We start from the raw sequence: 62,793 nt of genomic DNA, 5'->3' as shown, positions 1-62,793 counted from the left end.
TCAGCGGTACCGAGTCTGCTCTGACGAATATCCGTTGTCAATGATTTAGCCTATTAGGGACACTGGCGAAGCTTCGCAGACCATCTCGGGCCTGCATGAAATATTTGAGCCTTTGCAGGAGCCGACCCTGCCCACTAGGCATGGCGTCGTTCGTGGTTCGTGGCCTATAAATCTTAGATTCCGATGCGCTTGCTCCTTTTTTTGTGAGCGAAAAGGATAAATTGTGTTTTTTTCTGAGCTGCCTGATCCGACCGTGTATGCTGGGCTGGAACTCCGTCACGTCCATTGGGATACTGCAGCCAAACATGGTATCACGAGGTTCTCCCTCGAAGATTAATCCATGGAGGGCGATACGCTCCTCTTCCCGGTGAATGATTCGAAAGTTCTGCCTCATATGGGATTAATAGTGAGCAATGTCGCTTGAGACCTCACTCAGATGCGATCGAATTCCGTGCGGGGACGCGTTCTGGGAATAATCAGACTCTGTGTGCTCTGTGGTTTCGTTGGTTGCTCGGAATACTTGTAACATCGCAGATTCCGACGTTCGCATTCGTACGGAATCGATTCCAACGCGGGCGTATCTTTTTCTCTATCTCGTCGCAGGCTCCTTCTCCAGTGCATTGCTCCATTTAGCGGCGTAGTGGAGCGTCTCCTAGTTATCATTGTTCGGTAGGTGCTGCTATTCAACGCAAACAAAGGAGAAGAGAGTAAAGAGGAGAACCTTGCAACATTTGACTGAATAGAGAGATACGGGCAGAGCTCTGCCAGCGACACAGACCAAGCCGATGACAATAACAAGTACGAAAGGACGAGGACGTGCAATCAATCATGAGTTTCGAGGACGACAACAGCAATAACACTAATCTCTGGAGCGGGAGACCCGATTGCTATTTAGGTCTGTTGAGCTCAGAGCACGAGGGCAGAGCAAACCGGTAGGAGTACAGTGTTTCCGGAAAGGAGAGAGGATTTTCTTATTTTCTGCAAGGTCGGAACCTGCTCTGAGAAGCAGGATGGACGAACGGAAGAACGGAGACTGCTTCAACCAATGAACGGGACGAAGAAACGAACCTACCTACTGATTCAGTCCGTAAGCTGACGAAATCACTTCGGATCCCATTTGGAGGTTAAATAACGTTCCCTCTCATTCCGAGCCGGGAGACAAAGAGGAGACGCTCCCCAGGTTCCCTACAATCACGGCGGAGAACTGTTCATTAGAGACATTTCAATTCGGTCGGCATCGCAAGAGGGAAGCAGCTACGTTGCGACGGCGGCGGCAACGACGTCGACTACGGAAAGACGGAGAGGGAGAGGTGCTGCCGAGACGACAGCGGCGACGGCAGCTGGATGTGTTGTCAGTGGGAACGACTCTCTGAATTCAACTGTGACTTTTTCCATCTCGTTCCCACTAGCCGGAGGAATGCGCTGCATGAACATTCGCTGTTGCGGACGACAGACTGAAGCGAATCGTAATGAGGAGGTGGCATGCAGAAGTTCCCAGGAACACTCTCTACGGGGGCAAGGAAAAACTATCAGGTCGCTTCAAACATTCCTACCGGCCCGGAAAACAGTCTCGTCCAAGGCTGTCGTTCGCGCAAAAGGAAAATAGTTAGGGAATGCCGAGTGGCATCCATCGCGAGTCTTGAATCGACGGAAAAGACTTCACTACGAGCGACGATTCGGGGAAAACTGCTCGAAGAGGTCGTGTAGGAAGACTTCGGAGCGACGGAAATTCCCTCTCTAGGCTTCGAATCGGCCGAAACCTCGACTTTGATCGCTTTTCAAAGTCGCTCCTACGCACGATTTGCCTTGACCACGAAAACTTGCTGCGGTGAGAGGAATAACCCCTCGCTCAAATAAATCGTAGGTTCCTAGATCAAATAATTCAATGTTATTTGTTATTATACGATGAGTCGGACCCTGCTTGCGCGGTCTGCCCGCCGGACCGGTTCCCCGTCGGCTTGGCTTCAGCACGTGGGAGTTTCTTCGGTATTTCCCTATCGTGACTCCATAGTATCTCCGAAGGCCCTTTCATGGTGTTCTCCCAAGCCGGCTATCGGATCCCGCCGGTGCGGCATAAGCTCCGCCGTCGCTGTAGAGGGAGCAGAGAAATAGTCACCCGTTTTGTTAATCAATATCCGCGCTCACATGACGGATGGTCCTCGGGGAACAACGAGCGTTCTACAAATTGCCTTTTAGGTTGAAAGCTAACAAAGGAGCAGCGGGTGCATTATCGACGCTGCGCGTCGAACATAAATTCTGGGCTCAACGTACACTGCAGCGGCTTTGTCAACAGTCGAATCGTCGACTCAGGGATCCCAGCGCGGCGTCGGCCAGTAGCGGCAGTATCTCGCAGCGAGCAGATGAGTCCAAAGGTATCAGTGAGGTCGCTGTTTTCTTTGGTTGGAAACTTCCTGTACTTGTCCGAATGTTATAGTACAAACGGGACGAAGGTTCCCCTTCCTCCGAATCAGTACCTACTCATTCACCTCGGATGAGAGAGATACTAGGCTTACGCGGACGACGGCCTCGTCGGCGACCTTATGAGGTGCCGCAGTTGTTGACTGAGAAAGATCAGCGGAAGTCTTCTCCCGAGTGTAGTGAGCGACAAAAAGATCGTATGGGGCTTCGATTCCCCATTCTATCGACGCCGCACCGTTCGGGTGGAAACGTTAATACACTGACTCGCAGTCTGCAGTCGAGAAGTCTTAATAAGTATTTAGCGAGGCGAACAGGTCTCGTATAAAGCGTCAGTCAATCAAGGAGAGGAACATTTTCGTTAAGCAGTCGAGGCGTACCTTCGGGAGTCTTTTCTAACGTTATTACCATTAACTTTCTAATTTCCCTCGCGAGGGAATCGCGCCAAAGTGTACGGGGCTCGCATCTTCGATAGATAATCATCATGGTCCCTTCCTGAACTATTACTTTCCGAGCGACTTCTCTCCTAATACGGGCCAGGAACCGCTCAACTAGTGAGTCAGATATTAGCATGACTCTACCGGACTAGTTCTCGACTCACCGGCGGGGGGAAAACCAATTCTTCCCCGGGACGATTTCGAGATCCAGAATTTTCTGCGAGCCCAGTCGAACTCTTCAGGCATGCGGGAAATTCCAACGCAGCGAAGAATATCGCAAATGCACAATAGAATGCTGAGAATTGATTTTCCCGGGCTTGCAGCAGGTGTTCCTTGTGGGTCTCGAGGTTATGAGGAATCTTCGCAAACAAATTTTCGCTCCGACCGAACGCAGTCGCGCAGCTCCCGATGCTTCGAGAGGGTCAGAGAGTCCATATGTTATGAAGATGGTTGGATACTCGGGAAGCAGTCGATCGATCTTGCTTCCGATAAATTTCCCTGACTGAGACTGCTGAGATCTTGGATTGAAGTTGGCGAGTGACCGCTTGAAGACAAACGGGGCCTGTGACCATCGGCACACTTTGGCCGGCCACATAAATCTTCGCTCCGTACAACGTTGAATGAGTTCTGTATCTATCTCGTACCGGTGCCATCGGTTCGATACGAATCGACACAACTGGGTCGTGTCGTGCTGTTTGAAGTCCAAGAGACCTAACGCGGGGGACAGATGTTGGCGTTTCAGTTCAATTTGTGAAGGGAACACTTCTGTTACGTCCCTCGCGCTCTTGACAGTCACTTGAGTAATCGCTTTATTCCGATTGCATAATCTGCCGAACCTTGCGTTTCCCCGCCTTGAACGTCTTCTTCGCGGACCGTCACTTTTGCCGCACGGAGGAAGTGGAATGGTCAGAGGGGATGAACGATTCTGAAGTTTTTCTCTCGAATCCAAGCCCTGCTCTAGATACGAGCGGTCGTATGCATCGGCATGCAGCCGTGAATACCAATGAAGAATATTAATCAGAAGCCGAGTCAAGTTCATTACTCATCGTTTATTGTGAGTCCATTTTTCCTCCATAATATCATCAATCATCGACATGATCGTCTTAATATGAATGGTAATAATAATTGTTATAGTCATCATCATCATCATTATTATTATTCTAATTCTTCGATGTGGACCTCGACCGAGGACTAAATATACTTTATAAGTCAACACTCGCTCGAATAGCAGAGTATGCGGAACACTCTGTAGTTGCTATGGATGAAAATCCTCGGTAGGCGTGGCCGGCAGCTTTGTGTTGGCGACATTGACATAGGCGACGGCATCGTTCCGGAACGCTCCTGCGATTCCGCTATTGATGTCGGAGAACATTTTAGCTTATTCCTACGACGATCTTGGAGGGATTTCGACAGGTCAGCGTGCACACTCCGAAAATTCGGTGCATGCTCAATGATGAGACGCCATCAAGGAGAGCAAAACGTTCTCGTCTGTCACCTTCCTGGATGCGAACCAAGGTGCTCTAACATGAGAAAACTCCGAGTATACCCTTAGCCCCTCCTCAGCGGTCGCGCCTCCTGCTCCCGCTCCTCAGTCAATGAATGGGCTCCCCGTCGGCAATCGATGCGCCGTCGTCTCCGTTTTCCGAAGTATATCTTATCCTTTATATACATTTACATTACACACTAACAGAAAGAATATACTAATCGAGCGAAAGAGTAGGCTTTCTCATTTTTGAGAAATCATCGTAGGTGAGTCTCTTCCGTCGATGCGGATAAATCGCCGGAGGACAGAATCATCGAGTATGAATCATCATTGCCGTCGGTTGAAACAAGATAAATGCAATAGAACAAGCAATGAAAATAGGATCATTATTCAATGTATGTACACGCTGATGAACTCGAGAGGATAATCAGGCCAAGGAAAAATATCCAAAAAATCAAACACACTCCCATATCTCCACACACGCACACTCACACCTACGCAAGAATATCCACACGCATATCGCTTCTGCGCGCTAATAAAACGGTTGATTCAAACAAAACATCGGAGTTTCGTTTTTGCCTTCCGGTGACTCAGGCTTGAAGAACGTAGCGAAACATCATTCACGGCGTAGCGAGTATCGACGGGAAATCGTGCGAATCACCGCCATCCTTCCTCACATTCCCCCGGAGCGATCGCCGAATCCTTGGAAAAATTTCGAATCGTCAAAATGAGTCCCCCGCCGCCAGTCTCAGCTTTTCTCCCACCCACTTGAGGATTCCGTGAAGGCGATCCTGAAGGAACTTTGACGGAAAACGAACTCATCCATCTTTCACCGCGTCCTGGACTCTTAGATAATTCGTCAATCGTCCGCTTTCCCATTCGTGAGGATGTCTCAACTCGCTGCTCTTCGATAGTCTATTTAGTCCGATTGGTGGAGGCGGTTCCGGAGTGCGGCAGCAAGGAGCGCGGATTCACTCCGGGATAATTTGTCTTGTCCTTTTTTTTGTGTGTGACGACGACGCCGTTGTTGTAGGTTCGTTGTTTCGTCGGTCCTACGACGACGAGCAAGTCTTCTAACAAATGCTCGGGAAAGGATGGATCGAGCCGATTCATTCCCAAATTTACATTAACCGGTGGGCGATCGATTGAATCGAAAATACGAAGATTACAGCATCGCATCATTTCCGTGTCTCTTCCTCTGTGGAGCTAACATTTGCTAGTAGTGCAAGAGCATTTCCTGATGATGTCGACGGTTTTCGTGTAGCTCGCGCTCGGATCGGGGCAGACCATCTTGACTTGGCGTCGCTTTGTTTTCTGAGCGACAGGTCTACAGCACGCTTCTCCGCAACCCCCGACGCACTGAGCGTTTTTCACCTTCTTGGCGGAACGGCAACCGTCCTCGTCCCGGACGTAGTCGTGGGTCCGTTGTTTCTGGCACGTTGGAGCTGAAATGGAACGATTTATTCGTATGAGAAGCGCACGTTTCCTCCTCCACGTCGCGACATCAATGAGCCAGCCAGCCAGCGAATGATGAATGATCGTAAATGTTTGACGTCGCGGTCGGCCGAGGAGCTCATCCGACTCCGACTGCACCAATGTCCACTACTTCCATTTGATAGCCTACGGCCGGTGAACATTCGAACGACGTACCTTGATCGCAGAATGGTCCGCTCCAGCCAGGTCTACATTTGCATTCGTACGACGAGCTGGAAGACTCGACACACTTGCCCTTTACACACGGATGGTCGTCGCAGGGCTTCTTCGTCGATAACTGACTGCAACCGGGCGATACTCTCTGCTTGTTGCGGGCGTTCATGATGTCCTGCGAGATCTCATTGAGGAACACGCCTTGAACGCAGCCGACGAAACTCGACGAGTTCCTCAAATGCCACTGCTTCAGCGCAGATTCGGCCTTGGAGCCAGGCAGACCTCCGACGTAGAACGGCTCGTTCAGTTCGAGATATTCCTTCGAGCCATCGTTGACAATTGTGCGAGGCGTGCCGTTGTCAATTTTCATGGTAAGGTTCTTATCCCAGACGAGGACCTCTAATGTATGCAGGGCTCCGTCAGCGACTTCCTCGTAGCTGAACACGTTCGACGGCGCGGTGTTTCCAACGTCGAACGAGATTCGAACCCTGCCCTTGAAGAGCTCGATTGCCAAATGTTGCTCGCTGTTTCCATCGTACGCGAGGATTCCGAACTTTTGTGACGTGGCGAATTGAATCGTGAGGTTGGCGCTGGGTCGCGTGGCCAGTGTCTCCAATTCCACAAAAGACTCATCTCGGAAACTCACGCTAGACAGAATGTCGCACCGCTTGCCGGTGAAGCCAGGCGTGCAGCGGCACTCGTAGTCGGAGCTGTCGGTGTCTGGTTGGAAACAGACCCCATGCACGCAGTCGTGCGCCTGGCAAGGTGACGTGCGGGGGAACATTATTGCAATCGTCGGTCCAACTTCGCAAAATGTTCCTGAAAAGCCGTCTGGACATGAACATTTGTAATTGTTTAGTCCATCTACGCAAGTCGCTCCGTTAGCGCAGAGATTGTCAACACAGTCGTCAATGTTTCCCGAGCAGTTACTGCCGGTGAAGCCGACGGGGCACACGCAGTTGTAGTGCGTTCCGTGACTGATGCATTCGGCTCCGTTCTCGCAGGGGTTGAATTCTTCGCTGCAGAAATTCATTTTCGTCTCGCAGAACTCGCCCGTGTACGGCATCGGGCAGAGGCAGCTGTAGCCGTTGATCCGGTCGACGCACGTTCCGTTGTTTTCGCATTTGTGTGCGGTGCAGTCATCGACGTTGATCTCGCAGCGAGAGCCCTCGTAGCCTGCGGGGCAATGGCAAGTGAAGCGACCGCCTTCCTGCGGTTTGCAGACTCCGTCGTTGAGACAGGGATTATCGAAACAAGCGTCGATCGTATATTGGCAACGATCGCCGTGGAATCCAGGTGTGCAGGCGCATTTGAACGCGTGCATCGGTAACGACGTACAGGTGGCTCCGTTCTCGCACGGGAAGGTGAAGCACGCATCGCATTTTGCACGCACGTGAGGAGGAGCTCGTTCTGGAAGAAGAAGAGACAAAGGGTCGGAATTCGCCTTTCGTTACGAAGTTTCACAACGCCCCTCTCCCCTCGAGGCTCCGAGGAGCCTGCTTGAAGCCGTATGCCGCGCATTCGGGTTCCGTCCGGCTCGGGCTTGCCGATCAGCTGAATAATAACGGGAACCCCGCTCGTATTCCGTCCTACCCCGCTCCCACGGGGGAGAATTCCCGCTTTCCGCACAGAGCGGAGAACGGGCAGGTCAGAGGAGCAGCCAAGTGAAACACTCACGTGTGCACATGAACGCGTTGGAAGGTGCGGTCAATACTAATTTGTCCTTCATGTGAGGCGGCTCGGCGCACCGAGCGATTCCTGGCTCGATAAAGTCTTTCTTAATCCAATCAGAGACCCATCGCATCTGACAGTCGCAATACAGCGGGTTATTGCCGAGAGCAATATGGGTTATCGCTATCAGATCCTTGAATGAGCCCTCCGGCATCATTGATATTTCGTTTCCGTGGAGAGATCTGAAACAGTACGGCGACATGAATTGATTGCCCGCCACGAACGACACCTGCGTTTCCAGAACCGAGAAATGAAAAATGGTTCCTGGAAGGGGGAAACAATGCGTTAGCGAGTAGCGAGACGTTCCGTGGACAGGAAACTCACAAGACTCGGAGATTCTTCAAGCCCCTGAAGCTTTCCTCTTGAATGCATTGGAGTCGGTTGTTGGTAAGGATCCTGAAGGAAGCGGAAACCACCGGGAAAAAAAAGAGAATGGTGAGGCAATTCACTTTATTGAAAACAGACAGCCAACCAACTGTCCGGCCGGGAGTCGGCTGCCGAGCTCCCCATTCGAGCCGTTGGAGAACAGGAAACGTTGGAGCTACACGTCACAGAACGCGCATGCGGCTCTCTTTCACAATTTGAGCTGCGCCGACCTCGGTAACGGCACAATAACTTCCAGACCTGAACAGCTGGGCATTCCCACGTTTCAGCAGGGAAATTCTAGATCGCTCGGACTGAGTCTGACTCCGAGTGTGTGTACATTCGTCTGCGCAGGTTCGTATGTCTTCGGAAAAAGGGGCAGACAGGACACCATGGAGATCACGACGGCTCGCACGCAGGCAGCCGATCGGACCTTGAGCCGATGTCTGGCGAAGGGGAGCAAAGCTCTCATCGGAGCACCCCCGTCACGAGGGCGGCCGCCGGCTTTCGATGCCGGAGGAGAGCGGCCGCGTCGGAAGAAAACCGTGCGCCTCCCACTGGCAGGCGAGCAAAAGGCCGCTGGGCTGATTTGTTCCCCGGCTTATTCCCTTTATTTATTTCGCCTCTTCTCTCTCAATCGCTTGCTTCGGCAGGGTCGCTGCTTCGTTGAGTGTTGCTGACAGGAGCAGCACAAATGAATGGTCGTCGTTGGCGGCGGGAACGACGGTGTTTATTGGAGTCTACTCCAAAGTCGTCGGAAATCTACTCTTTGGTCGACTGCACGATCGCTCGCCGGGTCGGTAGTTTGCCTGCCCGCCGGTTCGGTCTGTCTGCCAGCCACAGACACGGAGCTTTCTCTTCAGGGGAATGGTAAGTAGAGAAGAAGAAACGAACGAGTCGTTCTCGGCTACTTACAGAGCGCTGAGTTTCGTTAGGTTCGAGAAGACGTTGTTGGGGATAATCGTGATCTTGTTGTTGCTCAGGTCTCTGTTTGAACGAAAAAAAACAGGAAACATTTAGCGTTCGTGATAAGGCTGGACCGGCTGCTCTCCTTGGTGCCGATGGCTGCCTGAAGAATACTTACAGTTTCACCAGGCTATGGATATCGTTGAGTTCCGGAGCGATGGTGTCGATGTTGTTGAAATCGAGATACAGCTCGGTTGTGGAAGAATCTACCCTGCGCGGAATTTTGGCCAGCTTTTGCCTAGAGCAGCGCACTAGGCTTCCCGAGCACGAGCAGCCTCGAGGACACATTCCATCAGTGCTACATTCGTCTTCCTCAGCGTCAACACAGACAAAATCGCCAGCCAATACATCCTGCACAGGTGAATCTTTCAATTCGTCGGGCCATCCGCACGTCGGGCCATCCACAGTGACTGCCGTATCCCGAAGCCAATGACCGAGCCAACGCAGATGGCAGTTGCAAACAAGAGGGTTCACCATGAGGTTCCTGCAAGAGGATCCGCGAATGGAAATTTATTTCTGCAGAACTTCCCTGACATCTTTTCTCCGAGAACCATTGCGTCTGCCTCCCTCGAATTCCTCCGCAGGCTCACATGCCGGAAGAGAGGTCGAAAAATCCCGCCCCGTGTAGGAGCAGCTGTGGCTCTCGGAGGATCAGGGTGCACAACCACAACAAGTAGTACGAATGGTATTATTCTTTGGCTCTTCCGAGGCTTATTTAACTGATCCAGCTTCAATCCGTGTCGGCAAGTTCGCTGTCGGTGCTGGTATTGACTCGCGAACGGGCTGGCCTTTTTTCTCTTTTGCTTGTTTTCCTCCCGAGGAAAAGAAGCAACGGGATAGATTCTGCTCGGCTTGCCGTGCACATGAGAGTGGCCTCCGGCAAAAATCCCTGGGAGGCTCGGATGGAATCTCGGAAACTCTCTAAGTGAATCATCAGAAACTCACAAGGTCTGAAGGTTCCGAAGTCGGAGAAAGCTCCCAGGCGCGATGCAACGTATTTTATTGTCGTTCAGTGAGCTGCAAGGTTGTTTGATCATTAGATCTCGAGCGAGGTGGGGTGGCCGTGGATCGATGACACTGTTTCCTCCAAAGGAGTACTCACAGGAGCGTCAGAGTCGGAAGCTCGGAGAACGTGTCGTTCGCTATATAGCTGAGCTGATTGGAGCTCAATAGAAGATTTTTTATCGATGAGAGGCCTGCGAGCATCTTCGGCCGGATGTGCTTCAGCTCATTATCTGAGAGAAGTCTGGGGACGGAACGGAGGGATCATTACGAGGGAGGGTATATCCTCCAACGCCAGCGCGTGGAGCAAGCCGACAGCCAATGATGTCGATTAGGAATTCTTCGAAAACTGAACAGTCCACAAAACTCACAGGTCCGTAACGTGCACGGCGCCGTAGAAAGCATTGTCTTCGATGTTTTTGATCTGATTGTCACGGAGATCAATCTTCAAGAGATTCGGTAGATTTTTGAATGCTTCGGTATGGACGTTCTCGATCGCGTTGGCGGTCAGTCTCAACTCGGAGGTGTACATGGGAAGATCACCGGGAATCGTTCGAAGTCCCTTCCTGGAGCAATCCACGATGGTGCCTTCGCAAACACATCCCGATGGGCATCCGCTGTCGACTCGGCATTCACCTGCGTACCTTGAGGAAGGAAGGAAGTAAATCTCGTCAGAAGTCTCGTCTTGAAGCAGAATCCCGACGGGGGCGCGAGCCTTCGGGTGGAGTGGGACCGTCTTCGAAGTGGGAGGAAATCGATTTCGAAAAAAAAGTAATTTGTTCGGAAACGAGCGAGCTCTAAACAACGCTTTGAACTCGGAACTATTTCAGATGCCACTTCAGTTAGAGACGTGTTAACCCTCTCGAGCGGGCTGAGAGTGCTCAGCCGACGTTTACAACACTTCAAATGGAGTGCGACTCTCAACCAAGTTTATTGTGGTGTATTTTCTGAATGACGACGGAGACTGACTCGGATCCTCGAGGCGAATGCCCCCGGAATCGACTCCCGGAAAACTGAGACAGTCCACGGATTCTGGAAAATTCCGCGTTCTCCGGATTTCTTCCGGATCAACTTACTTGGTCCGGTATTCCTCAGCTCCTCTACATTTGAATTTGCTCTCGGTGAGTTGAGTCAATCTCTTGCCGGCGACCCGTTTTGGAGAATCGCAACGAGCGTCGCTGCGTTCCACCCCGCTCTGGTCACCTTCGTCGGCTTGGAAAGACGCGATCCAGCGGGCCATCCAGCGCAGATTGCAGTCGCAGATGAGAGGGTTCTTCCCCAAATGCACCGTCTGTATGTTGGTCAAAGGCGCGAATGTGGAATCCGCTAACGACTGGATTTGGTTATCGTACAAAGAGCTGTAACGGAGAAAAGAGGGCCGCTCGATGAGTTCGTGGGAGGCAGCTTGAGATGCCTGGGGAAATTGCAGAAGAAAAACGAAAAACTGCACTCACAGCACGTTGAGGTTTTGAAGATCCCGGAATGCGTCCTTGCGAATACACTCGAGTTGATTCCGATTCAGAAGCCTGCGAATATGAATGGAAGGGAATTCGTTTAGCCACGAGTTCGAGCATCTGGGGCAATGCACTTGACAGACAAAATCAAATACTCACAGCATTTGGAGAGATGTTAAGCCCTCGAAAACTCCGGAAGGCAAATCGGTCAGATTGTTGCGGTAGAGAGCACTGGAAATTGAAAATATTTTCCGCCCTCTGTATCCTGTTTCTGCTCTGATAAGAATATTTCCAAAAATATCTTTCATCGGTTCAAATTCGAATGATGTTCACTTACAGAATCGTGAGCGTCCTGAGTCCCTCAAACGCGTCCGGGTCGATCTTACTTATTTGGTTTCCCGTCAGATCACTGGAGGAGAAAATGAGTCATCAGTGCTTGAGCTTCAGAGAATTCGGCGGACGATCTCTCGGATGCTCTTCTCGTGAGTTTGAACTTACATTTTGCGCAATACGCGCAACCCCGAGAAGCGTCGAGCAGGCAGCTCCGTTATCCTGTTGTTCTGTAGATTTCTGTAACATTGAGAATACGAACGATGAGCGATCGTTTGATTGATTGAGCTCTTGTGGAATACCCGGGTGGCTACGAGGAAACTGAATTCCTGTCCGAAGATAATTGGAGTCGCATCCGTGCTCACATCTCAGTGGTGTCATCCGGGAAGAAGTGTGGAAGTTCGGTGAGTCCTTTGTCCCGGCAGTCAACGACATTCCCCTTACATGTGCATGGCGTGGGACATGTTGCTTCTGGATTGCAGACAGGAGCCTCGTCCGCCAACATCAAATCGAGACCTGGCAGTTGGGATTGTGGTGAGATATTTTTCGCTCCTTTTTCCCACAATCGATCGGAAAGGAGAATCAGCCGCGCTTTCGAAAAAGATCATCTTCACGTGAGTAGGCTGTTTAACGAAGACGACGACGACGACGACGACAACGGCGTTGTCACTTTGGTTCATGTCAACTACATGTTACACTTTGTGAAATATGCGGAACGGGGGCCTCTGGCTTGTTTGATGAGAATGTTTTCGGTTTCTACCGCGAGTTGACACCCGCTCACTCACTGACAAACTTTATATATAGACGCGTGGGGGAAACCACGCAATGCATGGAAACAACATTCGGTCTCTCCGGGGAATCAGAGCGAAGCACCTACCCATTGCCTTCCGCGTCTACCGAACGGGCGGAATTCTTCCGCGATGCCAAGCGCTGCTGGGCTCGTACTCACCATTGCATTTGAAGTCGTCCTCGCGCAGTTCGGCCACTGGTTTGCCCTTCAAATAGAACGGCGAGTGACAGGTCGTGTAGAGACCGAGTCTCGGATTCGATCGAAGCCATCCGGACAGCCAAGACAGGTGGCAATCACAAGACAGAGGATTCTCAGAGAGTCGCAGCACGCGGAGCTTCTTGAGTCCATCGAAGAGATATCTGTAAATTTCGAAGCCAATGAAAACGGAGCCGGTCTCAGGCCCCAGGAGATCCGTTCAATCGTCAGAGGTCGTACACCCCACCCGACCAGCGGCCTAAACGGGGCCGGATTGGGTCCTGGAAGCTGTTTTACGCCCCTCGCGATGGCATCCAATGATAGACAGATTATGTCAAGGGTTCGATGCTCAGTCATGAAAAGGGAGAGAGCGAGCAAAAACCGGAGCCGATAGGTCGGTACCTGCAAAGCTCTGGATCGACCGCCGCGCCGTGGGTTATGATGACGGTGGCGGCGGAAGCTTCGTGCCTACGAAGGAGCTGGCCCACCAAAGCAAAGGGGCTAATTTGTCACGCATCTGCATAAGTGAACCATGATGCTTCTGAAACTCATGAACCCTCGTTGCTCGACCACCCGGTCGACCACATAGAGTCACTACCACCACCACCATCGCCCGCCTGCCCGCAAGCAAGCGACCGACCCACCGCCATCCGACCACAACCACCACCCGGATATTCCTCACAGGCTTCTTCTTCTCCTCCTCCTCATACAGCAAGTCATCCAGGCACGGTATGCATATCAGCCTGCCCCGGTTAATACCACCCGTGCTGATGAAACCCTGCTTTGAAGTTATTTCTCCACGAGTCAATGGCGGGACGCAATGCGGGCGGGAGTGCAAGAAAGAAAGATGAAAGTTGACGTAGAGGGAAAACGCCGTCGCGCAGTGCACGTCGACGAATCCTCTGCCGAACCCGCTCGCTCCTCGATCGCAAAGACGGAAGTTTCGCATGTTGTGAGAATCGGAAGCGGCTTCGGTTACGTACCTCGAAATCCTGGTGAGGTTGTTCCTACTCAATGTGATGACTTCGAGATTCTTGAGCTGGCGCAGAGCAGCCTCGTCGACACACGCGATGTGATTCGACTCCAACTGCAAATTGCGCAGGGACGGACATCCTGAGAATGTTTTGCGCGAGATCAGCGACAACTGATTCGACGACAGGTCACTGGAAAACAATAGTCTCAACTGAATTCGACGAATAAGAAATCGAAACTTCGAGCGATTGCGCGTTCCTCTCTCCGAACAGGCGGACTCATTCTCCGTTCTAAGCCGCGGGTAACATCCCTCCATCGGAGACCCGACCGGACGCCCACGTCAACGTCGGCGCCGAACTCTTCCAAGAGCTGACCGCCGAGCCAAAAAGCATTATAATCGTTCTGGGGAAATCATGCTCTACTTATCAAGTTACACGATCGTATTATCTATGGGCTTTATCCGCAAAGTAGCTGTCAGCTAGTCTGCTAGAAAGCCCGGCCGCATACATGGCTGACTCGCTCACGTATCACCACAATGTTTCGGTATGACAAGCTCCCAATTCATTACGACGCCGTACAGACAACTTATGCCAGCAATCCTTCACTGACACGAGCCTTATCTGTCAGAGGTCAGGTTGATAGCTTGTTTTGCGACCTCGCGAGCCTGTACGCGCTGTAGTGACTGCGTAAGTTGTAATCAGAGAGTCGTCCGACACGATTCCAGACGCGCTCGGCAGCGATCGGTGAGGCCAGCTCCCGTCCGCTGCTGACTGATTAATTTGTGCGATCCAAGGGAAAAAACACTCGACTGAAAAGACGCGGTCTCACTCGGGAAAAAGGACTCGTTCACTTGAGTGAGTTACGGAGCATCGCCCGGAACACGACTTACAAGAGGAGCTCCGTTCGGAAATCTCGAATCCGGAGCCTGGGTCGAGATCTTGCGCTCCTTCCGAACTCTCTAGAATTTATCGGATTGTTTCCTATTTTCGGAAGAAACTCAGGAAGTCGCAGTCATATCGGTTACCCCAGAGCCAACGGAGACAGACTTGGAGAGTCGCCTTGTTTCGTAAAACTCTCTGCATCGAGAATCCCTGCGCTCATCTCGGAACTCGGCGAATGGAACGTCATGGCAAGAAGAGTCTCACTGGCTGGAGAGTCGTTCCTGACTCCGTCGATTTCTTCACTCGCATGCCTAATGTCCTTGGAGTTGTTCGAATACATGCGAGAGAAGGAAATATTTCGGTACTCACAGTCGATGGAGATGCGAGAGCGGAGCGAAAAGCTCGTCTGATACCATTTTGAGCTTGTTGTTGTTGATGCGCCTGGAAACGAGTGATCCGTTAGATAAGTAACGTCATTAATCATCATCGATGCGTCGTGTCGGAGCAAAGGCGCGGCGCCGAGAAAATTCAGAATACGCAGTTGGGCGGGGTTTCGTGAGCTGTATACAACACACAGCGAAGCCCGAGGGGTATATCGCTTCTCCTGAGTCAAGGCAGTGCGAGTTGAAACTCCATTGTAGGTATCTTCGAGATATTCTCTCGACGTCCGGCCATTCATTTCATTTTTCAGATCATGTGGAGCCCTTCGGATACGGTTGGCGCTCCGACTATGCAAACACGTCGCATTTGCAGTGTCGCCATCGAAAACGTATCGATGCCGCGACTATGTATGAGATCGTTTAGACGATCGGTTCTTGCACGGATACAAAGTCTTGAATGAAATTCGAAATCAGAATGACTGATCGGCAGCGGTTACGGTGCGCCTGTCGAGCTGTGATAAGGACTGTCGACTCGGTTTGACCGACACCAAAGATCCCGATTAGCGTCCCCGAGAATGAGATCGAGGAAAAATTAATTCAGCAGAAATATCGAGCGCCCAATGACGAACCCCGTGTCTGGCAGGGCCCCGCTCAGCCGTTCGATTCCTGACTTGACGCAAATCATAGTGCAGCAACATTCGAAGACGAAAACGCTGGAGTCGAACAGATGTTTCTCGAGCAGAAGAGGATCTGTCCGGATTGAACCAAGACGTTGAAACAAGATTGAACCGTAGTGAGAGACTTCGTCGTGTTATTCGAGACTCAAGTTCGGTTCGTCGAAGGGTTTCAAGTCAGAGGACCGCAGACCTTTCGATTGTTTCTCGTTTGCTCTCAGGCGATGAGATCGTTGTTTCGCAAAGTGAGCCCCGCGAAGTTGAACGGCGCGAGAAGGTGGCGACAGGTGCCTCCGAAAGGTGAGAACTGAAAGGTTCCCTCTGCGATCTCTCCCCACCGCTCTGTTGTCATCAAGCTCGAAGATGAGGAGAATGTTTGCTTGAGCGAGGAAAACTGCTGCTGCTATTATCCTCGCTTGTCCTTCATCCGGGACTCGACGCTATCGCAATCCCTTTTGCTTCAACTAATCAAGTCGACGAGCGAACCATCGAGCAACGCGCCCACTGCCTAACAAGATACGAGGAGACATTTTGTTGGAACAACCTTATTAAAAAGTTGCCGAGCCAGCAGTTGAGGAGAACAAAATAAAGTGATGGACTGAAAATCACTCAAATGAGCAGAATCCTCCCCTTGTTGATCCTCTCGACCGCTGCCTACCGGAGACTCTCGGCTCTCTAGAGGCCCGGATCCGGTCCAGTATCGCGGAAATCGGGAGTCCGGCAAGATGTCATTCGATCAGAGCATCCATTTCGGGCATGATTCTCATAGTTGAGAAGCCCGCCAATCAATTCTAGGGAATCTTCTAATTTCTCAAACTTCGGGAGAGAGTAGAATCAACCTGCTCTATTGCCAAGCTGAGAAAGAATCGAGGGTCTCTTCCGAGTTTCAGTCAACACCATTGACCGCCCTAGAACACTCCCTGGAGGCTTCCGCCGTCCTGATGGGCTAAAATGTTTGTTTCCGACGCATCGAGTATCAAATTTATCTTGATGCCTCCGCGATGTGAAACTCCATGAAGAAGTCTCAAGGACGCCACGCGAGCGCTGACGTGCATTTTTCATTCTACAAATTCTCCTGTACATACACATGATTCATGGTGGTCCGTTAACCAGTGACTGACAACAAGCGCCTGTTGAAGATGTTCAGGCAGGATCGAACAGACGAGCAAATGGTCTTTATGAAGCGCCGTTAATGACGTTCAACGGTTTTGCACTCGCTCATCGAAACGTTCGTTCGCCTGTGCGACGGGGAACGAGCGAGCACGCATGTTCTCTTCTCAACGTTAGCGAGAGGAGCACGATTACAGGCGAGGATATCAATCAAAAATCCCCATTGAAGCGTCATTGAGACCCTATCCGAGTAGGACAAGTAAATCGTCAACAGTAACGGAGCCTCCAACAGATTCCTTTTTCGGTCCCTGCTCGAAACCCACTCCTCCGCTTTTCACAGAGGAAGTGGAAGAAGGAAGTGGCAGGTACGGAGGTCTGTGTCATCGGGAGGACCGCGCGGTCGATTCGGCGATACCTAGGCCCGTAGCCGTAGCGCCTGAGAAACAACGGCTAACGAACTCGATACATCAGCACTGCAATACGTAATACGTTCTCGTTCGCATCGACGGAGCGTAGCGATTTCTGACGAGAGAGCGGTCGGTCGGTCAGACGGACAAACGCCGGCTCGCACGCTTATGCAACTGAAAGACGTGTAAAGAATATAAAACTCTGCTCAAAGTGAATCTGACGCGCAGCAGGTTCTCCGCTTGGCGGGCGTTAGGGGCCACAGTCTTTGAGAAGCAATTCTCAACCCAGCATGCGGTATCATCAGGCCTATCGAAACTCCGTTACACTGGCGCGAATTCGACTAGGCAACGCGACCATCCACGAGACAAAGAACACAGCCACGAACACCATGCTCCATCGAGTGGGAACGAGATGCATGGCGGGATAGAGCAAGATCGAGGAGGAAGCGATACGCAAAAAGACAGCTACGACGACGACCATTAATTTCAATGAGTGCTCTCCACATCGGTGCCGAAGGAAAATAAACTGCGATCGGACGACCAACCGACCGACGAGCAGACAGACGGACAGACGGACGGACGGATGGCTGGCTGGACGCACGGGGGACGAAGCGAACCGAAACCAGAGGAAAAACAGAACGAGTAGCATGTGTAGCCAGAGCCGCCGAGGAACCATAATTGATCGCTTCCAATTGTTGTCAGTATGCTAACGTACGGCTAATAAGAACCCCGAATGAACTCATCAAACCAATAATAAATCATCGTCAGCAACAGTTGAGCAGCAATAATAATTATTATATCAACACGGAGATCGGTGGATGCTGTCTGGCCGCTCGCTGCGAACGAATCGAAACGGGATCGGATAGAGCCGTCGGACGCGCTTGGCACAAATTAATATGTGAGAAACAAGAAGCGACTAATGGGATGACGCCGCCGGGAACGGCGACGATTCAGATAGAGCGGCGCTCGCGCCCGAATAATTTATGGAGCATCGTGGATTTTCAGACCTGTCCAGGAGTTGCGGAAAAATCGCGATTCGTTTCCAACTTCCCCTCCGACCTCCGTGAGAAGATGCTCGCAATCCTCAATGAGTCGTCAAAACTTCAAGAGTCTGCCGATGTTCTTGATATTCTGCCTCGAGCTCGAAGTGATTTGAATACATACATCGCAACTGGGAAACGCTGCAGATTGCGCAAAACACATATCACTAGCACGTGAAGTTTTTCTCTTCTGTGTACTCGTTCCGTATGCGGGGAGCACCGGACTGCACTTGGGTAGAGAATGACGCAACTTGGCAAGCAGAAATTCTTAGGTACACACGATGCCGAGTTTTCCGGACAAGCGAGCGACCCATCTGCAGGATGTCGCGGGTTGGCTGTTGAATCATCATTGTTTGCTCATCGTGTTATGCGATACGAACAAGGGTATATACAGTGCTAATAAGAAATTGATATATGAGACGGACGAAGAAGCACCGCAGAAAGAGGAGCTGTCTAAACTGCTGCCGAGAAATCACTCAGCCTTAATAATGCTATTAACTCAAATGGTGTGTGATGCCTAGAGGGGGAAAGGCTGACTGCACTGCAGCTCTCGACCGTCCCTCGGCTGACTAACTGCCAAGTCGGTAGCGAAACGATGGCAAGTCGATGTCAAGCAACAGCAGAGGCAGCGGCCACGGCGACAGCAGAGGCAGCGGCCACGGCGACAGCAGAGGCAGCGGCCACGGCGACAGCAGCAGCTTTGGATACACCCGGAATCCCTATCGAACGTGTCTATTACTCACAATCTTTCGAGAGAGACGAGGTCTGCGAAAGCATTCTTGTCTACCGAATGCAAGCCGTTATCTTGCAATTGCCTGTAAGAGAAAGAGAAGAGTCAGAAGGATTGCTGCTGAAGTATGTTTTTGAAGCTCAAGCATAAGGTGAGACATCGATTCTATTCTTTCTGAATAGCTCTACATGTCTCGGATCTCATTGATCATCATTCATTAAAACAAAATCAGAATCGTCATAGTCCCAGATTCCCGTCGAGGAGATAATTTCTGAAATACTCCTCCCTGTTCTCTGATCGTCTCTTTCGCGCTCATTATGAATCTGTGACGCCAGACGCGATTTAGGGCGGGAGCTCGGTCGATCTGGGACATCGCCTAGAAACCGCAGAGGCTTTCCGGATGTTCTTCCGAGCGAGATCGGCTCTTAACTCTTTCGTTCGCGAGCTGCAAATGAGGGAAAGTAGCTGCGGCCTGCAACTCTTCCTCTGCTCTCAACTTTATCGTCTTCGTTTGCATCTAAGCTGAATTACTAGCCGAACATCTCTTCCGCGAAAGTTTCCCTCGTGGCCACACCCAATTTAAGCAAGACTTCGAGACTTCGTACTTCATCATGGAGAAGTTTTGAGCGCTTTTTTTTTCCACGAATCTTCTGCCTTGTTCTGAATTCGCGATCTCGCAGTGTTGCAAATTTTCGAATTCGAGCAGCCGACCGCGGAAGTCGGCGCAGGCAAGGCAGACGTTCCCTTTGACCAAAAAAAAACCCACGGCACGAGATCTAGAGCGTGTTCGCTACTCTGTCCGAGTCGACCGGAAAGCAGCACTGCAACCCGCGAGAGAAAAACTGTCGAGCCAATTGGTAGTGGCATCCGGGCGGAATCGAAGCCGGTAAGCCCCGTCGGCGTCGTCTCGCCGCCCTTCTGCGACTTGTTCGCTTTCCGCCTCCCTTGGCACGTTCGCAGCCGTGCCGGAGAAGACGCCTCAATATCAGTCGGCGTGCATACCTCTCCGTCTCACTAAGCCGCTCTTGTTTCCGAGACGACCACAGCACCAGCGTTGTCGGCGATCATTTCACTCTCGAGCACCGTCAGTAGCGAAAATGAATCGTAACCGATGAAAGTAATGCCCTGAGACCTGAATCCACTCCTTAGAGTCGGAGCTTCGTCTCCTCGTCGCGAACTTCCTTCCCTCTACGGAAGTCAATCATGAATTGGGAAGGCAATCGTTTGTGAAGGAGCGGGCGCAGACTTTTTCAATCTGTACCTGTGCTGACGTCGCGTCGGCACGTGAGTTGCGCAGCTCGCGTGAAATTCCGTGAGAAACATTCGTTCTTCGGATCTGTTCTCAGCTGGACATCTTATGTGTACTTCTGAGCGCTGAAAAATTTCCCATTTCCTAGCTCCCTCTCGCGCGTTTCATTCTTCAGGCGGTCGAACGAAGCGACGCACGAGAGGCAAACGACCATTCAGCCGCCTCGCTCATCGAGCTTCCTTATACCCGCGCTGTCAAACGAAAAAGCCATAATCATAAATTTGTTCAATTGAAGAGATCCTCGTAAAGGTCACGACGACTCGGTACATACTTTCACGCACGCACGAATGCTCAGGTATCACCCCCACTTGTGTCCGGGGTATCTAAAATCAGAACTAGCACTGATTTCTCGACCCCGTTTCTTTATTTTTCTTCAATAGAATTCCTCCCTCGCTTTCAAGCCGAGAAAGCCTCCTTACAAACATATGTATGCAGAGCCTGCTCGTCCAGCGAGTTGTCCAAACAGTCCATAAATTGGGACACCCGATGAGCACTATCATGCAAATCCTGATTACTTTCAGCGAACACGATTCAATACATAGAACACGAGTCTTGAATTTATCATTGCCTCGAACGCTCCTTGTGATCATGCGCCAGGCGGGCGAACACGCCCCGAGCTTCTACCGAAGGTCGCGATGCTCGCTCATCGACTCGTCCAACTCTCGGAGTACGTTCGGGCAAGATAGGTGATCCGTGCTCTCCTACAGCCTGGCTCCGTTGCTACGGCTCCGGGTCGTTAGAGCTTTCTGCTCGGGACCCTTCCCTCGGTCTAACTACAGCTTATAATGTCTACTTGCCGTGGATGGATTGTTAATGCTAATGACAAAAGGATAGCACGAAGTCAGGAAACCATCCAGATCAGGAGTAGCTACGAGACTCAAGGAGGCTAAGCGAGCAGGGTCCGAAGGCTTCTCACAGATTTGGAGTGTGCCCTATCCGGAGAGTGTCTTAAATTACTGCTTCGATAGTTGGGGCGGCGATTCACCGACGAGGACCTGCTTTCAACGAACTACCGAAAGTAGCAATCGATGTCTGCCGGAATAGCTAGCCGTCAGCATGGCGCAGCTTCCAGCTGTTGCGAACGGTCGGGTTTCGAGCTGATCAGGAGCCGGATTCGACATCAACTCCGAATCATTCAATGAAATGACCCCGAATCTCAGTAAATCGATCCCTATTAGAGCTCAGAGTCGGAGAAATCTGTTTCCGACCTGACTGGGAATGGTCGAAGTCGCGAGTTCCCCATCCAGTGAGGGCAAATGAATTTTCCCTCTGACGGTGGTTTCTGTCGAGACAGCGCAGACCGAGATTAGAAACGACCAGAACGAGGAACGTTTGCACGTCAGAAAGCTGATGCGGCATCCTAATGGGAGAGTTTCCTCAGCTTCGGCACTTATTTGATTATTATAAATAAGTTGAAGCTTGATGACGGACCTACTGCCGGCTGGGTGGGCGCAGCGTCCCAGCTGCCTCCCAGCATTTGCCAAATGAACGCGTGGTCGGGAATCGCTTTGTTGATTCGAGTTCTCCGAGCCGTCGACAGACGTGACTACAAATTATTGCAACGCTAAGTCTGGCTTCGAAAGCTATCTATATATATAAAAACGTATGTCTGTCTGTCTGTCTGTTTGTCTGTTTGTCTGTTTGTCTGTTTGTCTGTTTGTCTGTATGTCCGGGGTACCCTATAGACTCGAAAACGGCTGAACCGATCGTCGTGAAAATTTAGGAGCGTGTTCTGGGGGATCCAGCGGTGGTTATAGGGGGGTCGGTTCTCCGATGCGATGAGTCCTTCTACCTTGAAAAAATTATTTGAGTGCTCCACCCACGAAAATTCGAAAACTCGGAAAAAATTGAAAAATCCGAAATTCGCTAATTTCACAAACGCCTGAACCGATCGCCGTGAAAATTCAAGTTCGGGTTCCCGTATGTGATGGGTCCTCCCACCATAAAAAAATTATTTGAGTGGTCCTCTCACCGAGAATCAAAGATTTCATCAAGGGAAAGACGGGAATTCGCAGGATTTCTTATCGGCTGGACCACCATGAGGGGGCGGATTCTTGGGAGCTCCTAAGAAGGCTATCAAGGATTGCCGTCACCATTGGCCTCTGTCTTTTTACCAATGAATCTCGCTGAAAATCGCTGTAGCCGTGACGGGTATCGATTTTCCGGAGGACATACATATCTAATAAAAGCGGGGGCACGGGGAGGCGGGGAAACGGGAAAGTGGGGAACTGGGATAGCGGGGAACCAGGAAAGCGGAGAACGGGAGAGCAGGGGAACGGGAAAGCAGGGGAACGGGAAAGCAGGGAACCGGAAAGCGGAAACGGGACGCGCACCCAGAGCACGCGCGACCAAAGCAAGCGCACCCGGAGCCAGCGCACTCGGAGCTAGCGCATGTGTAGTGAGTCTAGCGATACCGAGTCGCCGCGAAGCGGCGACCGGGAGCGCTAGTTATAGAATAAAATGAGCTGAGCGGCTTAATTCGAATGACGCACGCGTCATCGCCTTAATCAAAATGCCTGACCGAGCGTACGCGGCTCGAATAACGTCTTCGTGGTGGTGTCGCTCGAATAGACGAGACGAAGTGACTATCGGAACACTGCACCACTGACAGTTCTAGACAGCTGGCCGGTCAAACAAACAAGCGGACTGAGTAAGTAAGCAATCGGGCGAACGAGCGAGCGCATCACTTATCCTCCTCAAAAGGCATCTCTGCGTTAGTCACACTCGAGCAAACATCATCATGGTCTCCTTCTCCGTCGCTGTAGTCGTCCTGCTCCTCCAGGACAACTAGATTTTCAAAGGGGAGGGCTGCTCGAGGGTGGAGGCGCGGGGCAGTACGGAGAAGAGTGGGGCACCCGGAGGGTAAGCAGAGCTTCACGGTGCAGGGGGCGCTGAGAGGGTGAGTGGGGCGATGGGAAGTCTTTGAAGTAGCTCGGAGCTTCGCTTCTGATGGCGAAGGGTCGAACGGGGCAATCGACAATGAATCATAAGCGTTTGATGCTGCCCTCTCACGCATGTCTGTCATTTCAGAAGCAAGTGTAGCTCAGGGAAGTGAATCCTGGCTTCCTCGCTCTTTGGTTTTGCAACATGATTTCTCTCGAATGGAACGAGTGGGTAATTTCCTCGGGGAGAACAATCGAGCGACCAAGATTCTAACGATCTCTTGTACTAATGAGAATAAGCACCGGATCATTGCGAGGCCGGTAGCAGGGTCATCTCTCAAGTGCCCGCCGTCGGATCGATCCGTTTCTCGATCCGCTGCGGCTCGGGAAGAGAGGTGGGTAGCTGTTTGAAATCGAACGCCGCGCTCCGGGGGAACAGCTGTTGCGGCTTGGAAATCATTTCCCTGGGGAATCCGCGCGGGGAAACTTCACAGCCATACCAAATTGGTCGTTTGCGGGTTCCCAATTTTTTCTTTCGTTGTTTGTCTACTGTTCGAAGGTGAAAGCTCTCCGGTTCCCTTTCCTGTTCGGCAATCGTGTACTAGTCGTTCGAATTGGGGGTTTTCAACGGGACGACTTTTCAGCAGCTTGCATGAGAAGCCCCACTCAGCTCGTCAGAGTCTTTGTTTAGGAGGATGAAGTGAGGATTTGGAGGAAAAATGGTTTCTCGTACGGCCTCGTTCTCTCTGGGGTCTGTTCGCGGCACGGCTTTCTGTCGATGTTCAGCCGTGATGAATTGGGGAGAGTGAATGAATGGATGAATGAGCGGGTTTTCGTAAACTGCTTTATCAGTCTTGCGTGAATATCGCGTTCGCTCAGCAGCAGATTATGATGCTGTCGAACATGGCGGTCGACGACGCGACGTCGCAATCCTACACGGTCCGCAGGGAGGGAAGACGGGCCGCAGGAGCCGGCCAGGGTCTTCGGAACGACAAGGCCGAACAAAACGAGGAACTCAGGGGGTTGTCTGAGGACCGCTGCTGCCGTCACCGCCAAAAACAGATAGAGAGTGCACAGAATTCACTGAGAAGTCGGTGGAGCGTGTTCGAGAAAGATGCTACCCCTCACATACCATTGTCAAAATGCAAATCATCGCCACCCTCCATGTTTGCTGAACGGGGCGAAAATGGTTCAGATTCAATGCCCCGTCGCAGCCACGTCGACTGCCTTTCACTGCCCTCCCCGCGCATTATCTCCTCATCGCCCCCGCCCCCTCTGAGGAACGTTGGATCGGGTTGGATATCGACTCGCTCCGGCTCTGGCAACGTAGCACTGCTTGAGTGTATTCTCTCTCGTTTCGTAGCGAATTAGCTCTTTCAGAGAAGGCTCATCAAGGCACTGATCCATCAAATTAAGAACGGAATCAAGTAATCCCGTTAATTTTGTTTCTGAACAAGAACAGAGAAACGATCAGCGGCACAGAAGCGCTGCGCCGCGCGTGTCGAAAGGTCTCTGCGGACCTTGCGAACCATGACGCAAATTTTTAGGAGTGATAAGCTCTCTCGATTCGACATCTGACTTCGTCGCGGACTCTTATTTAGCTGGCGCTATGTGAACAAATGGGTCTCTCAAATCTATTCGCGAGACTTATGTTATACTGGTGTAGGTAATCAGACGCCGTTCACGATCATTTCTGCCACCGCGGACCGTACCAGCGTATTCCTAGACACGAAAAATGAGCCTCCGAGCGAGCGAGCGAACGAGTGAGCAAGCAAGCGTGCATGCCAGTTATGCTCGGGATAAATGGCCTGTCCCAGGTGTAAACCCGAAGCACAACGTCGGTGAGATTATGAAAGGACCCCTCCGAAATGGGGCAGTATAAGTCTGTCTCACCAGTTGAAAATGCACCCCATGCAGCTCAGGTGATGGGGAACGGGGAACTCTGAGTAAACCTCACGAGAAATGAAATGACAGAATTCATCAATTTCTCTCCGAAAGCCCCTCTTCTATCCCGAAAGGCTCGGGTGGCCGACGACAGAACTTCGGCATGTGAATTTCGCACCAAATTAGACGACCTCCGATAGAGTTTGATCGCCAGATCGCAATCTGTTCCGGATCGATCTACTCCCGAACATCGAAACGGCGGGAATCTCCGATGATGGATCCGTCTCGATCACAAACGGATTCGACACTCCAACGGTGCTATTCGCGTCGAGACCGTGTACCGACAACGATGCCGTTTCCCGTCGATACTTCGGGACCAGGATGCGAAATCTTGCGGGAAATAGGAAATCGCAGACGAGTAGCTTCTCCAGGACAGAGTGTTGTCAGCTACAGGTGAGTTCGTTTCGCTCCCTCGGCTTTTGCAATTTCTTGCCTCTTAGTCATCTCCTACGTTCGATTCTGAGTCACCTGAGCCGTCGAAGGGAGCGCCTTGCACCTCCCTCCGATGACCCCTGCCCCTGGCTCCAAGCACAATCAGCCCCGCGCAGACTGGAGCGGGCTAGCCTAGTCGAGCTTGCTCGAATCGACTTAGGCGCTGAGCGAGCCAGCCAGCAAGTGAGTGGAGAGCGTACCACCTCTAGGCAAGGCCAGCAATACGCCCATCTTCAAGGCGAAGCAACAAGTTTGATTGCCTTTTACTCGCTGCGTGCCAAAGCTATAGCAGCGGAGGGGGATGTGTATATGAGGATGGCGAGGTCGACTCGGCGAGAGGGGCTTGGGGTTCTCGGCTCGCACCGCAGTCGCCCCACGTGTCTCCCCGAGCACGAAACTCTGTTAAGCACCGTGCAGCAAGGGGCGAGGGGCTGATAGCCTAGCCCAGCCAACCAAGTGATGCCGAAGCCACCTTAGCCTAGCGGGCTGGACTAGCCTAGGTGGGCGAGATGGATCCTGGAGCTCAGTGTCGAACACATAAAGGAGTTCGCTGAGTAATACAAGCCCGGATGACTCGAACTCTGGACTCAACAGCGACACAACAGGTTTCCCAGGTGTATTGTTCACTCCAGGGTTGTGGACAGCCATTTCGCGGGGGAATTTCTTGCTCCTTCAACTTGATAAAGTCAGATCGGTGCCGTGAGAAAAAAAATCGTATGGGAACGCCATGCGCGCTATATAAATCATGGTTTGATTGCACCGCTCGATATCGAGGATAATTCCTGCGGGTCACCCTGGAGTAGGGAAAATGCAACGGATTCCCGATCGTCTAGATGAGTCTCTGAACTTATCTTGATAACTTCAGTATTTTCCGTCTTTGTGTGGTTTGGAACGAAACGAGACCCCGGGACTAAAAGATTTTTTTTCCGAGGGGCACGGGAAACTTACAGTATTCGCAGCTTTCTGAGATCTCTCAAATCTTCCCGGTTGATGACTTCTATATTGTTTCCTTCGAGTTCCCTGGAAAAGAAAATACGTTCTTTAGGAAAACGTCATAAAGTCAGCAAGGATAGCGCGACTCTCGCCGTGTGCTTTCGTGACGCAATAGTACAATGGTGTCGTAAAGTAACTCGGGAACTAAGACCCGCTGCGGCGGCAGCAACAACTCGGAACAGCGAGGCATCCGTCAAATATTCTTCCCACTCGAATTCTGTCCCCTGCAACAGAGTTTCAGTCGTCGTCATAAATCATGTGGCTGTGTCTCAGTCTGCGAAGACCCGCCGCCCTCTGGGCGGCCAGCCCGCCCGCCTGTCCGTCGTACGGAGTGGTCGCCCGCTGATGCTCTCATGGAAGGGTTTTTAAAGCAGCTTTTCGCAGAAAAAGGCTAAGGAAGGAAAGGAAACCGCGTCAGGGAAGAAACACTGGCAAGCTCTCATTTGAACTCCTCGACGCCCGAAAAAGCCCCACTTATGAGGTCTAACAGGGGAAGAAGTCTGCTGCGATAGCAACAGTGTGATCGGAGCCGAGACTCCTGAACATCCTCAGAAACTGCCGAAATTTTAGTCTGAGTACTGAAATTTTCGGAGACGATACTCGAAGCCGAAGAGGAACGCTTCTTAGGATTGTTTCACTCTTAGATTTTAATCTCCAAATCTTCTTTTCCGAGAATCTTCCAATGATGCTTTACATAAACACTCTGAGCATTCGATGAGATGGAGCTATGACGGAGATCCCTAAATCTCGGCGAGGCTGGAAGATACGCAAAAAGTAAAACACCCTCAGGAGCCATTACAGCGTTCGATTCGGCTTGCAGGCAACGAGGGGAAAAACGGACCAGCCCTTTGCTCCAGCATCTCCTTCTACACGCAAGGGAGAAATGAGAAAGAAAATTGAAACTTATCGCGAGCGCCAGTCGAACCGAAAGAGAATTGATGAGAGCGAATAGGAATATTTCAACGTGAAGCGCACGCTTCTCCCGAATCGCTCCCTAAAGACCCCCCTGGAGCCTGGTAAAAAGCCTCGATGGAAAGAAAAATATCGACTCGCGTAAAGACGCGCTACTGCAGCCTGCAGATGGGGTTTGGGAAAATCGAAATTCGCCCCGGACCCGGCGGCCGGACTCTGACCGCTCCGACCAGACTTACTCCAGAACAGCTATTAATTCACCCGCGATTCACGCACCTTGAAGAGGTCTGAGCCTTTGTCTGAATCGATCAGCCCCCCAACGAGAGTCACAGGACGCCAGGCCATCGATTTCTGTTTTCCCCAGGCCAGGCTAGGCATTAGGTACATAGTCGACTCACGGACTAATACTCGTTTGCAACAAGCTCTTTCTTGGCTTGTAGGCCCTTTCGATTTGATAGTTGTACTCTGTGGGAGCAATCGACAGTTCGGTTTGTTTGGTCCCGTTTGCACTCGGGTTACTCGTGAAGCCTTAGTTCGTCCCCTGGGCCCTGTGCCTGTGCTGCGACGGGAACACCAGCGCGCACACGAACACGCAGGAGGCGCACACCTGCCCGGCAGTAACTCCGTCCGCGTCGACTGTCGGTCCGTCCGTTCGTTGGTCCATCCAGAGAAAAGAAGGAACCCCACTAATTCAATCCCAAGATGGAGAGGCAATTCCCTCGCTACTTACAAACTGCGAGCGAAATACACCGAAGCCATTCAAGTTCAACCTGCCTGCTCGTCAATTGAATTTGAAGGGAGCGAGTGCCAGACTGCGGAAAAGCTAATAAACTCATGGATTCTACTCTCGATTGTGTCTCGGTTGCCGTTTTCAGACGTGTCTCATTTCACGCAATGCAGGTGCGCGTCCGCACTGCAACAGTGTCTTTCGAAAGAGCTCGGGAGCACAGCCTACGTGCGTTCTTTCACAACTTCGATTACATTATCCCAGAGCTGATCCGATTCTCTGGAGCGACGTCTCGTCACCAAGCGTTCTCTGAACTCATTGGGAAGGTATCCACGGATCGTTGCAGGTAGGCTGACGTCCGCATTCTAACGGACACTTCGTCGGAACAGTGTTCCGAGCCGGTCGATGTCGCGCTCGAATGTTTGTTGATTCGAACGGCTCGCCTCAATTCTTTGAATACCTTCCTCCTGAACGAGAACGGTTGTGTTCGGTGAAAGAAAGAATTCCTTTGTCTCAAAAGGCGCCAGCTACCCGAACGGATTCGGTCGAATAAATTCCTATTTGCTCTTCAGAGAAATTCACCCTTCCCAATGATATCAGACGTATAATAATTTCTTTAACTCGTCCTGGATTACCGAATTCGGGTGAGGAATATGCCGTAATTCCCGTGGTGAGGCCGGGGACCATCCCAATCGGACGATGCTCGATGTTCTCGCTCTTCGTCTCACCGATTTTCCGGGCATCTGCCCATCCCCTGCGTGCTCAGGACAACCTTCCGAGAGACGTGAGGGATAAGGTTTTGCGGATTGCATCTGTTGGAAAAGGCTCCCTGGTTTCCCTCCAAACCGAGCGGCGGAAAAAAAATCACACCCGCTGCGTCGGCGCTTTCGGTTATACTCGAGCGGGGACAGCTGGTGTAAATGCGTCTCGGAGCTCCTTATCGAAGATAGCTACATTCTGATCCCAAACCGAATTTCGGTAACATTCGTCCGCCCGAGAGGGAGCTTATACGTATCATCCTGCTCTCCGTCTTATGACCTTATGATCGGAGGACGGGCTCATTTTAAGAAGGTCGTTCACACACATATTCGGGATGACATTCCCGGGACTGATGAAGTTCTGAGAATTTACCCGAACACAGATGTTCCTCGCGGTTTCAGAGTGTCAACCGAACGAGTCTCTCGACCTGCGTGAGGAGCGGGAAGGACATGCTCAACAATGCAGCAAAATGAAAGCCGACTCGTTTTAATCAAGATTGAATGTTCATCCACGTACTTTCATCCACTTAGCAACGACACGGGTCGAAACACGTCGTAGGACGGGGTGCGATAGAAGGCGAACCGACAGCGTCCTTCGAGAAGCTTCGCCCAACAAACAGCCGGGAGTCGACCTGAGATGGTTCCCAAGTCCTTTGTACCCATCGGGTCAGTCGATTTCGTCTTTTCTTCCTCGAGGAACGCTCTTTCACCGAACATCAATCTCTATAACTCGCGCCGATCCAGTCGGTCCTCGGGGTGAAACTGGTGGACTATTCCTTCATTGCCGGTGACGACTCGCCGTCGGCCACGAGAATGAGACAAAAATCTGCCTCGAGGTGCCGGAAGGCCGACGGCTGTATTTCCAGAAATGTTTGAATTCATCCCCGTTAGCCTCCTCTGGAATTTTACCTGTGTTATTTCTCCGGAGCTCCCGGTCGAGCCGGGAACCATAGACGCTTCGGTAGAAGCTCCGGTATTCATAAGAGAATACGGTATTCGCACGGAGGATCGTCTCCGTAGACGGTACGCCTCAGTTCTCCTCAGTGGGCCCGGAGTCTCGATATCTGCGAGTGAATCGGTCCGAACAAGCTTAGTGCCTCCGCGGCCGGCATATCAGTGGCAGTTGACGCCTGCTGCAGGCTTCGGCGGCCTAAGGCACTATAATAGGCGGTGGAGGGGCATCGTTATCGAATGACCTCAATGGGCTTGATAAGAGTTTATTACTCCGGTGGGCGGCGGCGGCGGGCGCCCGAATGCTCCTCGCGAGTGAAGTCGCGGGCGCTTATTTGTGGTGGTCGTGGTCTCAATGATGGAGACCGCTATGAGAACAGGTGGCCTCCCCAAGATCGCGCCGGAATCTGATCAACGAATTCCGAAACAAACAAAGAACATAATGCGTTCTCGGTCCGAAATGCGATGCTGCTCCCATGATGGGGATCACTCCGTAATGAAGTTTCTGCCAAGGCGAAGCGTCCCGTTCCTTCATCGCAGGAGCTAATCCATTTTTTCTCGAGAATGTTGTCGACTTGAGCATGCGAAGGAAATCGACAGACGCTGCCTGCTTGCACGTCCGGCGGGAGGATTCCTCGCCCGCAGCGATGTCCGATGTGATTACACAGCAGAGAACAGAGTTCTATTTGTTTATCTAATGGAACAGATAGATCCACAGTGCATTCAACGGATCGACAAATCATTTCTAAATAGATACCAATTATCACATCATCAGCACTGGCGGCTGCCGCCGTCGCGGCCAACGACTGCTACTTAGCTCGTCATCACCGCGGCCAGCGTTCGTCGATTCGTCCGATCGTCTGTCCGCTCGAGGACCTCCACGTCTTCGGCTGCTGTGCCACTCCACTAAATAGAGCCATTCCACTTCAAACAGACCACCCAGCGGAGTTGGCCTCGTAGAACAACAACGGAACGAGTATTTTTTTTTCAACGAAAACCTTGGCTCCATGTAAATATTATAATTTCTCTATCACATTCGGGAGCCGTGAACGGAGAACGCTTGAATTCCTCGAATCGAGAGAAGCTCTTCCGTCTTCGGGGAACGTTTGAAGCGTTGATAGATTTACGGAAGACTTTTCGTTCAGAGAACCCTTCCAGCGAACTCGGGCCACCTATTGAAAGGAGTCCAGAGGGTGCCGCAGCCGTCGGCAGTTTCATGACCGATTGTGCTGCTGCTGCTGCTCGATGTTCCCATGATAAACGATTGGAATAATAATTTATGTGCTTTGTTTCGGTGACCGTGGTGCCGCTTTCGATGGTGTTCCGCGGGGTGCTTTAAGCGCGAGTCTGCTCATTATCACTCCACACTGTGGTTTCGGCGGGAAGCCGCCAGGATTGATTTTGTTCTTGTTCTGCGGGTGAGGTGAAGCCCGACAGTTAGTGAAGCCTCAGACCGATTGCGTGCTGACCGGCGTTAGTTGACCGTGGGCGGAATCGTCGTTTGTCCATATTTGTCAAAGGTCCGAGCGTCCCTCCATGCGCTTGTTCGTCGATCTGAGCCGTCCAAGGAACGTCCCTTCCGTCTCTGTTCCATTGGCTTCTGATTGCTTCCATTAAGTGAGTGGGAAGTTCACCGATCGTGATTTCCACGAACATATCGACATAAGCTCAGTCAGACAACTTTCCACTCAGACGGTCATTCTATGAGATTCGAGTCATTCGTTTCGACGCCCGCTCGAAGGACTTCTCGCTTCGACCGATTGACAGTCAGTCACTCACTCACTCAGTCCGTCCGTCACTCGTCGGGTCGGTCGGTCGGTCGGTCGATCAATGAAATTTGGAGTCGACAAAAATTATTGAACGTCCTCTCCCTCTGTTGACTAAAGAGTTCGGTACGCGTTCCAAACATCTGGGAACCGTGGATGCATTGGCATGGTGAAACATAAGTTTCATGTAGGGTGCAATCAGAGGAGATCCGTTCGACATACACCCGACCGACGGCGAACAAAGTGGGGAGCGACGATTGTGACGTCGCCAACGATTCGATCCAGAGGATCTCCCTATGCAGCAAGCATTAAGATAACTTATCGTCGGCACTGTTCAATTCTCCGACAGCAAGATCGAAACGAATTTTCGTCGTGTCTTTTCTTCTTTTTCGTGCTTTTCGGATCGCCCGCTCGTCCGTCGTCTATCTCGCTACGTCGATGCCCCCATTCGAGTTCCAACCTGCCCCCACCAGCGATTTTAGCGGTTTACTGCATATCAGATAACATACCCGCTCGCTCACCCGCCCGCCTGCCTGCTCGCTCGCTTGCCCCTTCGCCGCTCCTTCACCCGCGCGCCGGGCCGCTCAGAGACGAGCGAGAGCGCACGTTGTGCCCGGGAGAAAATTACTGAGCTGAGCTCGCTTGTATGTTTTATTTTCTAATATGTATCCTGCTTTTCTGTGGCATCGACGACCGCAGCTGCTGAAACAGCACGTTCCGCTATCTCTCACCGTTGCTTGAACTGTCGTACCATAAAAACTGCCGCCGCCGCCACGACGACGACGACGACTTCAGGGAGCGACAGTGACCGACCGAACGAACGAGTGAGAGCGATCAGTGTGTGCCTGAGAAGAGAAAACGCAAAAGCGGCTGTCGAATGAGTCGATGTGGGTAGACCACTTTAGATAAAGCCGACGACGATGCGATACATGAATGCTTGCTCTTCCTCGCTCGTCTCCGTGTCCTTTCTCTCGTCTCTGCGTCGTGCAAGACTTTTTTTTTATTGTCGAAAAGGAAGTCTTCGGCAAGATAGGGTGCCATCTCAGGGAGAGGCAGCAACATCGTAACTCGGAAACTCGCTGGGATGGGCTCGCGATTGGTGTCGCTTCGAGTTTCGTTTGTCATTCTGGCGATTATCGTTGTTGTGGTCGACGTCGTGCTCGTCGTAACCGCCTTCGCGGTCGATGTCATCAGAGAAATCCCCGAATGGCTTAAGCAGCGTTCGAATTTTCGGCATTCCTTCGGGACACCTCCGCAGCAGGGTACACAACTCGTACAGAATGCGGCTCTCGCTTCCCTAGTTCTCGCTCCTGCTCTCTCTCTCTCTGTTCTTTCTCCTCGGCTGCTCCATCCATGGTGTTTCTAGCGCCGAATCCCTCCAGCTCCTTCTCTCTCCCTGTGCGAATACACTTGCTGCACCAAAACGTCACACGTCTACCGAATGGTCGAAACACCAGCCGAGCAGCTGAGTACACTGGAGCCAGCCGCGTTCGTTTGTGTGATCTCTCATGATAACTCGGCTCGTTGGTGCGCTGACAAATTCCTCTCAAGGCCCCAATACTCTCGAACGTCTCACTGGGCCTGGTTCTCTTCTGAAACAAGCCTGAGCTGGAACCTCTCGCCTAACAGCTCGGATTCTACAGGTGGTTCGCGGAGCTTCTTTGATCCGTCCCATGGGATAGGCAGATCCATTCCGACGCTCGGAGTTCATTCGTTCGGACGCGACGGAGGATGCGGATCTTGAAAATCTACAGAAAAAGAAATCCTGCGATGATGGGTCGAGCATTTACGATATCCATATCGTGCTCTGTTTTCGCTGCTCGCAATGACAACAATCACGGACCACGCCTTCGGGTTTCCGATGGGTACCTCCATTCTACGAGGACCGCCCCAGCCATCGTCAGTTGTTCCTATGGCAGAAGAAGTTTTCTCTTCGCTCTCTCGTTCTCATGTTCCTAAAAACAACAAACCGACGTTCATCTATGTACGATCATCACATCCCACCGTTCGTCCGAGCGACCGAGCGACTGACTGACAGACAAGCGAACCATCCGTGCTCTAACAGTGACACAAACAATCCCAAATCGTGATGATGAGAGCCCTCGTCATCATCATTGCCGTGATTGTGATCAAAGTGGCTCAGCATGATTTCTTTCTGCTCGACCGTTCGTAGGTCTGTCGGTGCGTCTTCGAGCTCTACGGTCGGTTCGGAGTGTCTGTTATGTATTTCCCCTCCTCTCACGGCTGGTGCACGCGGCCGAAGTACAATTTCGATGATTGTTCTAACGCGACGGCAAGATGAGCTTCCACATGAAAATGATTGAGTGGCACGAAAGAACAAAACGCGTTCATCGCCTCGTTACCGAGCAGATCTCCGTGACGTACGAGCTTCATCGAAACACGAATTTTTTCACTCTCGTTTTCCGACCTCGACAAAGTTCTCGACTTTCACATTGGTTCGCGCCCGATTCGTCCGCGGATTTCCATTCAAGGATATGGAGGACTCGGAGCCCTCGGTTCTCCGATGGAATTTCCTCGAAACCTGGGAACCCTCGGGATTCATTTCTCGGAACGAGGCTCCACCCCAATGGCTGAGAAATCGTTGCCGCTCGCAGGATCCGAGTCATTGGGATCCGAACTCTCTACCCTGGGTCCCGTCTCTCCCTTTTTCTGGACGTCTCCATGGAGGAGGACAAGTAGACGAGAATGTGCGAAATCTATTTCTACTCCCCTTCTCTATGGGGTCTCGCAGCAAATGCCGAAACTCGTCTCTTAGCAATGACATCTAGTACACAATCCTGTTGCGGAATTCAGGGGCGGTTGAGAGCTCGTTTTCGCAACGGGAGATCGTTCATTCGAGTGCTGCTATAAGCGCTTGTGGGACTAGCGGCAGAAACAGCAGAAAAATCGACAGCGGCGGGCGGCCGGCCGCTCACCCACTCGCTCGGCCAACAGACAGTTCGGGAGGAGAACGAGCGAGAATGGTGCGGCCCCTAAAACCACTGCGCTGCTTGCTTCTACGTAATGCTCGGCGGCCTGACCATGGCTGATTTACTGCCTCCGAAAATCACCATCAGCCGTGGTCGCATACTCGGTGACTGTTAAGCAAGAGATAGCAGTGGACGCTCGAATCGACCACCGAATTATTTGAAGACCGTTCGAAGTGTCCGAAGCAATTTTTCACATCGCCTCGAAGGCGATCCTCTTAACCCTCCCGATGGAGCTGTCAAACGGCGCCCTCGGCCAAGAGATATCTTTCCGAATATTTCAGAATTTTCAAACTAGCGGCGCTTAAGCGTTGAATGGTTGCTTGACTTTGATGTATGGAAGGCCACGTTTAGGCGGTTTTGGTCACCCCGAGAAGCAGCCGAGTCGGAAAGACGGTCATCGTTGGAGCTTGAGAGATCCACCGCGGTTGCCGTCGCCGCAGCGATGCGAAGCTGCTGCCGAGGAGTGTCCGAGAACCAGCGAATACAGAGAGAGCGGAAAAATAATCATAATAATAATCTCATTGGATCTCATTGAGGCTCCTCTCGCTTTGGAGGGGGAGCGAGGTGTTCGGCATCATCGGTTCACTTACAGAGCTCGTCGCGGTGCGATCAGCTCTACTGCGACCACATCCGAATAGCTCGAGTCGAGGTTTTTAGCAAATCCAATTCTATTACGCCGCTCTCCCGATGCAACGCTCTCTTCAGATTCGACCGTTACACAATGCTCATGATTTTCTCTCGAGAACCTAGCCTATTGCGAAACATTGCTTCGCCGACACGAATTAGAACGGTGAGCTGGAACGCACAGCTCGGATTCAGTTCGAATAGAATCGTCCGAAAGCGTGAGGATTCCTCAGAGCTCCAAATGGTAACTAGGAAAATATTCATCGGAATTTTTCCAGGGACCGTCTATCGGACTTCGGGAATGACCGTCGCGGTCGCCACGAATGTCGATCAGGTTCACCCTTTGGCGAGGGATAACGTCATCTACAGTGGGATCACTGTGTCGAAAAATCCATGTGTTTTTTTGCGATCGCTGGATCTCGGCTACTGCGGGAAGAACTTCCAACGTCGATTCGCTTTGGCGCCAACCGATAGCAATAGTATATGGACTGATGATCGGAGTAGAATGACGAGGCATCCCTTCTGACGCCGTCGTAGAAGATGACGTCGGAGAATAAAAATTAACTCCATCAGACGCCATTCTGACATCTAGCGTCGTGTCGCTCCATTACGTCTGCCGCTGCTTCTGCTTCCGTCTTCGAGAACGTCGCTCGTCTCTATCTTCCGGTAGATTTTGTTTCCTCATTCCGAGAATCCTTTCCCGTCGTTCCTTGCTCCGAGTCCCATCGTTCGAGTTCGTTTGCTCGTCGTTTCTTGTTCAATGCAATTATTTCCAAGTTCCTCCGCCTGCTCTCTAGCCGGAAGAGTAGCCGCAACGGCAGCTGCTGCGGGAGAAACTAAACGTTGATTCCATTTAAAACAGCTGCTGGCAAGTGCTGCAGGCGGCTGCGGCTGTCCTCGGTCGAATAGGAAGAAGAGGAGCAGCAGCAGAAGAAGCGGCGGCACCTTAGCAGAAGAGGAAAGTCGACTCTGACGAGCAGAAACGGAACGGGAGAAAAAATAACAACAGTCGACATGGGAACAGTGGTCCTCTTTTCCTTCTCCCTGGCTGTTGCCACATTTTTGTCGTTGTCTCCGTCTATCCTCGAAGGCAATCTCTCGTCTCATCGTTCCGTTCAACTACCTCCACATTGCTCCAATACCAACGAAAACTCTCGTCCACCAATTCCTCGACTCTTCGTCAACGGACCCACCCCACTTCCCCGGAAAGACGGACCAGGTTGGTCGCCGCCGAAAATTTCCATCGCTAGATCCACGTTCGTCGAGATATACGGGGAGCGCATTTCGAGTCACTCCATGTGCTTTGAGCTCGGTGCTTCAACCTAATGCCGTGGCTTACGAAGATCTTCTCGTCGTCCGCATATGAATTCTGAGGCTCGGATTCAGACTTCTCATCTGAGTAATGTCAGCACTCGCTCAGTGTTGCGTTTCCACTGAGCGATAGATGACGGAGAAAATGTGACTGACTGACTGGCCGACCTCTCCGCCGCCTGCCTGTCTGTCAGTCTGTCCGTCCCGCCGACCGGCAGTCCGACTCACTCAGTGGCTAGATAGCCAGTGAGTCCAACTCGGTGGGGACCCCTCACCGCGGTAGCTTTCAAGTCACGATCAAAATTGTGACTCGATGATGACTTCATCTGCTGAGGCCCGAGGAAGAAATGGACATGCACGTTGTATGTCCTGCGGGATTCACGGTATTAATAAAATTCTGCCGCTTAGAGCCTCGGTGGGTGACGGGGTCCTGTTTGCAGCGTGTTTCCTTCTTCATGAACAAGGATTGGAAATCATTCACGCCGTAACAAGCGCCCGTTCATGAATTTCTTCCGCGTAGGAGTCTCTCTCATTCCAGATGATTGATCTACAGATTGTCAATCGGAATTCCAGACTGTCACGAGGATCTAGATTTTGACGACTGCGCGAGATATTCTTCATCCATTCAGCCATGGAAATGCCGTTACCCATCGGAAGACGATGCAGTCGCCAGGCCGGCGGCATTATCTGGAGATCAATCTTCATTCACAGCAACAATACATCGCGTCCGTCTCCCGCAGTGCTGTCTTAGTGAATGTCCGGGCAGACAGAATTACAGATACACTGACAAGGGTGCCGAGGCTCCTCCGTAGGTTACAAGCTCATCGAAGACTATCTGCTTGGGGATTTCCCGTGACGGAAAAAGTTCGAGATCCCGACCAGATTCAATTTCTCCCACTCAAGCTCAGTATCGCAAAGAATATCCATTTCCCGGCGGGCGAGGTACAGGACGTCGCGTACGAGAAAAACACGGCTTCGATATGATCCGGAGCGGTTTCCCCGTGATCGAGGCAAACATTACCGTTTGAATTGCAAGAGTCTTGCTCCTGGCAGGAAAGTTCCTCTTGCAAAGATTCCTCTTCCCATGAGTTCGTCCAGCGGTTCGACGGCTCGTTCTATTCACACACCCTTCAGCAGCTTGTCCGTCAGCGGTCGCTCCGGTTCACTTCGGTGGAAAATTACATTGTAAACATTTGCCAACTTAATGGCTTTGCCAGTCTCCCGACGGGCCTGAAAGCCGCAGAGGACAAGAAGCGGCGCCGTCGTCGAATCGATTCCTGCTATCCCAGCGGATCTGCTCTATTCATTTTTCATGGACACTAACCATCATCGCGGCGTCGAGCGCCGTCATTCAATCCCTGCCGAAGTGGGTATTAAGTTCGCAATATTCGAACATATTGTGCGAGTTTGCGGGCTTTGGTGAGGTGTCGTTTCTCTGCATAATGACGATCATGGATCCGGTGCTCGAATTTTGTGATTTTGCCCGGGAAGGATTCCCACACCGAGATCTCATGGAGTATCAGAGAGTACCAATGTGAACAAATATTCCCTCAAGATATCTCATCGATTCTGTGTGTTTTTCCGATGGTGACAAACGTAACGAGGATAGAGAATTCGATTGATGTCTGGCCGATGTCAACCGAGATTATTAGCGGCTCAGTCAATCATGGAGGGAAACACATATGCGGCCTCCCGGTGTCGGCCGGAGCTAAGCCGGACGATTTATCCCAGAGGGAACGAAGGGAAAACCAGAGTTGACGCCGTAGCGGAAGATGAAAATCTCTCAATTTGCTTCAGCTCTGAAACCCTCTCTGAGTCACAGAGCGAGGGACTGGCTGAGCGAGCGCTCGCGTTGCCCTGCTCGCTTCGCCCTAGCCGCCATCCCGCTCCCTGGGCTGCCGAGAATGAAGGAGGAAGAAAGAGAGGTCTCGCTCTTAAGCGGGGCTAATGGTGCAGCCAGGCGAAACCTTTTTCGGGGTTCGGGGGCAAGACAAGAAAGCTCGGCGAGAGCGCGTTCGAGCCGAGGCAAACTGGTAGACACGCGGGCTAGCGGACTGGCTGGGTCGGTGGCTCATTTTGAAGATCCATCCGGGGCAGCTCCCTGGAATGACTCACTCGGATTTTTGCTTGAACCCTGTCAGACTCTATCCCGCGTCGGCTGTCGGACGCGGCGATCTTTGAGCGGTGCCCTCGTCCTCCGTGTTTACTCGGATTGAAGACTCGATCGAACTTCATACGATTTCGATTTGGGCGGTCATAGGCGATGAGGAGATCTCTTCATCCCGAATGATTGGGCTCGATGAAGTGATTTCGGATATCTCGAGGGTATTCGACGAAACCGCAGATTGCGGTTGATCCGGATGATTGCCGTGCCCGGCTCTCCCCGACGACAATGGACGGTTTTGCGTCACCTCGAAATGGGTCTTCTCCGAATCCTCCGACGTGTGTTACGTCCAAGCGATCGGTTTCGTCTTGCAGTAAATACTGAGTGGCAACAATCGACGAGATTTTGTGTCGTTTCGTAAAATGACTTAATCAAACATCGAATAGGCGGCTTGGGATGAAAGGCGACAGAGCGCGTTCCGAATGACGAGCCGACGCGTCGCCCGGCGATGACCAGCCACGACGAGCTTCTATCGAGACGGGATATTCTCTGCCCTTAATGCCAGGTGACCAGTGGGAGAAGATGACGGCTTCGGCGGCCCACAGAAGAAATGAAGTAGGTACATTCTGTTCACTGTCTTTCAATGCAGCATGGAAGTACAGTCGCATAGACCGATCGATCGATCGATGGATGAAAGGACGTACTTAATGATAGCTGTTCATTATTTATCTCTGGGAAAGTCACGAATTTATTCTGCTGCGGCTTGCTACTCGCAGCAGAATCGTCAGATATCGGAGATGATCTGTTATTTCATTTCCAGCCACCATGCCACTCGGGTATATGAGATTTCTCGACAATAGATTGTTTGGGCGCCGCACCGTCACGCTCGTTTGTTGGAGCGCTCGTCGACACAAAGAAGAGGCATCGTCTACGAGAAAAAAAACTCGCGCTGCGATTTCACTTCGGTTGTCGTTGCGTACTTCCACCGTGTCGGACACGATGAAAAATCTCTCTCCTCTTGCGTACAGCGGAATTCTTTGGTTCATATCGATTTGGTTTTCGGAATGAGATTGTGAGCGGAAGCGCGCGATGGCACGAGTCCGATCGAGGGTTTTTTCAAATATCACCTGAACGTCGAGCAGGGAGAAATTCACAGCCTAGGCCAGACGTGTTTATTCCTTCTCATTCTCGTGCTCTAACTTCTATGTACACCGTTCCAGTTCTATGAGGTAACCCAAATAAAAAAAGAAGTGGGAGAATTTCGGGAATAGAAAAATCGAAAATGAAAACTCTCGGGGAGCAAGCTCCGTGGGTATATCCGGAAAAGCTTTTGCGCAGAACTGGATCTTTCGATTAGGGCATTTGACCTCCGCCGTCATCAGGAGTACGAGCAGGGTCGCGAAAAGGACCTCAGTCTCAGCTGCAGAAGACTGGGATTTCCATAAACTCATCAAAGTCAACGATCACCACAGCCCTCGGACAGCGTCTTGACGATCGGACCGCGCATCGGTTCGAGCGGATTCGTTTCTCGTCGAATTCTGGCAATGAACCGGCGGTGGTGGGCTTGTTATCAGACCCTCAATGCGAGACGCACAATGCACGCACGACTTCAATAGACAGCTAGACAAATCACTAAAGAGAGGGAATTAACAACGTGATGGAGTCGCGTCGAGTCTCGCCCGCAGGCTTCAAGCAGCGTCAGTCGATAAACGACAAGATTAACTCTGCTTTTCATCGCGCCTTGCCGAGCAACAAGCGACGCCCGGCCGTCCATCCGACCGTCCGGTTCTCCCTCCGCGTAGCTCACTCAATTCACTTAACGTCTCGTCTTGGTAATACTTCACAACAAAATGAAAAACGCGTCCTGCTTCGCCTTCCCCGGGACTTATCTCGTTTTTCACTTTTCTATCAGTTGCCCGATAATCGTGTTCCCTATTCTCGCCCATTTTCCTCACCTCCTCTTCGAATACTTCAGAGCCTCTTTCAGACAGGAACGTCATTGAGAACGAGGATCCTACATGGAATGCTCGGTATAGACGAACGTCCCCACAAACCCCCAATAGGGGTTCAAACTCTGAAGGAAGGAACTCGGGTCCGTGCCTTGAACTCGCCAATACTGGACGCTGGGAACACACCGCAAGCGCCGGGTCGACCGCATGACTCCCTTATGAACCCGCATCGCGCTCGGCCGATTCAGGCGCACAGAGCGATCGCTTGAACTGACCAACGTCGTCAACGGAGCTGACGGATATCTTCGGAGATTCTGAGTTTTGCTTGGTTGAGCCATCGGTCTCGGCGCGCGCTACCCTTTCGAGCGGTGGACCGACAAGCGTTCGAGCTCTAGGACTCCCCTCCGTATGCTTATTTAGACGAGCGCGCCTCTACTCCCACGATTCCCCGGACGAGCACTCAACAGTTGACAAAATCAAGCACTCTCGTTCGAACTCGACAAGTAGATGAACGCATGAGCGGTTGCAGAAGGCATAATGGATTGCGACAAATCGCGCTTCCGCTGCGTAAAGGCGGAGCCTTCGCGGTAAATCGAAGCTCGACGAATCAAGCTGACTCCCGAAATCCGTTTGCGGAGATGGCGGCGGCGGCAGTGTTGCAGTCAACAACTCGATGAAGAACAATCGCAAAAGAAAAGTTTTTGCAATTTGTGCCGCCGGATAGAACGAGCAAGCGAACGGACGGACGTACGGGCGGACGAGCCGACGAGCGAGCGAGTCGCAAACAAACAAAATACCACAGTTTTCTTCTCTGCTCCGTTTGGCCGTCGGTCTGTCACTGGAATCAAGTCGAGTTGGAAGGCAAGCGACTTCGTCAAGGAGCTGCGTACCACAGAGGACTCCGGATCAGACATCGAGACAGACGACCCGGTCGGTCGACGCCAGGCCGACCGGTCCGCCGACGACTGAGTGACTGGCTGTCTGACGGCTTGCCTGCTCACTCGCTCGCTCGCTCGATGCCTGAACTCTAGTGGTTGCGAAGGCGAAGAATGAGGAAAAGTAGGAAAGCCGCATTGGAAATCGAACGAGCCCCAGGGTCGCCAAGGGCGATGCTTCGTCAAAAGATATAAGAAAAAAAATCACAACAGCGACGGCAAAGGACGAGTAACCGCGATAGGAAAAAGGCAGCGAAAGCAGAAGGGGCTCATGGAAAATTGGGGGAAATTCGGTGAAGGAGAGAACGAAAGGATGAGGAGGAGAAATCTAAGGACTGCAATCGGAAGGAGAAACAGAGGTCACCCCGTTTTTTGTGGGAATCCTCCGATGGGCGACGCACGCATCCGCCATGGGCGCCGAGGGCAATGTCGAACGGAAGAAAAGTCATAATCAATGATTTCACGGGAATTTCGCTTTGTGGAATGAAAAATCGAAATACCAGCGAGCACGCAAGCGCGGGGGCGGGAGGGAAAGACTTTAGATGTCGTTGCCCCTGAGAAGTGTCGAGGCGCCGCTCCTCGACCTTGTCCCCCGGATGTTGAACTTCGTCTCAATGGGAACATCTTCCCCATGAGATCCACTCACTTCGGAGTGCTCAAGATAAATCAAGTAAACTCTTGAAAGCGTTCTCGAAAGTTCCTTTCCGCTAGGAGAAGAACCAAGCGAAATTGTCCGGTAGACAACTTCCGAATCAAACATGTGTTCTTGAGATCTGAGAACTCGGGCCAGCTTTCGACGGCGACGGGCTATAAAAAAGAAATAGACCAATAAAAAACATTCATTTTCCGGAGACTCTTAAGACGGAAAGTAGATTCCGAGGCAGCGCTCGAAAATGTTCCTCCTTCCAGACCCTACACGGTCAAACGGTTAGCCCCACCTCCGTTCTCATTATTATTGCTCTTTTGGGGCGGAATTTTTCTCACAAATGGCCCACTTCATATCATGCGACAGACAACTCCTTCTCTTCTGAGAAGGAAAGAAAACGCTTCCCAGACGTACAAACAGTTGGAGAGAAAGCCCAGGCTGAAAGAGTTTCTCAACAGAAACGAATTTCTGTGAGACGTAGAGTCACTGATCGGACCATGGGAACTTCCGTGAACCCAGTGAGCTTCTCGCGGGTTATCTACCAACGCTATCTTTGTTTCGGTGATGTGTATTCTCCCGGGGAGCGAATATTATCACAACGGAAAGAGCATTTGAATAGAATTCTCACTTTTCTAACGATTCCCCACCGAGGAACGACGAAGACGGCGGTCGATCGTCGTTCGGCAAAACCGCCGACCGAAGCGTACCGGCTACGGACGCGCCGGTGCGTACATCTTAGAATCACAAGTCGATCCATTTTTGCGCGGGAGCTTTTCAAACAAACGTGCTCAGAATTGAGATCCTCAGCTGGTCGCTCGCTCAACTCGCTTGGTTGGCTTGGTTTGATGTTCACTTGCTTCGTCTGTCCGTGGGTCCTTCGGTCGGCTGGTCGGTGGCTTGGTAAAACTCGAACTATGCCGCCGCTGCCGTCGCCGCCGTCCTGACCGTCCCATCGGCTAGGGGAGCCGGGGGGAAGAAGCGAATCCGACCACCGAACTTCCTCAGTTCGTCCGTCGTGTCGGTCCGCTCCTCGATCCGTCTGCTTCCTTCCTTCCTCCCTCTCGCACTTTCAACGAACTCGTTGCCAGCAACGGCGACCAGAGCAGTCTTTTTTTTCCGATGTCTTATATCGCCAAGGAGCTGTCTGCGGCTTCTCTCGAAAGCTTTCCGTGCTTTTCGAAGTCGATGCCGCAAAATCCGTCCGTCAAACCGTCGAAGAGCCGACGAGTGGACTGACTGATACCGGCGATTTGAAAACGTATCGCTCGAGTGAATGTAACATTTGATCCCCGCGTGGACTTCAACTGGTTTTCCCGAGTCAGCCGTAATCCTCACTCAGCCTGGAAAATTCTGATCCAATTTCATCGAGATGAGCGGAAATCTCCCGAATGGACTCCCCCCGTTGGATCTCACGATCTCAGGGGGCAGCGCTTTCGGGGAGTCGTCGCTCCGCCGCAAAGTTCCTCGGAGCGAAAGTCCGCCCAGAAGCCCGAGGATTTCGAGGAATTGTTGCTCATCATCGGAACGAAGATCGAGATCGTAGCTTCACGTTGGAAACGAAAACGATCTTGATTACGAGATAATTAAAGCGATGATGGCCAGAGTAACGATAATGGCCGAACACTGTTTCGTGTCAGCGTGGAGATTTACTTCTCACAAGCAATTACGCTTTAACAGATCTCTCTGTGTGGGAGGATCTGAAGTCTCACAATTAAAGCTTCATGACGGCCAACGTGGCGTCGACGGCCGATTCAGTGCTCGGCCGTTGAACAAGCATTAATTTCGGGACTTGCTTCCAGTGACTTTGGACAGCGGAAATTGGAATGGCGGATATTGGACATCCTCCTTTGTTGCATTGCGGTGATCCGAGGGAGGTTTCCTAACTCGCGCGGCCGACAACACCTGAAGGGTGTTCTGGTTTGCCTCACTCGTAATGATGACGTCCGAACACGCGTATAGAATTGAAACCTTTCGCGATCGTAGTCGCTATCTCGTCGACGGTAAGTCGTATTCGTCACTCCGTGAGGATGCTCCGGCTCTTCAGGATCAGGTACGACTCAATTCGAGAGAGAGACACTTTCGGTACTTTTTCTGCGCAGGAGAAAACGAGAGGTCCGTTTCGAGTTTCTTCTGTTTGGTCCTCTTTGCTTCGGACGGAGCTCCGGGAGATGTACTCTCTATTCTTCCCAGACATGTACTCTCCAACCGGGAACTTCCCTCCATCCTGGTTCGCATGAGAGCAGGAATGCTGGGAGAAAAACGCGATTCCCCCTTGCGCCGTTCTGCTCGAACTTCATCGAACGATAATCGGAGGGGTATAGGCGGGATGACAGCGAGAATCTCGTGCATGCTTGCTGGGCGATGGAATAAATATTAAGCGAAGTGAAGAGCTCCGAAATTGTTTTAAAGCCAGCCACCTCACTTTCGCCACGTTTACTTTTTCTTTCGCTTCGGCCGCTCCTCTGCCATGCCCAGCCGTCTTCTGAGTCCTATGGAGTTGTTCTCATGCGAAGTTTGTTTGAATTTAGCCTCAAAATGGGAGAGGTTGGAGGAGCGTTGGTGAGAAAAACGATGCTGTTCGGACGGTAGACGTTGAGGAAGAAAACTTTTGGTCACGTCAACGAACAGTCACGGATGCATCAGCCTCCGGTAGTGCCTGGAGGAGCCCAGAGGAGCCCGAAAAAGAAGCGTCGATTGTCCCATAGCTCGCTGTGATGTTTCACTTCCGTCCAGCTCTATTCAGTGTGTTTTTTTTTCAGAGCCCCATCCTTCTTCTATGACGACAGATAAAAGGAAAACTCGTTTCATGGAATGCTCCCCTCCGAGCGTCCTTGTACACGGTGTTGATATAACGGATTTTTCTTTACACGTTTCGTGCGTGAAATGACCGCTCACGCCATCAGACATCCCTGCCGCTGCAAAGGAATAAATCAAGCAGAAGTGCGATGGATTAGGAGAGCTTGCGATCGTCAACAAATCCCAGAAGTCTCGAGATTCAGGTGGTCAGCTGTTGACGGCGAGGGAAGGAGGAGAGCGATTTCTCTCGATCGAAAATTGGATGACATCTTTTTCATCGCCGAATCAGCTACTGTGGAACGCCTGATTGGAATCTTCTGCAATTTTTTTTCGCTCCTCTGAAAGCCGGTGATGAGGATTTCAGCGGCTCGATGCGACAGTGGCCGCTGCTCCGAATACTCATAATCCGAAAACGAGTTCTGACTGCAGCCAGCCGGGCTCCTTCCTCTGTCATCGTTGTCGGAAGGAAAACGGAAGAGAGGAGGAGAAAATTACGATGGAAATCAGCAGCCGCGGCGGAAACGGTAGATAATGCTCGCGCATAGCATACCGAGCGCTTCCAACTATACAGATGAACAGATAAATAAATGTTGGATGGCTGCATCGATCGAGGACCGGAATCCGATCGAATCAAGAATGAGATGAAAATCCCCAGAATCCACGGCCTGGCAGAATCTTGAGGAGAACGTTCGCTTGCTCGAGAGATAAGCTTCTCCTCCTTCATATTTTATTAGGACACGCCGCCGGACGTCCCATGAGACGACACTAATTGCGGACGGCCTCGATATGGAATGAGGAACTTTCGAGAAAACGTTCCGTAAGCTTAAACGGGAGGTTTCTCTCTCGTAGAGGAATCGTCCGGAAAACTTCCAGCCGATCCTCTCGACTGCGTCTCTGGCTTTTGGATGATCGGAGGGAGAATCGAAACTCACTGTCGGATTGATGAACTCCCCGATTTCTGATACGGGGAGTAACAACACCGAAAGGCGTCGGGCCTATTTCTGGTTCGGTTTCTAGTGATGATCAGCAGCCGATAACGACGCCATCATTCCGGAATAGCGGTCGGATGAGCCGCTCAGAGCGTTGGAAGCCGCGATATCCCCGCGAGTTGAGCGATTGATCGCAGTAGTTCATCTAATGGGAGTCAACACAAAAGCACTCACGAAGAGACACAGTTTGCATTCGGCTCGACCACGCGGCGGCCCCTCTTGACTTCTGTAGAAGCGACATAAATTTATTTTCCACGCGTCGGAATGATCGACGGTCGATCACAAGAAGATGGGGCGCGCGAGCGAGCGAATGGGCGGCCGGGCGGGGCGACATCCGGGCGTTATCAACGACGACGTTAGCGTCAGCCCGACAGAAGAGTGTGTGTGTAGGTTGATGATTTAGCGAATCGGCGGACGGTGGCGGAAAAGAAGTATTGTGTTTATGTAAAGTGTCTATGAGTCGTTCCGAACTCGATAGGAGTGTTCGTGCTAGCTTGGCAAACCGCTCGTTTGCTCCGTTGCCTGGTTCGTCAAGAAGGCCACCCGGCTGTATAGATTTTAACTCATCGCTGTTTGTTTGAAGATCTGATTCAGCACGGCGCCGGCCGCCACCACAACCGCTATGTCGACGTGCCTCTCGAGACGACCACCCATTTTACCGCAAAACAGCTTAAAACCAACACTAACCATCATTTATGGCGCGGGGCAAGCTTCCTCAGCAAAGCAACCCTGTCGGGGAGCCGATCAGCTATTCAGTAAGTGAGCTCGCTGCTCTGCTGTTTTACAATAACCGAAATTTTGAAGCTCCATCTTCCTCTCCATCATATTGTTCCTCTTTCGACTTTCAGTACTTCTACCGAATCGGGGAGACTCTATTTAGCTAATCCGAATCATTGGAGTTCGAATTGACGGAGGTTTCGCCCACGGCGCGACGGACGATACCGTCAGACTTCCAGCTTGCGGGAAATGTTTTTCCTTTCATTGATCCGCGCAATCCTGCGCAAGTATCTATCAAACGGCCATTTGTTGTTTATCGTCAGAGCGTTTCCCTCGATTATCGGGAGTCGGGATTTTTGTGTTTAGAATAATTTCTGCGTGGCGATCCGCTGAAATTGAATAGTTTTTGGATTCCTGCATCGGAATCGAGCTCCTGATGATCCGTAACGAGGATTCAGAGGATACCGCCTTAGACTCCTTGAGCGGTTCGCAATTAATTAAAACTCTCGCTCGGTATTCCCCGCCCCCTCTCCTCGCCCTCCCGCATAGGATATTCCGACGATCACGTATGCCAGCTCTGAAACCGCGGGAAGCTTTTGAGGTGTCGTCCAAGGCCCATGCCTCCGGCGAACTCCACTCCGACGCAAGTTCGAATGGAGCATCGTGTGAAGACGCGGATATCCAGGATCCTTGGGAATGCGATGATTGTTGGACACGGTGAATCCAGTTGGGAAAACTATCAAAGGTTAGAGGTTGGTATGAAATTGTCAGGGAATGCCACGCGATTGTTGGGCCGATGCCCATTCGCCCCCTCCCCTCCCCCTAATTTGCTCGACACTAATTCGCGAAGTTCCGGGCAAGCGAGCAGGTCTCTCGACCAAGCGATGCGCGTCGTGCATATGGATCCGTCGCGTCTCGCACCAGTACTATCGACCGGACGGGGAATGAAGCTAATCCTGTGTCGAAAGATTTCGAGTAGATGTGCTCGCTGTCTGATGACTTCCTGATGCTCAAATCAATTACAGAGTGTGGCGGCGGCGGCAACGGCAGTGGTAGTAGTCGTAGTGGTGGCAGCGGCGATGGTAGTGATGATGGCGGCGGCGGCGGCGTTGGAGACGACGATCTAGATTGGAGGGGCCGCGTTTGGCTTGATGTTGGCGCCACTGTATGGGAATAACAGCTTGCTGGCCTGCCGCCGCCGGTCAGACCGATCAGCTACGATTCAGTCATTGAGATGGAAGGCCCCGTCCGTCGTCGACGTCGTCGCCGCCGCCGTCATCATCGCCAGCGTCAGGATCCGGAAAATAAGCGCCGCCGAGAGGAAGCTTTCTTCCTTTCTTCGGCTCGAGCGAGTTCGCAAAAGCAGAATTCTTCCGTCTTCCGCTGCAGTCCTACCGACCACCCCCTTCCCGAACGAGCGAGCGACCGCCCGCTCTCCCGCCCGCCCCCGACAGCCTTGAATGTTTTGACTGGCTCGAAATTTTCACCGCAGCTCATGCGAGTCCAATAATCTGATTCGGCATCGAAGCGACTTCTGAAAGGGCCGTCGAGCTCACTCGGGAGACTCAAGACCAAGTCAGTGACTGATTGACTCGCGGCGAACAGAGACTAGCTCATCTAAATCAGCGCATAGACCGAGAGCGACAGTGAGAAAGACGAAATGAAGATTTAATAGAGAGAACGTCTGATCCACGACCACCCCAGAGATGGAATTTCATCACGACGACCGACGTCGACGCAGGCGGTGGTAGCAGGCGTCTCGGGAACGCGCCGGGCGAGCGCGCAGCCTTTGGTTTCGTTCACATCGGGTACGACCAGGTTTTTGCGTCGTGTGGGGGCTGGGTCGGGCTGGCAGGTAGGCAGGCAGGCAGCCTGGTCGCTCGCTCGGTGAGGAAGCTGCGTGCGGATTTTTCTGTTAACCTCAAACCGTCGCAAATTAGCTCATTACGAACTGTCTCATTTTAGCCTGCCAGGAAACCCCTGTAGTTCGACACTAATCCGATAGAGAGCTTCGGTTTTGAGTGCTTCGCGACCCCCTCTTTCCCCCCCGAATTTCTCGGACATCCCCGGCCGTGGGCACGGTCGGAGACAAGTGCCTACGAACGAGAATCCCGTGGATGAGGTGCGAAGAATGTTTCCAAACCTAAACAAGTCTTCAAACAGTCGGTCCGAGTGGGATTCGCACCCCCGAGCGATTTCGTTGATCGCTGGTCGCTCGGCTGGCTGTCTCTCTCGCTAAAAGCGGGCCAACAATGGCATATTGCACCGTTCTGTAAGCCGACACCACAGAGCTTCAAACTCGTGAGCCGACTCGCCGCTGATGGAGTTCCAGTATGCGGGAGGGAAGAATCACGAGTAAGCGACATGGGACGACGGCGTCTGGGCGGGGAACCTCATGAGGTCACGAGTAAACACCATATCGTACTGCTCTCTGATCAAACAGTCAACCCCCCTCTTCCCTACCCTCAATCGGCGTTCCATCTGCCGTTAACCTACGACTCTGACTCCACAGAACCTGTGTTTACCGCGCTTGCAAATCGTCGTCTCACCATACGAATATTCAGTACTCAGTACTCTATGCTCGTAACGCGCCCATTCGGTGGGAATTCTCATATGTACGACCATGTCGAGCAGCGGCACACAGGAAGCCGAGGGTACACCGACTCCGGGAGACACGGGAAAGAAACCGTCATCGACGCTTCGATGGCAGCAGCAGCAACAGCACGGCAACTGCGATCCAGGAACGACGAGCGTAGCTGGATGGCAACAATAAGCAACTGCTGCTACCCAATGTAGCAGCGAAGATATATTAAACGGAGTTCTGCCGTTGTCGTCTACATTTGATCTGAAAGCCTCTCTTGGGTGGTTGGTCTTGCTTCTCTGGTTCCCCGACAGAGCCCGTCTGCCAGCCAGCCCGCCCGCCTTACCGACTGCCCGTACAACCGCTCGGCTGGCAGGCTGCCTGTGCCCCTCGATCCCCCTGTAGTTTTTCCCTGATATGAGTTCATCACGCAAAGCTTACACCTTTATAGCTAGCTGGCTGGCTGACTTGCTGAGTAGATAGCCTGACAAACAAGTAGGCAGACGTGGCGAGCGAGCTACAGTTCGGGCGTCGCAGAGTTCAATAAAGGTATGACGAGAGAGAAAGAAAGAAGAGGAACCTTCTTCGCCGAGGCTAGCTACCTTCGTCGGAGCGACGTCGTCGCCGACATCGACGGTCGTGTCTATTGAGAGCCACGTTTTGAAAGAATGAAAGAAGGAACCGATACTCGAGCTTCCCCTGCGAGTAAGAGCGATCTTTCATCCACCCTGAAAACCCGTCTGTGGGGTGGGGTGAGTTGATGCGCGCTGGGCCAACGACCGACGTAAGTGGCTTTCGAAGCATCCTCGGTATGTCCCCCCTTCCGTCCGCTGGGTTCAGTAACGTGCTTACGTGAACTCGTAGAGCGGAGAACAGAGTTCGAGGCCCAAGTCCGGAGGCAAAAAGATATACCACGATAATTTTCGAGAAAATAAAATTATCCAATGAGTATGGGTGCTCGGCTCCGAATCAGAGAGCCACGGTCGCTCTTAGAATCGCTACACGGTTAAGCAGCGTCATTTTTTTCCTCTGTTGATCAACTTGAACAATCGATACGCTATCGGGAGAAGCAGCCGACTGACAGAGTCCGATATCGCGTGTCCCGGCTCACGCTTCGTGTTTATTCTCCTTCGCTCATGGCAAGAAGACGTTTTCGATCCGATGCCTGTCACTTGAATGACGACTGCTGCGACCGCAACGAGAACGCTATCGCCAACCGGCTCGTGCGACAACGAGTGCACCTCAACTTATTCGAACTCTGTTCGCTGTTGCGTGTACGGCGCTCTATTCTAGTGATCGATGGCTGCTCCGACGCCTTGATGGACTGTTTGTGTTTTAAGCAGAATTCTGCGTTGTGGCTTTTTCGCCACGACGCAGCAGACTACAAAGACGAGCTCGCGCTCGATATCTACGTGAAGGGCTGCTCGCATCGCTATTCTTCCTGACCTAATTGTTGCTTCCGTATTATTCGCCGCCAAGCACATGCTTTCCACGCGAGTCCAATCTCCGATGAGGAAATTCTTTCGGTAGATCACCGACGCAATGAGTCGCCAGATAAATATCCGAGTAGCCGGAGCTGTCTGTATGTGACATGCAGATAGGCTTTGACCGCTCTCACTCCGTGGGAGCACGGTGCCAAGCGCGAGAAGTCTTCGCCTCGATCCCGGTAGCCCTTAGGTTTTCACGAAAACCGTTCCGGGAACCAAGCAGCGTCGAGACTGATATCCTCGGAGGAGTTCTCTCCTGGACTAATGCCGAGGAGGACTGTGCAGGCCGTGGCCGACTCCTCCATGAAGTCACTCGCGGTGAGGCGGCGAGAGGGTTGAGGAAATTTAAGGAAAATACGCCTTTGATCACTCAGGAAGTCCGGAAGATCGAGAGGTCGATCGAGACGAGGATGCAGACCTGGACTGCTCAGCAACGGATTTAGTTTCATTGGATGCTTCCTCGCCGGTACTCCACGGAGAAGATAGAAGCGATCGACCCGGGCTCTGATAGACTCGCATCAGATTCAAACCGGCGTGAGAATCCGACCCGGGACGAGAAGCGCGTTATGACAATAAACACGCATTGAGAGGCAGGTCGGATCAGATCAGATCAGTAGAGAGATATGCAGATAGGTCAGAGCGCGTGCTCTCTTCCGGTGCATTGACCACGTAAATAGATTGGCTACTAAAGAATCATTTTGTCTGGCCAAAGGTCGTTACTTCGGCGAAGAGAAACACCAGGGCCAGCTCAGCTGCCGCTATACCTACTAACAATCGTTTTTACGAAGCCTTGATTTATTTGTGTTGGTAACACAATCGGTATGCACTGATGATGAGCCCGGATAGGCACTTTTTGGATAACTCGTCTAACGATCTCTCCATCAAGGTAGAGACTCGTGTTTCGATCACAGAGGAATCGAAGACCTTCTCGAGCTGCTCTCGACGCACAGTTTTTCGTTCCACCACAGGATCGGAGTTCTTGGCCTGCGTCCCGAGACCCTCGAGTATCGTCCCGGATAAGAAGTAATCAGTTTATCGTGGGCGTTCCGCCGTGAACAACAGTGAGGCGTACTGGTACTGCTAACGGACACGTGGGAAAGGGAGCGGCGCGTCGTTATCTACGCTGAGAATTCGAAGATTCCCCGTCCGTGAGCTTGAATTTCGGTCGATTCAATCGTAGACTTTTCGTAGACCGTCGGGATCGCTCCATCGGTGCCTAAACTTCATACGGTCGTCACCGCGGTAGCTCGAAACGTAGAGCGACCGCAGAGCCGACACGTACAGCGCCATTAAAACAGATATGTCGCGGCAGTCTGGAGCAGGGCGCGCCGTCTTGTTCTCGTGGGCTCGTGCTTACGTCGGTCGGGGCGTACTCTGGGCACGTGCCACCTTCTCATTAATCTCTCCATCGGTCAATCCATTCATTCATCCATTCTCCGAGCGTCTATCTATCCATCTATCCCTCCGGAGCTATCCGACCGACTGGGCATCGGATGTATCCTCGCTCCTTTGTTTCGCTCTCTTCTACCGAGCCGTGTATATAATAAATGTTTTTTCTAATACCCGATAAGCAGAGGTTTCCTCGGACAGGCACGTTCCGTCGTCTGACTATCCATCCAATACCTAACGCACCGCCGACGTTGTCTCAACCACCGCTAGCTCCTTGTCGAAGAGTAGAAAAAATCGAGAACTCTCACTAATCTAATCCCAACATAAATTTCATCCGGGCCTCCGCTCTACCAACCAAACGTTGTCCAGAGACGGACCTCGGTCGCGGATGCCGCCAACGAATCTGAACCACTCACGGCGAGGCGAAGTAGAGAAACAAGGTAAACCCAAGTCGACTCATCGTCGAAGCTCGAATAATCAAGGCAACTTCAATAGGCTTTTCGATGGCGAACGAACGAGCGAGCGGAGAGACAGTCAGCGCTTCCGAGACGGCTCTCCGAAAGCCGATCGACGGATACGGCGACGAGCGGAGGATCCGACGCAGAATCGCCGATAAAGCTTCTGGTCGTTGGCGACAGCTCCTACGACATTAGGATGAAGCAAATTAATGACTTATTCGCCCGCTCAGTAACTCGAGCCGCGAATGGGACAGGCGACCGAGCATCGCTGGCCGGTGCGAAGTAAGATGGCCGTTTTTACGGGACAGAACCGAGAGCTCTGAGAAGGGAGAAATTCGTTTTCGCCTCGAACCCTTGACATCTGGCTTGTACTACCGGGTCACCTCGAATGATTGTGTATTGTAATTTTCGCAGGGACAAATTTTTATTCAATTGAATTTATCCGTCCGGAATCGGAACGTGCACGTAAATATTAATTGTCAATAGAACACAAGGAGAGGAACGCCCGCTAACGAATATATACTGTGCAAGGGCTCGCCCTCTCGAATACCGACACCAAGGAAACCGGTGACCGGTGGAAGATAAGCTCGGGTTAGGGCCCTGAAAAATTCTCCGCTCGCATCATCGGATGGATGAATATATTCCCTCAGAACGTGGGGTTTTTATCCGAGGCGCCCTCCACCTCGATAGCCCATGGAACCTCTACCATCCTTCACCTCGATTCAGGGCGCCGAAATGATGATTCGAAGTGACGCGAAGTCGACATTGAGTGAGGCGGAAACTAGGCTTCGATGCCGGTCTTGGAGTTGACAAACCCTTCGGCACACGGACTCGGTGAAGGTCTTGCTCATCGATCATCATCGGTACAGATGACAAAACCATGCCAACGTTCACAATGCTTCTTCCCGCCGGGGTGGGCTCGAGTCTGGAGCGAGCTCCTCGACGAGGTATCCAAGCCGGAAAGATTCTCGATAGAGCTCTCCGCATTGGAATCAGGACATATTTCGATTCGTCGGAGAGAGCTCTGCCTGAGCTCATGCGGGACGCGAGCGCTTCCTCGAAAACTCATTCAGGCCACCAAGAGACGACTACTTTCACGCGAATGCCATTGAGAATCTCGGGTTTCTGTTTACAATGTGTTCTACACACAATATTCCGACTGCGTCAAGCTGTCTGGCCGCGGCAAACCGCTCCGCGCGTTTTCTCCCGTCCGAGATTCTCTCGGGCTGATCTCTTCGGAAATTCATGTTCGTCACGATACGGATCTATTCTGGCGCTGCGCAGTCTTCCCCCCGTGGCTATTTTTTCGTGTACTGTCCCACGATAATGGCCTCGCCAACGATCGCATGATCGCGTTGTCACACAGAATGCGTGGAAGAATCTCTCCACCGGGAGTTTGAGTGCACATACAGTTCGCGGAACTCCGCGATTGAGAAGACACGCGCACACGTCTCGAGTGACGGAGATGCTTTGTTGATTAATAAAGTAAAGACAGCGACGTCGACGGCTACGGCCGGCGGCATCTACGCGGAGCGAGTAAACGAGTGAAGCGTTCGAACGAGAAACGGGAGACCGAGCTACAGAGTGCCAACCAACAGCTCTCGGAGAAGACGGCAACGACGACGAGAGATCTGAAGGGAAAAAGAGGCCCCAGAGTGGCACCGAAAGCATCTCCATCATCTCATCTCACCATCCATCCGTTCGGCGCTTGCCTGGTCGGTCGGTCGGTCGGTTCGTCCTTCTCCCATCCATCCATCGCTCTGTCTGTCCTCTGCCCTGGGCTTTTCATTGCTTCCAGACCGACTTCTATGAATTCGTGAATTGCTCCAGCGCTCTTCATTGAAAACTATTCAATACGACACCGCAGGCGAGAGAGAAGCCAGCGAAGCGACAAACCGTACCCGAGTCACTCCGTCCAGCAGTCAGTCAGTCAGCCATTCGCTCAACCTTCCGACAGGCGGTTAAATAGGCTGCCGCCGCTGCTGCTCGAAAGCACGAAGGCAAGTAAGCGAAAGCTAGGACGACGAACGTTTGTCGGTGCTACTCGAGCAGGTTGACAAATGTCGCCGGATACATTCCGGCACGGAGCTATACACACAAAGCTAAACAAATCAAGCTGAACTATGGTCCAATGAGCGTCCTCTGGGGAGCTCGACCCCCGATCGATCCGACGGATTCCGTGCGTTCGATTTCACTCCGAGAATTCCGAGCACCCCCCTTCATGATGGGAAAATAGCGGAATCTCCCCGGCTGCCTCAATCGAGAAGCCACGATTCGCAGGCAAATTGATGAGCGGAGTGTGTACTTCGAGACGTCGAGAGGAAGAAACGCGAAACGATCCACTGCGGAGTCGGGAGACCCTCTTGTCCCGCATCCCGTTGACGTACCTACATATCTATCAGTCAGTTTGTCAGTATGTCTGTCTGTTTGTCGGATACACAACTGACAGCTACCCGAGCAGTCAGTCAGTCAGTCGGTCGGTCACTTAGTCAATCAATCCGTGACATCACTCACGAGGTCGACATGGAACGACATGAAGCAGAGCAACGCTGCCGACAGGAGGCCACTGGAAAAATCGGCGCGAACGTGCTCGTCGTCCGACGAGCCAACTTTAAACAAAGGTCCCCTCCGCTAACGACGACAGATGAAAAAAGATTCAAACCGCAGAATCTTCCAATGCCCGTAAACGAGCATTGTGCGATACACCCAGCCGTATTCCAGTCAGATCCAGAACGCGTCATCGATGGCGACGGCATCGAGAGGTGAAGTCGCTGAAGTTCTTCTTGAAAATACGTGTCCCCTCCTCATGTATATGCGAAGAGCTCTGAGGGACATTCGATCACATTTCCACAATCAAGGCATAACTAACGGGATCACAAGAAACTTACAGTCGTCGAACTTCTTTAGGGATGTTCCTCGGGACGAATCGAAGTCCTCTTGATGAACAGTCGACCGTGAGAGCGTCACAATCGCATTCGTCCGGACAGAACTCGAGCTGTTGAGCTTGCGACGACGCTAGCAAGAGGATCAGGAGAAGGCCCATGACCCCGACAGCACAGCGTAGAGCCATCGTCACTGAGGGTACTAACGAGATGATCAGTTGCTGCAGAGGTGACGGGCGCCAGTAGTTCTGGAAATTCGAATTCGGATTTAATATTTTGAATAAATCAGTGAAGAAGAATTCGACAGTAGCGGCAGCTAGAAGAGGGCTCCGGCTTTGCATCAACACACTTCCAGCGAGAGGGGATACAATCCGCGGATCCACGAATCTCCGATACTTCGAGGATTAGAGCATTTGAACGGAAGTGGAGGAACGCGCCGAACTTCTGACTCCAATATGAGGACTCTGGTCCTGAGAGGTTCTGATAAAACGATTACCTTCGACTGTCCAAGACTATAAATCTCTCTCAGCGACTTTTGATAACATTCTCATCGAGTTTCGGCAGAGAGCTCGCCCGTCAGATAGTAATTTTCCCTTGTGACTTTCGGTATGTCTGTCCATGGATCGCTGTTTCAAGGTTCTCGATACAAACTATGCTCAAGAGGTCCAATCAGAGACTAAGAATGCGTTGGACACGACCTATATTTAGCGGATATCGACTGTTCTCCAAATATCAGGAGTCGCTCATATCGACTTGAGGATGAATTCCTATGGCTCGATCCCACGCCGCCGGGCGGAACCACCGCTCTTCCGGGAGCTCAGATCTCGCAACCGAAGGTTATCTCGATATTCTCGGAGAGAGAGAGAGAGAAAGAGGGAGGGGGGAGGGGGAGAGAGCGGTATATCATCGCGAGAAACCTCTCATTTGGGACAAAAGTCAATAGACGACGAGGGAAATCGGTGATTAATCGAATCGAGAGAGGAGGATGGGAACGAGGGCATGTCATGGAATCACGAACCTGCTGGGCTTCGCAATCGTTGTCGACCTGTTGCCTTCCGAGTTGTTGGATGGCAAGAAAGTTAGGGTGGTCCTCTTCGGCAGTCGCAGGGCAGGACCCCAACAGCGTCAACTCCTCCGGCTTCACCTTGGCCCTCACTGATACAGAACGCGCACACGCTTGGAAGGCCGGCCCTCAGACCAGCTCCCAGTCGCATGACACGCTCCTCAACTACTTAGTCTTCCACTACACCCACTGCGAACTTCACCGCTGTCGTCGATGTCCGACTGGCGGTCGATCCTCTTCCTTGTCCGTCGTCGCCGCCGCCTGAGCCTTCGACAACTATAAAATCCTCCTGCCGACCTCGAGCGGAAAATCCGCAAGAGCGAAACCGTTCAGCTTTGTATCCAATTGAGATGAGTTCAGTTCAGCGCACTTCTCGCTCCGAGATATTCATCGATCACAATTGCAGTCATCATCGAGTTCCATTTGCACGTTCACTGCACGTCCAAATCCCGCGACTGGGAGCACTGGCCGGGCACGCTGTTCAATTCGCGCGGAAGAACTGTTCAGGCACGCTCGACCGCTGTTGGAGAAGAGCACCGCCACTTTTAGGAGAGAGCTCGTTGGAAAGGGATCGCGGTACGAAATGGGAAAGGGAACCGACTCGCTCCGAGTCTCATCCGTAGGATTTGAGCGGCAGATCCGCTAAATCGTTGAATGTGAACATCCCTGGAGAGCTAACGATGGCCGCAGCCGAGCGATATTGCTTGGATCGTGATACTCCCAGGGAATGAGGGAGCGTCCTGCTCGGTTCACGGCTTTTGTTCTCTTCAGAGAAAGGGCAATAATTGTCAAAGAATCAGCGGTGGAAAAAGCTGTCAATGATCTGGAACACAACGGCGCATTGCCTACTCTGTGGCTCGCGTTCCCAGCCTCCTCGGTTTCCGACGAAAGTCGGAAAGATCTGCGAGGAGTTTCCGATCACTCCCTAATAATGCATCCGGGGCTCGTCCGCCCGGTGTTTTTCCACCGATGATAGTTCATGAAGATAGAATTGTCTTCATCTGACGAATATGTTGCTCGGCATTAGGGGTGCCACACGCCCCAACCAGACGAGCATGCAGATATACGCACTCTCACACGATTATATGGGAATGTGTCAATTTTATTCGGTCAGGAAAGCGAGCTGATAGGCATTGGGGACGGCTCGGGTAAGCCGATGAGCCCAATGTCTGATGCAGCTCACTCTTCCCCCTTCCCGACATCGCGTCAACTGAAGAACTCGGTCTCTGTCGAATTCCGCTCATTGGGAGACTGGGAGTCTCCGAAGGGGTAAGATTTCTCTGAGAGAATTTCGGAGACGAGATAATGCTGTCGAACCTGCCGCCGACGCGATTCTCACCGCTATCCTCGTCGGACACCAGCACACAATCGGCGACGGGATCCTTTACTTGATACCTGACGGAATCGCAACCAAATCGGTACTTTCGGCGAATTGCGAAGCTACTTCTCGCTGATGCTGCCGTATGGATGGTGAATTCCCGATCGAGTTGCATGGAAGAGCCTTCAACATCTTTGCGGGAAAGGATTCTCATCCCTGCCGCGGCAGCGGTATATACATACAACACATAGTGACGAGAATCGTCGTTGTCCGAGCTGCGTCAGGAATTCGAAAAATTTCGGTGCGGCGTTTTCCCTTCCGACGTGACCCGATCAACTCACGTATCCCGTCCATCCGAAATTCCGTCGAGTCAGCGGTTTAAGGGCGGAACGACGCTCTGAAAATCTTGAGCATCGAGGACTTGGGGATCTGCTTCCTGTCCGGAAGCGTTTTGTCCAATAGATACGTCTCTGCCGAGTTTGCCTCTGTATGTCAGACGAAGGACACAAGCGCAGTGAGACGGATCAGCAGAATCAGGGAGTCGGGAATCTCCAGAATCCAAAAAACTGAGAGAAATTGATTCCTCGGTCTCTCGCTAATGGATGCAAAGGGATATCCAGCCAAAGCCTCCTCGGTCGAGAAAGAGTCGACCCTTGTGGAGCGGAGATTCTCCTGAACCTACGAGTCCGACTCTGGAGTGTGGGGTCATTAGCTAGTTTGAGGACGAATCTGCGACTTCAATCAGTGACAATCGGTGTCCAAGACCTGCCTGCTCTCGTACGTCTGTTTCCAATGACTATCGAGAGCTGCGGTTTTCGAATGCCTCTGTTTTCGGGGAGCGATTTCGATTACACGCGATCCTACCCCCCAACTCGCTCCCGGCGAAATTCACTCGCTCCCGGCGAAATTCACTCGCTCGTGTCACGGGCCTTGAACGAGTCAAGAGCCCGAGCGGTCCCGGATAAAAAGCTCCCGAATACTAGCACGCGGAACGTTCACCGAAGACCATTCGCAGAGTTCATATGTCGATGTTCATTGTTTCCGGAGAATTCGAGAGGCTCCGAAAGTTGAGAAACGTCATCGAGCAAAAACACGAGCAGGAAATTCCGGAGCGCCGCCGCCGGGTTAATGAGCCAGAAACGAGCGAATATTATATATGTTAGAGGTCGACGTGAGCGAGCCGAGGATTGCAAATTGTTCCTCAACCTGGGGAGCTGTGTGAGCCGGTGAAGGAGTTTGCCAAGTTTTCCCGTAGGAATGCTGCACGGCGCTGATAACGTTAGTTCCTGGGGAAGTTTGGCTCTTTTTTCCCTCCGAGCGTGCCGAAACGAAGACCCAACGGGTGAACACGTTTTTGTGTCCCCTCCAGCCGACCGAGCGGCAGAACAAGTCTCAGTCTCGGCGCGACGGTGCGGCGCGCGAACCCTCGGCGGATCCGTGCTTTCTCATTTTTAGATATATTCCGTTTATTTGTCCGATTGGAGTGCGCCCATTCGGATCCAGCCCGCCGGGTCGACTGGCTCCTATGATATTCCGGAACGCGAGCTCTGCGAGTTAAAATCGTTGGAAACAGAATCCATAACCCTGGAGACTCGCTCTCTCTCGCATGCTTCTAACACGGAGCAGAAGGAGGAAACGGAGCGTCTGAAATATTGTTTTTCCGCAAAAATGCTCGTTCGCTCCCACCTCCGAGCGCGCGTTGAGTACGTCTCGAGAAGACTCTCCCATAGAAGTAAGGAGCAGGAAGTGATCCCGTCGAGCTCGCAGACGGGGGAAGAACATGCGAAAGCCATTAGCACATTCGAAGTTGCTACCGCTCTGAGCGTCGCTGAAGGGGGCGGAACATAACACGTATGTGCATGTGCCTGCCCATCGCGAGCAATGAGTCCGTGTAGGTATGTCACACTGCTCGGACGAGGGTGCGTAGCTTCAACGGCGGGAATGGCGGCACGGATTAGATATTCTTCTGGTATCGAGAACAGCCAAGCGGTATTCCTTTGGGAAATTACCTACAGATCTGGCCATCCCGGGCATCGATTGCGGGGGGGGAGTTGCCGGAGGTCGAGGGAATCCCTACCGTGAAACCACTGCAGTTCGGGCGATATTCACTGGCACTTTTGCCACCGAAGGGTTCCATCGATTGTGACGGAGCACAACTCGAATCGGGAGACCGACCCCCTCACAGGACGCAAGACGCGACGCACGCGTCATACGAAAATTCTTCAAACTCCCAGCTGCAGTCCATGCTCGGTGCAGCTGGTTGGCCGACTCGTCCGCTCGGTGACTGTCTGTCTGCCAATCATTTTCCTTCAGTGCGTTAGTCGAGCTATTTGAAATTCAAGCAGTTACATGTCCAGTTTTCAAAGTTTCGATGCAGACAAGCTTGTCTCCCGATATGAAACTCGGTGCGCCGGACGCTCCCTTTTTCGGGCCGAACGTCGTTGTCCTCCGAGGAACGGAAAAGGAAGAATTTCATCATGTCACCATATGAGCATGGGACAGCTCCGCTCCAAATGAAGTTTCCGCTCGCAGCTGCCTCAGGAGAAAATTCAGAGTCCTCCATCGTCAGGGGAGGCGGGGAGGGGGGGGGGACTACAGATTTATATTGCCGAATACATCCGTCTTACCAGCCACAGACGGCGAAGTCGACCTGAAACAGAGCTAACTTTCGGGAGCCCGACGCCAACGAGTTATGCCAAGTTATGGATGGCCCAGCACTCCTCCGCGTAGACATCAAATGAGATACTGAATATCGAGCAGAATCAGGGGAATATGCGAAAAATGGAGCGCCGGATGTTGCTAGGATAGAAGCAGTATTGTCGATTGCAGTATCGATTGCATATCCTACCAGGTTTAGAGTTTCGTTTGACGGTCTCCGATGCGGTCAAATGTGTTGCTGCTCCCTAAGTGCGGTAATTCATATCGGGACCTAGCTCCTGATCCTCACCACAGGCTTTCCTCTCGGATATACGACTACCGCCGCGACTTCTTCCGTTGTGCTGTCGGACGAAACGGTTGCCGAGATGCGACGACAAGTATCGGAAATATATAACCACAGTTATTGGTGGAGGGATCGAACGCATTGACTTGGCCGATACAACCACCGTGTTGATTCCTCCGGGAAGCACCCTCTTCCTCCTTCCTTCCGATCCGTGGAGCTTCTTGCGGAACCTCACAGGAAGCTAGAAATTACATTTTCAGCCCAGTGTCCGATGCCGTGCTTACATACATCGAAGACTTGCGCACTTGAGCTGAGGGGAGGCGGAAAGAGACTGAGGACGATAGAAGGCAGAATAGAATGAGTTTCCCTGTCCCTGCGACGTTCGGTGCGAGTTGGTTTTTGCCTCGTACTCGAAAATGCTACATCATCTTCTCTTCGATCGTTTCAGTCGAATCCGAGCTTAAAAATAGCCCAATCGGAGCCGTTCAGTTCACGCCGAACCCTCACAGGCTGACTGACTGAGTGAGAGGACAGACAACACTTTCGCGCTCTCTCATAGAAGACGGAACATACGAGCCTACGGGAGGAGAAAGGCTCCTTTGTTTCGGATGGCGGCATCAGAAAAAGTGATGGACGAGGCAATGGATCAACGATTGGAAGGTTAGCTAACTAACCAAGCAAGCAAGCGACTGGATGGTTGGGTGATCCACGGGGTTCTCAGCGGGGTGAGGGGAAAGCCGGGACGAGGAAGAATGGGAAGCTCGACATTTTGACGGCTCACCGAAATTTCGATGTTTGGTAAACCTTTGATGACTCGTCCATTCCACTTAGACGCTCCTCATCGAAACTCGGAGTGACGGACAGCATTTTGCGGGACATGGATTCAATTTCCTAAGCATTAAATTTTGGCCCTCAGTCACGACGCCGACGTCTTGGTTTACTCATCATTGTGTTATCGAGCGAATTTATCGCCAGGCCTGAGGTCAGTCGGTCTCGGTCAGCCTGCGGCTCTGATTTCTCTTCCTGAGTCGATGGGTGAGCCTCGGAGATTTTCTCATGACTTTTCTATCTCTCCGGAGCATATTCTCAGCGATGCTCGGCGGCTCTCGGAGTTCTAGCAGCGGACTCGCGATTAAAATATGTCATACTTCAAACGCTTTCAGGTGGACAAATCGAGGCGTGCTCCATGCATGAGAACGCTATCCGATTAGGATGTGATGGAGGCGAGATGAAGTTCGTTACAGTCGGCGAAAATGTTACTTGAGCGGATGGTGTGAAGCACTCCTCTCACTCGCTCGTTCGCTCAGTGAGATCAGATTAATCCAGTCAGCTAGCCACCCGGCTGACGAGCGGAGCTGGGAACGTTGAGCTACGCGAGAAGAGATTTCTCCTCGTCCTTTTGTTTGGCGTCCCCCTTCGACATTGTGCTCTTTGCCGACACACTCTCGCTTCTCGTGCCTTCTGCGACGGTGGGTTTGTTTGAAACGAGCATATTCGCTCAATAAGATTTATCAACGCTCCACGCGGCTCTCGGACTCTGGCGGAAGTCTGGCGGCCAGCACGCGAACTCGGCTTCTGGTTTCACTGCAAAGCCGATCGGAGCAGAGAGACTCAACGAGCGATTCGACAACTGCTCCGGGGGAGCTTTCCAGAAAGGTCGCTCTCGAAAATTGCGAGTCGACCTTCACTCTCATTGGCCTAGGCTGCGAAGCTTTGCGGAAAGTCTTGACTCAGAGATAGAGGTTCGGCACGCGACGGAACATTGAGAGTGAAGTTTTTCCCAAAATTACCGAGGATCCGAATCATGGAATCAAGGTAGTGACGCTGCCCGTGGGCCTGAGAACACGGAGTTGGTCGCGGGATCGGCATCGAAATCAAATGACCGCGAATCGTCCGTCTGACCGCAATGATCGATGCCTCAGCGAGTCGCGC

At 52.0% G+C, this 62,793-nt stretch overlaps 1 protein-coding gene across 1 annotated transcript; it reads right to left on the bottom strand.

Moving 5' to 3' along the window:
* Nucleotides 1-5,541: 5,541 nt before the first annotated feature.
* sli (slit guidance ligand) lies at nucleotides 5,542-55,727 on the bottom strand. Its single transcript, XM_029110487.1, has 21 exons — nucleotides 55,546-55,727; nucleotides 26,523-26,594; nucleotides 19,021-19,092; nucleotides 15,036-15,107; nucleotides 13,797-13,976; nucleotides 12,778-12,977; nucleotides 12,194-12,344; nucleotides 11,997-12,068; nucleotides 11,836-11,907; nucleotides 11,658-11,729; nucleotides 11,499-11,570; nucleotides 11,121-11,402; nucleotides 10,416-10,688; nucleotides 10,145-10,288; nucleotides 9,988-10,059; nucleotides 9,161-9,526; nucleotides 8,992-9,063; nucleotides 8,038-8,109; nucleotides 7,660-7,895; nucleotides 5,986-7,392; nucleotides 5,542-5,780 (listed from the first exon to the last, which is right to left on the bottom strand). The coding sequence occupies exons 1-21, from the start codon at nucleotides 55,725-55,727 to the stop codon at nucleotides 5,542-5,544; spliced, it is 4,380 nt and encodes a 1,459-aa protein (XP_028966320.1).
* Between the last annotated feature and the right edge of the window lie 7,066 nt (nucleotides 55,728-62,793).

The sequence above is a fragment of the Galendromus occidentalis genome, unplaced genomic scaffold (assembly GCF_000255335.2).
Source record: "Galendromus occidentalis unplaced genomic scaffold, Mocc_1.1 scf7180000076583, whole genome shotgun sequence".
Taxonomy (NCBI): domain Eukaryota; kingdom Metazoa; phylum Arthropoda; class Arachnida; order Mesostigmata; family Phytoseiidae; genus Galendromus; species Galendromus occidentalis.
Note: the sequence above shows the minus strand (reverse complement) of the source record. Positions and strands in the feature narration are given on the sequence as shown.

What these genes read in the sequence shown, in the direction of transcription:
- sli (XM_029110487.1), bottom strand. Translation starts at nt 55,727, where the DNA reads ATGGCTCTACGCTGTGCTGTCGGGGTCATGGGCCTTCTCCTGATCCTC. An exon ending in GGACGACTTCAAATGCAATG is followed by an intron (nt 12,345 to 12,777) that starts GTGAGTACGAGC and finishes CCCAACTGCCAG; the next exon opens with GTCTCGATTTGATGTTGGCG. An exon ending in TTAACATCTCTCCAAATGCT is followed by an intron (nt 11,571 to 11,657) that starts GTGAGTATTTGA and finishes TCATATTCGCAG; the next exon opens with GCTTCTGAATCGGAATCAAC.